Here is a 71,008-nt window from a genome sequence, read left to right as displayed (position 1 = left end):
ACTTAAAGGGGCGGAGTTCCTCCTAATCAAATGGTGACCTTTGACATTTGGACAGAGTTAAACAGAATTGATTAGAAGATACTTCGTGACAAGGAAACCTTGTCACAGTAAAGCGTTGTTCCCAGACTTGAAAACCCTTGAGATTAAAAGCTTTTTTTTTTTTTTTCTTTTACAAAGTATTACGGGCAAACCCGGTAGAGAAAAACCACCAGCTGTAATTGCAACACAAAGGTACTTCTTCAAATTTTTGAATTCAGGTGAATTCGCACAGATGTGTGCCACAGCTAAACATGTCGCAACATGCAGCTAATCAATAAATCAATTAATCACATAATAAATTCAAATGAGCTCGATAATTTCCATTTTGATGATGAATATTTATTTGAATGGCAATTTTGTTTATGGAATTACACATATGATTGGTGGTTTTGGTTGTGTGTGGCATTTAGTTCCATTTTATTTCTTATTTTCACGTTGTCACATTTTATTTTATTTTGGATATTTAAAATATCGTCCAGTTCCAGTGTGGTGTGTTCTTTACAAAATGAAAGTCTGTTGTTTCTTTGATGGGGTGAACTTGCATTAATATGCCATTTTGAGTTTGTTATTTGAAAGTGGTCTCAAAACAACTACACTATCGTTTATTGTAATAACTACTGAGCAATTTATTGTCCAGATATAACATGCACCTGTTTACTCTTTGTTTTTACTCTAGCTAAAGAGGTGAACAATGGTGCTGTGTCCTGAAGGTTGTACATCCGGATCAGGAGGAGAATCTTCTTGCAGTGAGGTGAGCTAGCTAGCTAGATTACAACTGAGAATCATCTGGAATTTAATTTGATGTATTGAATATTTCTGCTCCACCAAGTCTCTATAGTTCAAAGCATATTCAATTCAACAATACTTTACTGATCCCAAAGGGAAATTAAATGTTGTTGGAACTTATTTAATTAAACAGTGATGGTAGATATTGATGGCTGTAAGTATGAAAGATCTGCTGTAGCAGTCTGTGTTACAGCAAAATTTGAAGAAGCCTCTGACTGAAGACAGGCTTTGTACAGTTTTCATTCAATCTGGCATAAAAATGGCAACATTTCAGAAATAAAACTACACGTGGGCCGTTTGTTTTGTCATGTCGTGTGCTGTAGTCACTTTGGTCATAATGCTGTTCCAGGCGGGTTCCAGCTGTCTTCAGTTTGGAGTTCGCTCCTATCTGCATCACTTCTATGAAGAGTGTTCGTCCTCCGTGTGGGAGAGGGACCCAGAGAACCGGGGGTCAGCCCACAGCCACAGAACCGCCCTGTGGTGGAACTCAGCTGTCTGGAAGGTAAACTCACTGAGCTCTGCACAGCCTTCTATGGAAGCCCTGAAAGACCAAATTTTACTTTGTTCTTGACTTGATTGATTAAACTGTTTGAACGGGGGGGGTTCCCTCTTTGTGTAATATTTATTTTCTAAAGTGGAGAATTAAAAAAAATATTCTCCACTTTAGGAGAATAAAAAAATAAATTTGGTTAAAAAAAAATTGACCACGTTTGGTAAATTTTTGCCTGGGTAAAATTTGACCAAACCTGTTGGTTTTTTGCTATATAATTTAAAGAAATATATATTTTATAGGGAGAACTACTTAATAGAAACACATAGCTGGTAAAATTTTACACATCAAAATTGCCTGCTGTTAAAGACTGCTACCTCTTATTGCCTTCTAGCTTTTAGCGCCTGTTAGCCATTAGCGCCTGCTAGCCATTATTGCCTAATGCCTGCTGGTAGTGCCTGTGAAACGTAATCTTCTGTTAGCTGTTGTTGCTTGCTAGCTGCTGGCGCCTGTTAGCGCCTGCTAGTTGTTAGTGCCTGTTAGCTGTTATCTTCTGCTAGCTGCTAACTTCTTGAGCCTAAGAGATTGTGTACTCTGCGCTTTGTCTCTTCATGAGAGACTGCAGACATGTTGAATGAGCCTGTGGTATTTGTATCGTCGAGGGGAGTTCATGCAGACCTCCTGCTTTGTTTTTCCCTCTCTAATATGGTTAACCTTTCATAATAAGAACCTTGGAGCTCCATGCAGAGAGCACAACCTATAGAAATGACCTCCTCAGCTCTTTTCGTGTATTTGCTAACTACAGGTGTCCTTGGCTCTGGGTCTGCTGATGCTGACGGCAGGAGTTGTGTCTCTCTCCGTCGCTTACTCCGCACCCCACAAAATCGAGTCCTTCGGCGAGGGAGACCTGTTCTTCGTGGACCCCCAGGCCATCAGCTACAACAGGGGTCTGCACTTCAGCACGGCGTCCGGGATCGGGCTGTCGTGCCTGGGCTCCGCGCTGGCTGTGATGGGGGTGGTCGTCTGGGTCCTGCCCAAGGCCAACCTTAAAGAGCGGCTGTTCCACCGACCGAGGGAAGCTGATCAGCGGGGGGAGCCGGGCTCGAAGTGGAGGGGATTCAGGGATGTGATAACTAAGCCGCCAGATACAGGAGAAGGAAAGATGCCTTTTACTCTGGCTAAAGTGAAAAATGTGCAACCCGCTTCCTAGAGAGAGGCACATAATCTGATTCTGACCCCTTGTTTACATCTCTTCCCTGTCGTCTCTGATTGGATTATAGACTCACACATGCTGTGTAGTGCGTTCACATTTTAACTCTGATTTTTCTTTTTAAAGTCTTCCATCACCATCTTCAAAACACATCAAATTTATACATTTTATAGTCCGAATTTGGACTAAAAAAATGATTTATTTTTATTACTGAAGTTCTTCTAAGGATAACAATTACTTTCTTAAGATTTCCTTAAAATACAGGTGTTTTTGAACAAAACTTTAAGCCATAACTGGGTTACTTTATGAGCCCTAAAGAACATTAGAGGCACCTGAAGAGTTCTGATAATTAGAAATAATCATAACAGCTTTACTCTTTAATAAAAATGAGACCCAGAGAAATGACCCAGTTAACGTGAAGAAGCAGAAAAACAGAGCTATTGACTGTGGGATGTATTTGTTCAGCACACAACCGTTATAATTTTAACACACACCCAATAACACACCAGATAGCTTATTGAGTACATACTATATTGACTGATCAAACACAATAAAAGTATTGGTATAATGTAAGTTGTAAGGTTTACAGACAGCTTTCAGCTTGGTGCGGTTGACCGGCAACCAAATGGATCGAACTTGAAAAATCCAGTTATATTTTATCTTCTGTACAGTGAATTTGCCCTACCTAAGATGATACTTTACACCATTAACTACCACAAACGGTATTCACCACAGATGTATTCCTGCAGTTTAAAGAACATATATAACATCATACTTGGAAATGATTTTTTTTTTCATACTTGTAGCTCATGATAGTTGCAGTAGTAGCACCACCTGTGAGACAAAAAGATTGAGCACAAGAACTGAGAAGTCAACCTTAAACACAGAAGTCACCTCGATGAAAGCATGAATAGAAAAGTGCTAAATAAAAACAAAACATATGTCAGGAAACGGATAGAAGTTTTAATTTCTGCTCCGGTTCAATTGTGCTCACATTTCTGCTAATCTGCTAATAGCGGTGCTAATTTTTAGCTCTGCGCTTTAGTAGTTTTGCTAGCTTGAAAATGTTTAGCGCACTTAGCTTCCCCTCAGTTAATTTTTCCAGATAAATCCCAAACTGATTATTTACTGGACTATTTTGTAAACTTTCAATTAAATGAAATTCAACATCTTTGTTGAAGTTTTGGTTACCCACTCTTCATTCATGCTCTTATTTTGAAGTGGGTGAAGGCTGTTTAATCTGCAGCTCCGTTTCTTTTCTTTACATGCTTTTTTTTTTTCTCTCCCTCCCAATAATTTTATTTAAAGTTAAAAAAAAAAACACATAAACAAAATAAAACTGACGGTAGAGATCAAGATATAAACATAAAAACAATAAGTAAGGACATTATACAGTGGTGTAAAAAAAATGTGTGTCCCCTTTTTTTTTTTTTTTGTTTGTGTGAGCAAATATTTGTGAATAATGCTTTAAGGCTAGAGCGATTAGTTCGTTGGAGACAGGTTACTGTTTTCTAAATGAGGTGGACGATTGTGAGGGGGAAGCTGATGGTCAAAAATGCACGAGTTTTGACTACATGTTAAATTATCAGCACCATCTAGTGGCCCGGCATGACAACTACAGCTGCTGTGTTGTCTAAACATGGAACTTTTTCCCCAATCAACATCTGAAAATACCGGCAGTTTCCAGACTGCAGTCTCATGTAACACATGGTCGGTACAGTCAAACAGTCTCCTTCATTTGGCTCCTGCACTGAATAAAGATAATTGCATCTGGCACATATTGTCATAAGTGACATTCAGGTGGAACATTTTAAGAGACAAGTTGTTTTCTATTTATTAATGAGATTTGCTGTTATCAGTAGACTTTTTTTTTTTTTTTTTTACCTGACGGACAGAAAAATTTAAATCCTACAATGAAAGAGCAAATTTTCCTGCTCGACGTACTTTGTGTCTCTCCAAAACCAAAACCTGTCATCACCTCAGTCGTTTAGCTGCTGAATCCCTGCTAGAGAAATCTGTCTCCACTTCGACACAAACCACGTTGTGTTTCATCCCGTACGTTTGGGATGGTCCTTATCATCCCAGCTGTTTTGTAATCCTTTCAAAAAGAGAAATGGTTTTTGCTGAATAAGAAAAAAAGAAATCCATCCTCCTCAGCTACCTATTATCAAGAAGCTCAAACACGTTTCCTGCACAGATCAAAGCAGAGAGTGCTTACTCCATCTTTTTCCTGCGGTGTCAGTAAGCAGCTTCAGATTCATTTGATGTAATACCTTTGGATAGGTCTTTTCCTCAAACACATTTTACTTTAACAAAAGCAGGCAATCGCGCTCTCCGATCCCAGACGAGATGTAATCGTTCGTATATGTGAGCTCCTCTCTGTTTTAGGCAGATAAGACTCCGAAGGTTGTTTTTTTTTGGTTTTGTAACTCTTAAAGTATATTTGTTATCCAAAATGCTCCCACTTTAACGGATAACATAAGTTGTTTTCATGGTAAAGAAGTAGAAATCTTTTTGCAGCTGCAGCTGTCAAGAAATATGCCTAATATAAAAATGTTAGCAGATATAAAGTGAGTAAACTTTAACCCACAGTAGCATATTTTTAACATCTGAGAAATTCACATGCAGACTGTTATTGCAGGTAGCTATGGCAACCTTGCAAATCGCACTAATCGCACTAAGTTGTACACAGTTCAAGTCATTCATCTCTGTAATTGTTTTGTCTTTATTTTATTAAAATTACATCCTAATTGACTGGATAGTTGCCTGGAGCACGACAGCTGTTTACTGCCACGTTCAAATTAACTGATAAGATTTAAAAGATCGAAAGTCAAATTTTCAGTTCATCCAGGAGTTACAAACTTTTTCCAACTGTTTATGATGTTTGTTGTGTTTTTTTGAGAGAGAGAGAGAAATCTGAATTCATTCGACAGATCAAAGCTGTACAAAACAAGGAATCTCAATTGGAGTCACAGTGATTGGTGAATATTTTGCGTCACAACACCTCTTGTCTCTTTTAACTGCAACGTTTTATTCCACTTCAGTTTTGGGGTGGTGACTGAGTTTGGCTGTAGACTGCCTGTTGTTTTCAATCACTGTCCAGTGATGGAGAGGATTCAGTGGTCTATGCTGTGGGTTTTACAGAGCAGCAATATCTCCATCCTGACTAAGCGACTTGGTTTCATAAGCTTTGTGGTTATTCAGGTAGTTGTTTTGATTTGTTTTAATTAAGAAAACAGTAGAAATATGGATGGCAACTCTTCTTTGAACTACTTTTTTGTTAAATTACCAATGACGCTCTGTAATATACCATGTTCCTTTGACTACCTAAGATTTGTAGATTATTTTATTATCTGTAATTTTTTTTTGTTTTTCCATATATTGTTAGACATGAAATGGAAGACTTAGAAAAGGGCATGCTTTTTTATTTTAATTAGATTGGATTTTATGTCTTTGACAATTTAGCACTTTTATTTTTATTTTTTTTTAATATCAACATTATTTTAAAATAATAACTATGACTTCCACATAGAGGACCCTGTGTGAGACCCTCATCAGTGCGGTGACATGCAGACGGAGATAAGAAAATATTTATTAACCAACTGGTTTTACATTTTCACACATCTGCGCTAATGCTCGGTTTTACTGTATGAAACACATGTAGAGTCACGCATGCTGCCATTCACCCGGTCACCCACACACACACACTGTAATTTGTACTCCTTTGACAGTACCACCTATTTTCTCCCCACTGTAATCTGTTGCTGTAATTGCCTGTAATCTGTGTATCTAGGCAACAGTTGGGCTGCAAGTGCTCTATTTTGAACTCAGAACAAAGTCTCTCTCCTGATTGGTCCTTCACACCGCCATCTCTCTTTATCATCACATGTATCAGATTTGTTGTTTTCAGGTATAAACAGTAGTAGCGCTGAGGTAAAGGGAAATTGCCACCTGTCCGGTTGGGTCCTCCTGTTCGCCAGGAGTTAAAAACTGTAAATAGTGGGACCGCCGTAGTGTCGGGATATGCTGCAGTTGTTCAGGTGGATGTGACCGTGTTTTGTCGTTTGCCATTTTATTGTTTTCCAGAAATAAAACTGGGGTTAGCAACAGCAGTGAAAAGCAAAGGACCAAAAATAAAATTGTAATCTGCATACCAAGTATCTCTGTGTTTGGATCATTTTGTGTTAAAAGAAAAAAGAAGGACAATACAGCAGAAAGAGATGTACAGAGACTTGCAAAAATGCATCCCACCACCTCCTGTTTTTGTTTTTTTTTATTTTACATTTTTGCCACATTGTTACCAGGAATGCACTGATTCACTTTTTTCACTCTCAATACCGATATCTGAGATTTAGCATCGGCCAATACCGATCTGATACAGAAAAGCAGTGCTGAATTGACTTAAAACGGAATACAGAAATGCACCACTCATCAAGAAACAACCAATCAGAGCCAGGAGGACGGTCTTAGCGCTGTCAGTCATGCTCATCTACTTGCTTCTCACACCCTCCCACTTGCTCTTTACTAAGCTACACCTAATGCTAGCTAGCATAGCCACTGATGACGGCAGAAAAATGGTTTTCCTGTAACGATAAGTTGTTTCTCCTAATTTCCCCCCCACAGATTATCTGCCTCAATATAGTGACAGTTTTAACAAATATGTGAAAAACATTTTTTTCTCAAAGTTGCATACTGCAGCTTTAAGGAGTGTAAATACAAGGCACTGTGTACATTAAAATGCAGAAGCTAGTGATTCTGATTTTGAATGCAAAACAACTCATTGATGTAGCTATTACATTTTCACAAAGCTTGCGCCAGACATCTGGTATCACAGCACAACTTGCACAGAAGATCATTTAAGCTAGTCTGCATTCGGACACTTTTGAACATCTTGTACAGCATGTCACCACAACAAGACATTTCTTCTCATGCAGTCTCCTACAGTGCCTCGCAGAGAGGAGGGTCTTTCGCCGGCTGCAGTCACTTGGGGTGAGTGAATCCCCAGACCGGAGCTACAAAGACTAAGCCACACACACACAGCGAGATTCTCAAGCCTTCCGTACAGGCCTGAGGTCAAATCAGGATAGTAACTGGTGGGATGCTGCAGCTCAGCAGAGAAGTGTAGCTAAAAACAGGAAAACTTAGTCATTATGTTGGTGCTAGGAAGATGCTGTGATCTAACTATTCAGGCCATTGGAGACATTGTGTGCTACAACAAGCGTAAATATTCATGCACTCCACAAATCAGGTCAGAGTGACAGGAAAGAAAGAATTCCCGTTTAAGCAAACACGTGGAAGAAGGTGCTCTTGTCACAAGATGAGATTGAAATTGAATTACATGCAATGGGTGTGTGTGACATCAGCTTGAACACACTCACTGAGGTAGTGGCAAAAAAGGAGTCGTTAGGAAGGAAATGGCGTTGAAGATAAGGGCATTTACCTCAATTTATAGCCATAGCTGCAATGGAATTGTTCAGATCTAAGCATATTTATATCTTCAACACTGGCCTAGTCAAAGTCCAGACCTAGGCTTTTGCAACCTGGACAAGAGGTTGTGGGAATCAAAGGTCTATGTTTACATCCAAGCATTAATAGTATTGTAGATTTTCCAAACATTGATTTTTTTGTCCCAAACAAAACTACAGTATATTGCTTAGTTAAACTTCATGCCAAGTTTTCAAGCAAAACAAAATTTTAAGATATCCAAATATCCCTCGGCTCCTTTTTGCAAGCTGTTTCCTACTTTCCTACTCATGGAAAACCGTTGTTAGAGGTGGGTAGATCGACTCAAAATATTGATTAATATCGATACCAACTTGGTATTGGTATCAATACTAGTGTGGTAAGATTTGATATTTTAGAATCAAATTCCCTTTTGAAACTCCATTTTATTTTGATGCTGCAATTTCTCACACCTACCTCAAAAAAGATTTTGTTTTGATTAGCTCTGAAATGAGGATTCCCCACTTTGTTTCAGGAAAAATGCACACAAATTTGTTTTGATTGGTTTTTTGTCGACCCATTCAAACTTTGTCCAAATTCTGCCCTATGTTTTAACAAAATAACTCAAAGAAAAATAACAAAACACGTGAAGATCAGAAGTTTGATGATAAATCGAAGCCAAAATAATAAAAAGGATCAGTATCGGTACTGGTATGGTTATTGGTATCCAAATTTGTGACACTGGCTTTATATTAATTTGGTATCAGATTGATACCAAAATATCAACATCTGTAATGTCCAGCTGACAGCCTCTGTGCTCTACAGAAGTATGAAAAAAGTAGTGCAACTGAAAGTGTGTAGCCCCGTACTTTAAGTGTATAGACTTTAAAGAGGAAAAACATTCTGTAACATGCTACATTTGAAGATGTTGCCTGTTAATGTTTAATCGGGTGTCTTTGTCAATTACCATATTTTGTATGTACTTGAAGTTCTCAGTTCAAAAATCTCTCCTTTCTCTAATGGGATTGGACAAGCAGGTGTCGTTTCACGATGTTGACCAATTGGGAAAAACTAAGGCCCAATGGCGTAACCTATCAGGTTAGGGGGGCGGGACCTTGATTCGGCGGCTTGGTGAAGAGGAGGTGATGCGAGGTAAAAGATAAGGGTGACATGGCGGCGCTGCACGGAAGATTCTTTTTGTAAGTTTGAGCTGTTATTTATTGGTTTTAATGTTAGTACTTTTAATGTTACGTTTTGACATTATTTAGTATTTAGTATAAGATGGAGAAAGAAATTACTCGATGTCTGGGGTCGAAGTTTAACTGTGTTTGTAAACTGTCAGGAATGAGACATGGACGTTGTACTGTTAGCTTGGAGCGGAAGCTCATGGGCCAAAGGTTTCTGCACCGAGTACTTAAAGTGGAAATATTGCATTAGAATGTACTTTTTGTCGTTGTAATATGTATTATGAGCTTATTTGGGATTTGTGTAATGTCTTAATAGTGGACTTAGATGAGCTGCCCCTGAAACCGCGGCACCGGATGCGCTGAGGTTCAACTCCTTTCCACGTGCAGACAACAGACTTGAAGGAGGCTGACACGTCATTGGTCCGGACAAAAGAGGAACATCCTATCGACTGTTTATAAGGTAACTGATGGAACACATCAGGAAAACCACACCTCTGAACTCCAACAAGCGCGTGAACAAAGTGGTACCGCCAACTAGTCGTTCACGCTGCACCCTGAAGTCCTTTGTCAAATCGGAGGGTTTTTTGCCGTTCACACTTCCAAATATATGCGACTTGTATGTGATCTCCAGTGTGAAGTTCAAATGACCTGAAAGTGCCCCGCATGCGCAGTACAGGGCGCATTAAACGTCAGTGTTTTGCCAGCCGCCATAAAAAACAAGTAGTGCTCAGTGTTTGTGGACGTAAACACTGATGCTAACAGTGGAACATGAACAATTTAATCCTCATTATAATTCCTCATGGTTTGCGAGCATCAGGGCGCAGAATAGAGACATTTGTTGAGTATCAGTGAGGTTCAGGTCAGATGAATGCAACATTAGAATCGGATATGTATCGGATATCAACGTGGACTGGGTCGCATTTGAAAAAAATCTGACCTGTGTTGTTCAGACTGTTATAAAAAGATCAGATACAGGTCACATTAGGGAAAAAAAAAAAAAAACGGAATTGGGTCACTTCAGGCTGCTGTGTGAGCAGCCATAAAGAACTAAAACTCCAACGTATTTTGATTTGACACAAGTTCAAAATTTAGGTTTGGTTGGTTTTTAAAACAAATGATAAAGATTATTATGGTTTAACCCATTTTTAAGGGTATTTACGGGAGTTTGCCGTCTCTGTAAACATTGATTAGCTGAACCGACTATTTTAAGCACCAATTTTCATCAGTCAAACTTTAGGTTGTTTGAACTATTCAATTCACTTAAGTATTTTAGACATTCATTATCTGGTTTTGATGCATAACATAATTTATTTGACCTTAAATGTTTTAGAAAGGTAAAAAGTCAAACTGGAGTGGGTGGGCTATATCCCTTGTTTTTGTTTTGCTTACACAACCGGCTAGAATCGGCGAGATGTAAAACATTGTGCATTAAATATCAACGCTACAAATACTGTATGCAAAGTGTTTCTGTATAATGTGGTTGTGAGGTATGTGTGTGTTTATGAGCTGCATATGTGCCTGGGTGTGTACTTTCTGCTGCTTTAACGGGATGACTCACACACTCGGATGTGAGTCATCCCGTCTTGTCTCCCAAGTCGCGTACTAACAAGAGAGACACTTAATGTTCGCCAGTCGAGACAGAATGTGCTCAGACAGTTGATCGCAATCCATATTTATTTCAGGTCAACACTTTATCCTCACAGTTCTGTTTGTTCTGCAGTTCTTTTGACCCCCGAAGCTTTTCACTTCTTTTGCTTTACCTTTTTTGAAGCACTTTAATTGAATCTTATTGCCTTGTTGAAAATATCCTTGAAATGAAGAGAAAACATTGTTCACTAAGAGTGTGTTTATCTTTAGTTCTGTAATGAATTAATTACCAAATGCAGTAATATGGAAGATGCACATTTTCCCTCCTATGTCTATCTGTTTACCTTCTGAATGATAGTCGTTCCCCCTCAACAGATGGTTGTGAGGCTGTTTGTTCGCCAGTGTTTTCTGGCAGACCTCTGCTGCCTTCACAGAGTATCTGTCTTTACCATAAGAGTGCATTTACACCAGCCCAGTTTACTCCGCTTTTATTGAACTCCACTTCATTTGTCTAGAAATTTTTGGTTCGTTTGGGGAGGTGTGAATGCGCAGTCGAACTCCGATGCGGACCGAAATGGCAAACTCTTGTCCCGCCTAACACTTAGGTCTCTGTTCGGTAGAAGTGCACTCCGGTGCGATTTGAAGGCAGATGTGAATGCCAAGCGGACAGCAGGCTGCTCCAAAAGCAGGAAGTGAACTACTTCGCAGGGCATTCTGGGTAACAATAACTAAAAAAAATAGTAATAAAATTTCTCCCGGCGCTAGCAGGAGAAACAACTTGTGGTCTTTTACCAAAAACAAGAGAATCCTACAACCTAACATCTGACACAACTCCTATTTTTGTTTACATTTAGTGAAGAAGGAAGTTGCACTCATGTCTTCTTCAGTGGTCCTTGGTGCAGCGCCGCCACAGGCGAGGAGGGGAACATGTTTGGTTCGTTTAACACAGCAGCTGAAAATATAACAAACTTTGGTCCCAAATTGAACAAGTCTACTGGACTGTCAAGTGTGAAAACACCCTAATATTAACTCGATTTATTAATCGGGTAACCTCATATTTGTTTGAGTATCTAAAAATGAAAGGTGGCCCGCTTTTCTATTCAACCACTTTTCCTCTTTGAAGACCAGGTGTACTACTTTTTCAAATCAATTTCAAAAATACTTTATTGATCTCAAAGATAAATTAATTGTTGTTGTTACTCGTACTAATTCAATATCCTTCAGAGTTATTGTAGATGGCGATGGCTATCGGCAGGAAAGGTCTCCTGTAACGGTCTGTGTTGCACCAAATTAAGTTTTTTTTACTTTGTGTTGGTCTATTAAATGAATTGCTCATAAAATTCAAAGAGTATGAATACTTATTCAACGTTAAAGTTGCCATCTGTGCCACAAAATAAAATTCCTATTTTCTCTGTCTCTGCTTCATCCTTCATGTTGATTTCAGCTGGTAAAGCTTTATTAGTGAGCGCACATGAGGAGAGTGAAACCTGAAAGCGGAGCCAACGTTTCCTGTGAAGATGGAAGTCGGCGCGCTCCACCGACCGCAGAACCTCAGAGAGTGAGTCACGCTGTTGTGGGAAGCTGAGGATTGTGGCTGTCGTCTGGGCACATGATTGGCAGCTACTGCGGCAGAGGGAGCTGCTTCCCTGGCTTCCTCTGAATCTGCTCTTTGCGGTTGCGGTACCATGACATCACATCTGCTGTTTACGTTTGATATTACAAAATGCAGAAAGTCCTCCAGCCAAGCAGTTACCTCCCGGTGTGCTGCTGCTTCGGTGGAATTATCGATGGCGGCGTTTAGTCTCGAGCCAGAGATATTTTTAACTGTTTCCTGCTCTCAACAAACACATAGAATTTTAGAACATTATGTAAATTATCATCTGGTCAGCCGAAGATCGTAGGTGGTGTTAAATCTGATCACTGTTTCCATGCCAGGTTGGCCCAGATACAAAAAAAGCATCCTGAATTAAAAAGCTTCCAGTGGTGAAGTGGTGCTTCAGCCAAACTTTCTATTAAACTTTTTTTTTTTTTAAATCCTCTATGCTTTGGAGGTTGAATTCTTTTTCTTTTATCCTGTACTTTGACTTTATCACCTAGTTTAAAACGGCCCAGTCAAAGTTCAGGTCAATTGAGAATCTTTTTCAAGTCTTAAAGAACCAATACCATGTAAAAATTGACTTTTTTGAGCTTTACACCATTGTAATGTTATTCCCTCATCGAAAGCATACCTGGAATGTTGCTTTGATTCTTTCATGTATGTTTGCCTGCATTGAGCTTTGATGTAGCCAAACTCCGTCAAGTGTTTGTTTTATAAATGTCATATTAAATTCGTTCTGTTGATGCACTTTTACGTGCAATTTTCCGTCTCAACACGCAAACTTCCCCATTCACTCTCTGCGCGCTGAAGTTCCTCACCGCTGTTGAAGCTACTGCACGCTTGTGCAGTGTGAAGCAAAGAGGAGATGAGCTGCCCAGGCAGGTTGCGAAGTGAGATACAGGTGATCAGTTTGTGTGATCGGCAACACAAGACCATGATCGACCGATTATGATGGGTATGATAATTACTACACTGGTGGGCTTTCCCGTTACCCACAACTTCCTCACTCTCCGTGTTTGCATTGGATCGAACTGGGAATGGCAAACAGAAAGGTCTTGAAAATGTCACTTTAAGCCACCGATTTGCTCTGCTGATTGCTTGAATGAGTGCAGAGTTGCTGAGAATTTCAATTTTATTTGAACCCTTTAAAAAAAACAACAAAAAAACAAACTGTTTTATTCCAGTTTGTTATATCAATCGGCACACTTCTCTGGTTACTTGACTATACTAAAAAATGGAACTATGTGCCTGGAAAACACAATATTATTATTTTTTTCTCCGTGGCTTTTCACTCAGGTTTTGGTGTTGGTTTTAATGCTTTACATAAATAAAGCTGCATTGTATTGTATCACAAAGAATTCCAGTAAAATACACTGAGCTTGTTGATTACGATGTGTCAAACATGGGAAGCTTTGATGGGTGTAAAAACATCTGCAGGGTGCTGTAATGTAGTAACCCACATTTGAATCTTCCTTCAGTTACCACTTGGTCAGGGAGGAGCCTGGCCACCTAGATTACCAGCTTAACACACACCGGCAGGCAAAGGGAGAGAGAACCCAACCAGAGAAATTATTGTTATTAATAAGTTCCAGAATGACTGTGTGGCAGCCACTTGGAGATGATCCTGGAAACAGGTGTTAATATGCAGTAATAGCACCTGTTCCTCTGATCCTTGTCAGTAAATGAACGCTAGACATGGAGAAATGACGAACAACAAGTATCAACAGCATCTGTTCCTTTGTTGTGTGTATAATGTATAAATTCTGGTAATAGCGAGACCTCGATAAAAGAGGAATATTGGCAATACGGACTGTTTTGTTTTTTTTTATGTCCCCCCTTGAACATGATGTGAACCTTGCTGTGATGTGATCTCCTGTTTGAATGGCCTTGGAAGAAAGCTACGTTGTCCTGAGAAATATATGGGAGTGCATATCTGCAACATATCCTGATATACCAGAGTCTGACTCTAGTGGTCGGGGGGTGATGGGCGGGGGCACACTGCAAAACCACAAAATCTTACCAAGTCTTTTTGGTCTAGTTTCTAGTGAAAATACTTCATTACACTAGAAATAAGACAAAAATAACTTATTCATGGATTTTCAGCAAGATATAGGAGAAATAAGATAAAGGAGCTTGTTTTGCATCATGAAAAAATAGTAGTTCCACTAGCAGATTATTTCACTTATAACAAGACATTTTTCCCATTATAATTGAAATAATAAATGTTTTCATCAATATTAAGGAAATATTGACTTAAAACAAGCTCTAATAAGCTATTAATTATTATAGCTTATTAAAAGTTGCTTGTAAGATATTTGCACTAGAAACGAGACCAAGATTACCTTGTTTTGACATGACATGGACATCATAAAGGTTAATAAGTGTTTTACAACCACAGCAATTCGAGATTCAGTTCTTGGGGACATACGTATTTACAGTATGTTTAGTAGAACGTTACTCTACAGTATTCGTGGATCTTTTTGGTTGAAGAAAATTTTATTTCTGGGCTGTCTCTCGCATCAGAGTAGACAATGTGCTGAATGAAAATAATGAAATATGAGCTTCATTATGGTTTATGTACTTTTGAATGGGTGTGAGAGGAGGGGTCTGTTTGTACAGGTGTAGCTGCGTTTCATTAGAAATGCGCACAAAATATTGTCAATATTTAGTTGATTTCGAAGAAACACAATTTTGCAATTGCAATGTTTCCCTTAAATCACATGAATAAGTTTGTTCACACAATACGTCAGTAAAAAAACATGCCACGCCGTGGTCTTCCAACTACTTCCGGTCGTCTTCTGCTTCGTGGTTTGCACCAGCGGAAACATCTGATTGTTGGATATATGACTCATCTGATGCGAAAAAGTATTAACATTGCAGTTTTGCAAAATAAACCAATTTAGATATGGGGAAAAAAACACTAACCTCATCCTAGCACCAAAACTTTTGATTGAAAAACAAGTTGTTTTTTTTCTTTTTTTAATTTTAGTGTTTCCATTAAGCAAATTTATTTTTCAAAATGTACAAGTTTTATTTATGTTTTTTTAGAAAATTTCTGAAATGAATCTCAAAAGATCTGTTTCTTGGCAGAAATGTACTCTTTAGATATCTGCAATGTGTCATGAAGTGCGGGTGGTGAGAGTGGTGAGGCAGATGCAGCGGACCCAGGTATGATGAATTATGATGTTTTTAATGAAAATAACTTAGTCCAAACAACGAGCAGGAGTAACACACACTGAACACGAAGAGACTAAACATTGACGAGGACCCGACGAGGAACAAGGAACACAGGTGGAGTTAAATACACGGGAGGGTAATCACAGAAACGAGACACACCTGGGAACAATCAAGGGGAGGACAGGACAACGAAGAGACTTAAGGACACAGAAAACTCTAAAAAAACACAGATCCTGACACAATGGGCCTAATGTTCCTAATGTGTTTACTTGTTTTTTTGTCTCACAATCACATGCACCCAGGTAGAAATTAAAAATGTTCTTCTAAAGGAACCAGAGATGCACGCACAGGTCCAGTACAAATGAAGTAGCAGCAGGCAATCACAGCGCCGATGAGCTCATCAGAATGCCGCTGAAGAAACGGTTACGGTCGACCACGCTGATGTCTCGCACATCACGACATGAAGGGATGTTATTTCCATCTGCAGTCACAGCTCAATCTATCCACACGCGGTGGCCAAATTCTTATCCGAGGAGCGTAATGTTCAATTCATCACCATGAAATACTCTACAGTAGGTCACAGTACGCTGCACGCATGCACAAGGCTGATGGTATGTACAGTAGGGTGGCGGTAGCCGGGTCAGTGGAAGAATGCGTCTCTTGAGGATGTTTCTGCAGCTTCAAACTCGTTTGCTCTGGTCGTTCCGCAGGCACTTGATTTAACAGGAAGTTGTTCACATTTAAAAAGCCCTTCGGCCTGAGCTGTGCTGATGTTCTGAAGATGAAGAAGTCCTACTGGGAAGAGGAAACTCCAACGCCAAGTTGGAGTTCTCATCAGTTGTTGGTTTTGACACATCTTTGATTTTAACATCAAGGTGAAAAATGGAAAAAAAGGAATATATATATATATGAAGATATGTATTACTTCGCTTCAAATTCACTGTTTAAACAAATACTTTCCTTAGAAACCTGCTGTAGCAATTTTATTGAATGGATGAAAGTTATTTTTATGGTAGTATTGGCATGACAGCAAAAGCTTAATACCAAATACCATAACAACCAATTCTTAGCGATGTATTGTTGTGTTAAAATGTCCAGATTGGTAAACCCTTGGTATTTACGGGCCTAGCTGAAATCCACAAAACCTTGAAATTATTCCTCGAGTGATTCGAGTACCTCAATTATTAAAATTCCTCGAGGAAAATTTATCTGCCTTGAAGCTTCGTCAAATTATGTTTTATTATTTGATGCACCGTGTTAAGAGCCTGGTTATTACTTGCGTTGCACAGCGGCTCTCACTTCTGCCTGAGTTGTTGACAAACCTTAAGTGTTAGCAGCATAATGTCCAGTTTTCAAGTTTGGCCTGGGAGGATTTTATTGATTGATGATAATGTCCGTGTCTTTGTCGTTTCTCGGGGGACCAATAGACATCTTTAAAATGACTGGCGCGATGCCTGGTGTACGGCAGCTTTTCTCCTCCCGGAGCTGCTGCCTGGTGGCGGTTCAGAGCGAACAGCGGGGAAGAGCTGCAGGTGTATTTATACAGGTGAGCAGACAGACTGAACACTGCGGGCGTTCTGCGCATTAGATGACTAACGTAACTGTAGCTTTATGGACGAACCGGAAAATAAATTTCTTATCATCCCGGTCTCAACAAATGTGTGGCGGAGCTCATCGTGGTAGCACGTAGCTGGTAGATGAGTTTCTGTGTGTGACGAACGAAGGTGTTAAATCCTGTCGTTAACATGAACACAGAAGCTATAAATGTCTGGGCAAGGTGAGAGTTCATCTATTAAACTGACTGAAGATGAATACATAAACCAAAAGCTGGAGTATAGACATTTTTTATAAGTGTATTTGTGAGCCTGCCTCTTTATTATTGAATTGAATATAATTTCAGATTCTTGTATAACTTTTCTTCAGGTTAACTTATTATTGTTACAGGTTCATTTTCTAAACTACAGAAAGGTTATTGTTAGGGAAGCTCAAATATGAAAAATTGGACTGATGTCGATATGCGATATTAATGCTGCTGTTATGTTAGATTTACCAATGTTTTATTTTTTTTTTATCCGATTAAGACAAAATCGGAGAAAAATTTTATCCGATTAGATAAAATCTATCTATTTACAACAGCCCTACTTGAAACCCTCTCCAAAATACTCATAACTGTATATTTTAATAGTCCAAACACAAGATATACGTTGGTATACATAAATACACACAGTGAAAATCGTCTTGGTACTACCGCAGACGCTAAAATCTAGTCTTCCTTATCTTCAGCCTTGGAGCTACAGCCAATCAGCTCCAAGAAAAAGCTGCTCCGGGATTGGCTGCTTTGAAAATAACAGCCAATAGCATGTCAAGTACCATTGTGTCTAGGTATTTAAGCTGACAAGGCTGCTTTTTCTTTTAAATATTTTAATCACACCAATCAGATGTGCAACTTTGAAAAACTAAGTCATAATATGTTTTTTTTTGTTTGTTTGTTGTTTTTTGAGAGAGAAGAAAAGGCAAGCTTCGCCTTTTAGATTAGGTTGGATCCCATCTCTCCCTTTCAAATTCTTTCAAACTAAATCTGGTTTGGTTTTGATATGCTAGAAAGGCTTCATGAAAAACTTGCCTTTTTGTCCTCAACTTCTTTAAAGAGATTTTTTAATGGTTTAAAATGAAAGAGAACTCAGATTTTGTGTAGGAAACATGCATGAAACAGATTGTCAAGAAATCAAGAACCTAAGCAGGCAGAACTTGGGTTTGATGACAAGAAGAGCAGGAGCAGCAGGAGAACCAGGGAGTAAGATTAGCTGTGGTAGGAGTCGGCAAGAGGGTAGGTACAGCTTTGCAGACAATGTATGGAACGGGAAGACGGAGGTAGTGGATGGCACCATGGACTTTGGCAAGCAAGCAAGGTCTTGCTTCTGTTGATTCTGGTTGCTAGGTAACAAACAGCTGATGACAGTTGCCGTTTTGGATTGACACACGCATTCCTGAGGTGAAAAATAAAGATAATACATATATCTAAGAGTTGTTGCTGTGTAAAATGTTATTATTCAGGGGTGACAAGTCACAGTGGGTAAGAAACAAAGATTCCCATTAAATTCCATAGGAAATGAATGCGGCTCATTTTTGACCCACTCACGGAAGAAAGGGGTAGTAATAGAAAACATGCCATTTCTTAAAATGTATAAAAGGTAATTTAAAAATTTGAATTGCATGACATTAGAAACATGTTTTCTGAGGAATACCTGGAATATGAAGTGATGAAAATGTTTCATTACAAAAATATTGCAGAAAAATGACCTCACTGGGTCAAAAAAAAGACCCACTTACGCATCAGAGGGTTAAACAATGAATGAATTATTCAGTGGTTATTGGCTCAGGCTGTTTAAACAAAACAGAAAAGGCCCATTAAAAGAATAAAATATAAAGCCTTTTCTGCAGTGAAATAACAGTTCTTGCCAGGTGTGAAAGCATAAGCTCACCAACAAACCTGTGAGCTGGCACTCTGCATAAATTAACAGCGCAGGTACACGCCAGCTGTTTGCTGTTTTCACTTTCAGACACCTCATAAAAAATTTTTTTAAAAAAACACAGCAAGAGAAACTACGGCAGCAAACGCGTAGAAATGACAAAGTTCAATGTGTTTTTTAAATTTGTTTTATTCAGGGGCAATGGAGAAGCGAGTTAAAACCTTATAATTTTGCACCTGTGATGTTACTGCACCCGTTGTCTCCGTCCTGACTGAGGCAACAACTCACAGCTTCCCTGCTGGCTGTCACAAGTCAGTCATGCAAAGAGCAAGAAATAAGTGAGTGAAAGGAGGAAAGTGTGACCGGCTGAGGGGAGGCGCAGAGGAAGAATGTGGAGGGATGGGGGGGGCAAATTAAAAACACTTCATCACAAAATAACCGCAGGAACACTTTCAACATTAACATATTGAAGATATAAAACAATGTTAGTCTATAGAGGAATGATTTTATTATTAGCATTAATAACTTGCAAAAAAAAAAAAAGTCTCTTCCTCATCCATTTGAGCTATTCTGTTCTGCTGTAGTTAAGCATTTATGAGATGAAGGTGACAAATGGGGAGCTAAATTCACAGCTGCAGGTTTGAAGGTTTTGAATAATTCTTGCTTTGCAAAGGACAGTATTCGAATCCATGAGTCGTCGGCTTTTTATCCTGATATCAATCGTCAAAATACACAGCATCACCTCCATTTCAGTTTGGGTGTAATCTTATCCATCACCAAAAAGCACCTTCAAAAAGTATTAAAGGGGCAGTTTTATGTGTTTTCCTGGCAAATAGTGAAATTTTATAGCATAATCAAGTAAGTGTGTTGATTTCAGTTGTAAAAATGCTGTATATATGAAATATAATTTCTGATGTAATTTAATTGCTTGAAATCGGGCCTCTGTCCCTTTAAGAACCTTCTGCTCTTGCTGAAACTACCTTCAGGATGTCACCACAACATGGCTTCTCTATTAATCCTTTAACATTTTTTACCAGGTACACTCCAGGTATGTTTTTGATGAGGGAATAACATAACATACTATAATATAGTCATTTTTACGTAACATTGTCCTTTTAAAATGCTGAAAATATCCAAAACTCCGGTGAATGATCACCTCACCTGGGCAATGACCCTGAACCCAAGCTACAGTGGAATTGTTTACATTGAAGCATATTCCTTTGTTGAGCTGGTCTAGCCAAAGTCCAGACTGAAAACCAATTGAGAAATTGTGCTTAGAAAATCCAAATGTGCTTTTCTGAGTGCTTCAAACCAATCTGAGTTGAAGCTAATTTGAAAGAAGCGTTGACGAAATATTTAGTTTCTAAATTTGAAAAGCTAGTAGAGATACACCACAGCAACATACAAGTGAAACCATAGCAACTATGCACTCCTTTTAGGCTAACCTAAAAGTTAAGATGGAAATAAAATACTTTGTGGTTCAAATGTGGGATGTAAGGGAGCATAACCTAGCTATCTGGTAGCTTAAACGAACAACAGAAGGCAACTGCCATGTCTGATTCAAACAACGAAAGACAAATAAGGGCTTTTCTGTTTCCTCTCCTACACAGTATTTGAAGATTAACTTTTTTTTTTTCTAATCTCAAATTCAGCTGACAGGGAGCGTCCAAACATCGGTAAGCTAATCAAAAGTTAGCAATGCGCAGAAGTTATTTCTCTCGCTCCTGTTATTTTTCTCTCTCTTTCTTCCTCCGAATCCCATCAGGAGGTTTAGCGCCGTCAAACACCTCTGCATATTTTGCCGTCACCATCGGTTTGCTGAGCATTAAAAAATGTTAATTGGAACCTTTTAAAAAGGAAAGAAAATATCGCATTACCATCCCACCTCCTGCAGTCACAGCCTGTCAAAACGCAATATTCCAAATTAGATTGTATTTGGATAATCTTTTGAACTGTAATGGGTTTCCAGCCAGCAGGCATATTACTATTGGCACATCATTATTAAACAAAAGTGACACCGAACCATCACTTTGCAGGCGGTGCCAGATAAACGTTCGACACCGTGCAAATAATATTAGTTCTGCTTCCAGAGTCACCGGCTTATCTCTGGGATGCTATATTGGGTTCATATCCCTGTCGGCTGGTGAAGGCCTTCTGACGGAAGTGTCTAAATTTATGAGTGGCCCGTACGTGTGTGGTGAATGTATGAATAGGTGGCTCTGTGTGTGTGTGTCGCACATTAACACTTTTATATGTAAATGCTATAGCGTTGTGTGTGGGCGGCTAGATGAGTGCGTGCAAAACTGGATACATTCATATGTAAATAGGCGGTGTGTGTGTGTGTGTGTGCCTGCGTGTGCAGACGGGACCCATATCATGGTGTAATGAGACCCGCCACTGTTGGTTACCCTCACACAGTGGTAATTATGGCAGCGGTGAAAAGGACCGATGCTGAAGGCACGATGGACGCTTCCACAAGCACATTCAGCCACACACCGGTCTCCCTGGACAGAAGGCTGCAGGCTAAATGACGACCCGTCCGTTTTTGTTTTTTTTTTCCAGAGGGATGGCGATAAGACTGCGTTAACTGGAAATGATGAATTAGACCTGTGCGCGCCTTCTGATCAGCCCCATCTACCTGCCCACGCACACAATGGCAGATTGAGAGGACATTTGAAGTGATGCTTTCCAGCAGAGTGTGAAAAGATAACAATAAAAACATGGAAAACGAGAAGAGGAGACGTGTCGTGTTCGTTCAGCCGTCGGAAGACCCTCGCTTGATTTGACTCGCGGTGATTTCAGGAATGAATTGAATGTCACAGAGTGTAGCAGCAGCTACATTCCCGTTGACCATGTAGTTGTGTAACCGGATCCCTTCTGCGTTGTGCTGGTTATTAGATGTTAGTCAGGCCATGACTCTGTTTGGCTTTCAAAGATTTATTCTGACGAAAATATCCAACAGAAAAACAATAGTTACAAGCTGCCCGCTCCAAGTCCTCTCCCGCAGGACAACATGACAAAAGGGCGCGGGATCATGTCTCACATTAAATAAAATAAACCTTTTTTATACAACATACCTGACGAAAATATCCAACAGAAAAACAATAGTTACAAGCTGCCCGCTCCAAGTCCTACACAAACAAAAATACATAACAGAAATTAACTTAATAAATCTACAAATAAACTGGAAGTATTTAGATAGAAAGTAAATAGGACACACCTCTCCCGCAGGACAACATGACAAAAGGGGAGGGCCTAAGGGACGCAAACATTTTAAAGACAAAACCATAGAAGAAGAAATAAAAAGGAGGGGCTACTGTTCTTAAAGTAACACATTCAAAACAATGACAGCTTTTCGGTCAGGTAGAGAACAATACAAACAACAACAAAAAAAGACATTTTGTGTAATTATAACAACAACCAGGTTACAGTTGCGCAAACTGGCTTTTCTAAAAAAAAAATTTAAAAAATTGCTTAATGAAAAAGCAATTTTAAAAAAACTAGTTTTTCGATAAACATTTTTGGTGCCAGGATGGGAAGATTTTTGGCATATCAAAATTCATTTTCATTGCAAAACTGCAATGAAAGCACTTTTTTTGGATCACACAATTCATGCGATCCTCCAGGTGTTGCCCCTGGCGAAAAACCACAAAGACGACAAACGGGAAGTAGCTGGAGGATGATGCCGATGCATGTTTTTTTAACGACGTCGTGTGAACAAACTTATTCACGTGTGATTTTTTAAAATTGCGTTTGTTTCTTTAAAACGCTGCAATTGCAAAATAGTTTTTTTTTCAACATTAGTGGAATATCGACAGAGTTTGTATTGGAAATGCAGCTAGTGAGTCAAGTGATCTGGTAAACGGAGCAAAATGTAATCCTAATGAATTGCACTTCTGTATTAAACACGCCCCTTCCCCAATGCTTAACACTGATATGCCAGCTTTATATAGAAAATAGAGACGGAACAATCTGCCATATTGGATCAATGACAAATGACAACGTGAAGAGAAGCATGGTCTGAACCACCCCTCCTTCGGTGTGCTTGCATCCTGTCCCATGTTGGTTCCTAGCATCTGTCATCTCTGTAATTGTCCCTGTGCTTCCGCTTCGCCTCGGCAGAGTGGCCGACCCGCTCGGCGGTGCTGCCGACAGCCCGCTCTGCCTCGTGGGCTCTTCGTCTCTCTTCCTCCCAGACAATCCCATCAAATAGAGTTCTGATTCATTTCCTTGGTGCTCGCCTTGAACCCTTCAACCACAATTTCGCTCCTTTTTACACCTCTCCGTCTCCGAACGCAAGCATTTCCTCCTTGCTTGTCTCTGTGGCTAATGGACTCCACGGCGCGTCTTTTGTTCCGAGGGGCCTTTAATCAAATGCATTTTTCAGTGCCTCATATAGGCAACGCAGTGGAGAAGCATAAAGGATATGGCAATATTCTGTGAGTGGAAGCCATCGACCATCAATATGGTGCACTCAGAGTACACACGTGCATGTAGCCATTTTCCCCAGCTTTTTATGTGGCTACCCCTTCAAATGGCTGAGTTGAAAGGCTTTTATAGCTGCTTGTCAACAAGGCCATTTCTCCCAAACTCCAAACCATCTTAATCAAGCTTTTGAATGCTCCCACCTTATAATCCATCTAATCATTGTAGCCGTAATGGTAACATCGTAGAAGAGTTCTTGGAAAAAGCAGCCTTGCCCTTGGCACTTTCCTCTTGGCGTGGCTTTGATGTAATTGGATCGCTGTGACTAAAGCAGCAGGGGGCTTGTTCCTCCTTCTAAGGATTTCTTTTTAATTCCCTTGCTTCTGACATTTGATGTTTACAAGAAATACATATATAGAGAGAGAAAGAGGGAGAGAGAGCTATACTGTTGGATGTGACAGGATAGATGTTCAAAAGTGAGAAGATTGAACCATGAACATGTGGAAAGTGACTCAGAAGTATTTAGAACATGCGTTCCTCATGCAACACCTACACCCACCGTTTTTGAAATTGGAAAAAAATGGGAAGGGGAGTCGATGACGAGGCCAGAACAGTAAGCGTGAACAACCGCTACTTTAAACGGGGGTTTTCAACAATTTCATGTCATTTTTGGACCAGGGGTGTCCAACGATTTGTTGTCACATTGGCCAAAATCAGTGAGTCAAAAGTACTCACAGGCTAAGAAAATTAAAGAATATAATCAAGCAAATTAATTAGTCTGATTTTTTTTTGTAGGTAAGGGCTGTTACTCACTGTAGATCCAAAGCAAAAGATTTTTCACATTTGTTGTTTTAACAGAAACGAATCTAGTTTTCGAATATTTGCTGTTTGAGTAAATTTATTTTCAATTACAAAAACAGCGCTCGTTTGATTAATTAAATAAAAGCAAATTTGGGTTCAGCAAAGTCGTTTTTTGTTGTCGTAAAAGTCTCCGGATGAACGTGGTTCTACTTCTGACAAAGCTTGATTGTGTTGTGAAAACATGAATACGGTACTTTGTGTAGTACTTAATATTTTCCCTTGTAAGAATATTATCTCTAATAATTTTAGCCTGGTTAAAAATAATACGTCTGCATCTGCATCAACCACCTGGCTGAACAGGACAAAGTTATCATTCTTTTAACTGTAGTTGGGGGCCAAATGGGCACAAATGGCCCCTGGGCCGCACTTTGCACACACCGTTTTTAGGTACATAGATGAGGAAAAAACAACACAGCTCGATACGGTTCACCCATCTTTCACGATACACTTATTTTAAGGGTAAAAAAGTGCATGCATCAGAGTATACCTAGTAAATTTACTTAATAAATTGTTTCATAAACAGTTCTTGTCTACTAATCTTTGGTGCAAAATTATAAACCTGCTAGGCTACAAATATGCTTTTCACTCAGAGGTCAGCAGCGAAACGCATTTTTTTTGTATTTCGTTAATAACACAGTTTTCAGTGAATGACAGTGAAGTAGCTGAGCTGTGCTGAGGATTTTGTTCCTCTGCTCCTCAGAGTTCTGCAGGATTTAATCAAAAATAAATAACCTGTTCAGTATTGAGAGCACCGCTGCGACGTTTTTTTTTTTAATGAGCAGAGTTGTTGCAAAGGATTACGGGGGGGGGGAACGCACATGTTGCTTTAAGTGTGAAGACGAGTTGTGCTAATTCACAGCTAGTTTGTATTTTTAGCATGCCAAGATGGATGAAAACAGAAAAGGCCAGAAAACATTTGTAAACAAGTGTGAATATGGGAATATTCTGTAAGCAAAACCAACAGATGTGAACGGCTTGGAGTTTATTCATCTATATAAACCCTAAAGAATAAACAAAAAAAAAATCCTTACTGGATAAAGGAAACGGAGAGGCTCAGCCTTGGTGCTGGAATGCTTTCTAAAGCTTTTTGAAGCTTGCATCAAAGCAATCAGTTCTATCAAAGGGCAGCTGGTATTTAGTTATTAAGCAGTCATTAAGAAACCCTGATAGGGAACTGTGGAGGTTGAACATCTGGGATTCCTATCAAAAAATACTTAAAGTGGCAGTATGTGACTTACAGAAACAATATTTGTTACATATTTGTTGAAATTGTCACTATGTCTTGACAGTATGACATAAGACAGATAATCTGTGAAAAATCTGAGCTCCTCTGCCTTCTCCCAGTGCTTGTTAGAAACAACCAATCGGAGCCAAGATGCGAGTCTTGGCGCCGTCGATCACAATCGCGTGATCGACAGAGATCTGTTAGCTGCACTGCATGTTAGCTGCAGTGCTAACATGCAGCTAACATGTTAGCTGTATGTTAGCAGACTGCTATGCTCAGTCTAGTTAGCATAGCCACAGATGACGGCACATGAACAGTTTCCTGTCATGGTAAGTTCTTTACATTTAGCAGTGAGGAAATGAGGTTGACTAATAGCGCTTTGCCTCTCCTCCTGGCTCTGATTGGTTGATTTTGTGTACCTGTGTTTCTTCCAAGAGGAGCTCAGGGAGGAGGTGGAGGAGATCGATCTTTTCACAGATTATCTGTCTCATAACATACTGTCACAACATGACAGTTTTAGCAAATATGTAAAATATATATTTCAGACTCAACTGTTTTCAGTTGAGTCTTACTAAAAATGTTACTAAAAAAACATGTTCATTATGAAAAAAGTTGCATCCTGCAACTTTAAAGGAGGAGGGTAAGTGTTATAAGTGCTGGAGTATTGAGAATGTTATGTGCAATGTAGAGGTGTTGTGCTCATGTAGTGGCTTATTCCATAGTTTGCCTAGCACATACTGATTGCTACATGAAAGTAGCTTGAGTACAGCACTTTGTTTTTAGATGTGAAAATAATGGATGTTTATTTAAGCAGAGATGTTGGCATAGAAACCAAGTCCCCGGTATTCTTCCACCAAGAATTACAGTTTGAAAACTCTCGTGGTTCATTGTGAAAATTTAAGCGCAGGTTCATGATTTGCCGCAGGTGACTTCTCACAAATGTTGGACCACCCATCCACATTCTGGTTGAATTTGAACTTTTGCCACTTTTACAGTCTGGTGAAAATGGGCTTTCAGGAAAACCAGTTAGATATGATTAAGAAAAATAAACATCTAACAGACAGCATGATATGTAAACATCAATAAAATTAAATCGGTGACAATCGGGTGAGTGGGTAACAAGTTACTCAGCAATACAAGCAGTCAGTGGCAACGAAGGATGCAGAACCACAAGCAGAGTTGACATTTTCCCTCTGTGTCATCAATCACTAACTCACCACCACGCCTCCAATAATTTATATTCTTTCTTTAGCAGTGAATAGTTTAACAGAATCAGGTCACAGCTTAAATCCGTTGAGAAGCAGAAATATTTAAATAACGCCAACTCAACAGGAACATGGCTCCGGAATCAGAGCTGCAGCTGCTGGTTGAATAGAATTGAAAAGATGAGATTTGACAGCTGAAGAGGAGATTATCCAGCTTCCAAGTTAGACTTTAACACAAGGATACATAACGTAGCTATTATGTGTGGCGCTACACCAGCTTTTTTACAAACTAAACATGATTCACAGTTCCCACGAAAAGTATTAATCACCCTTTAACTTTTTTATTTTTTTTTTACACAGCAAACTTCAATGCATTTTAAATCGTAATTTCATGTAGGGTAAGGAAAAGTTGTGAACGGTGACGTCGATTTTCTACACCATGCTAGAAATGTGTTCTGTCTATAGTTTTAACAGTGTTAGTGGAAATGAACAAAGCCGTTTGGTCTGTGTTGGCCACGCTTCCAAATGTTAATAGCCGTCCCGTCCGACATGGCACTTCTTTCTTCTCAGTGAAGATGATTGTTTATGGTTAGTTTCGTAGCATCGGGATGGTGCATTACATTCATCACGGCAAAATGTTCGCGAATGGCTAAACTGTAAAACGGAAGTGTCCACGCCTTCAGCAAGCAGTTGTCTCTCAATAGCCGAGGCTCCAGACCAGTTCCAGGGCCAGAGTCCTGCAACTAATGGTGAAACTGAATCACTAGCTGTGTTTCCGTTACGAATGTATGCGAGTCTTTGTTGATATTCTGCCAATGTGGTTTCGTCACTCGTGTGATGCGAAAATAGTGCCTCTGTTTCGATACGACCAAAGATCTGCCCCATCCTAGCTCAAAAGCTTTGGATCCCCCCCCCCAAAATTGCCATGTTTCAGTTAAGCAAATTAAAGTTTGTATTTTCAGTTTGCGCAATCCTACGGTTAATGGAAACGCGCCTACTAGCGTGCGGTCAAACTCTAAAAACTGGAGGGTGGTGTGTTGAAGCAGAGTTTTACCAGGCTACCCACCATGACACATACACACATATTTTAATTAATTAAACACTAGTTAAGTAAATCCACAGTTTGTCCACTGTTGCTTGTTGGAGAGGATCACAAGTTATAAGATTGCACACTTCCTGGCAGCTTTAACAGATTCACCGTCATAAACACTTGTAGTCAATGATGCCAAATTAATCTTCATTACAATTCTTGTCAAATTTCAAACAAGCTGTACTGAATTCGGCCCTGGCTGACAGAAGTCCCCGGTTATCTCCAGTGGATTGGTTTGAATGTGTCCTAAAGTGCAGTGGCTGGGATTAGATGCAGGTTGGGATGAACCGTAAAGATTTTTTTTTCTTTTTTTGATTTTTCTGGAGCCACTTTTGTTGAAGCAGGAGAATGTGGGGATGACTGCAGAGAGGAACTTGTATGTTCTCCACAAAGCTGCTGCTATTTCATCCCCTTAAGGCTGGTCTTAATTGTTCGACGCGATATCTCCAGTCTGCCTCTCCTCTTTCTTTAACTGTTTTCTTCTCTCCCCTCCCTCCCTCAAGCTATTAGGGATTGGATTTGGAGCAGAACGATCCATTTAGTCTCTCTCCTCCACACCGATCCCTCTCTCCCTGCTTCCACACCTCCTCTGCAGGTTTGGCTCATCAAAGCCCAGGCTTAATCTGTCTATTTTTACCTGAAGGAATGAAAGGAAGGGATGAGGTAATGCTTTTCCTGTCCATCAAGTGGGCACCGGTGCATGGGAGGCTCTTCAGTTTGTGCGTGTAGCGCAGGGGTTTAGCGCCACCATCTGGACTGAGAGCAGATGACAATCTAAACTGCCTATCCTTGAAGAAATTAATATGAGCACATTGAGATACAAGGTTCCTTCCCACTATAAATATTTAATACTTTTTCCAGATTGTGAAGTTCCTTTCATTTTAATTACGTTCTTAAATTGTAAATACAAATGTTCACTGAAGTCTAATGGATGATAAAAGTAAGCAAGGAAAAAATAATGGTAGGTAATTTACTCAGGTAAACAGGAAGAAACACAGGAGAAAGGATGATAGGAATGAGAAATGAACAAAGTAACTTAATTTGTCCCAAGGTATGAAGAAAGGATGGAAAATTTGAGAAGGAAGGAACAATTGAAAAAAGAAGGAAAAATTGAGAGAAAAGAGAAAAAAATTGAGAAAAGAAGAACAAAGAATGTACGAAAGAACATTTTTAAAATGATGGACACGATATGGGTCTAAGTTTAAATAAATTTAGAAGTCATATTTTGATCGAGGGAAAGCAAAGCGCCGCCTGGTGGCCATAAACAGAGACTGTCAATGCTACAAGTGAAAGAATTTTAATTGAACAATAATAAAAGTTGTGAAATCTGACGGTTGCGTTAATGATTCCTATTCAAAAACAGAGAAGCGTAACGGTGACGGTGCATTCACAGGGTAGAAAATGTCTTTTCATCACTTCTGGAAAAAATTGGATCTTTTCCCCAACTGACAAAATTACTTTGCGAAAAAGGCCACAGAGCTGAGATATTCTTTCAACAGTATCATTTTTCTTACCTTTTTACTACAGTCCTTTAGAAAGTTAATCATTTTCCCATTCTCACGGTTTTGTTTGTTTTAAACCGGTTCTAGGAGCACGACTCTCCTTCTTAAGCGTTTAATAAAACCACCACACCAGTTTTGCTCCTTGCATAGAGCAGTTGACGTTGCAGTAAAGCAACAATAACATTACTTTTTAATAGTTTTTTTTTCTGTCACTGGGAATATTGCTCTGTCATTCAGAAGTAGAGAAAAGTGAGCTGGTGTCTGCTGTACCTGAGAGCTTTCTACTTAGAGGAAACTATAGAACTGACTTCTTAAAATTTTTAATTGTAGTATAAGAAATTATTCATCTTTTATATATACGTTTTTAAAAAATGCTTCCTTACACCGAAGTATGCTCTAAAACAAAAGGCAGAGAAAACTGAATGAAGACTTTCTTTCTTCCGCTGCACTTTAAGGCACAGAAGAAGCAGGCGATTCACAACATCTTGATAGAACCATCAAACCAGGCAAAAGAACATGGAGTCTGTTATTTAGTCGTCCTTGTTGTGTCCATTGCAGTTGTTTGGTCGACCGATGCAGCCGCGACGAGGATGATCCTTAAAACTGAGGCAATCCACAGAGAAGTGTGGACGTTTCTCTATGAGACACTGAAGCTCGTCTAGGGAACAGGAAGAGACAAAAACAGGTTCAAGAGATTTAGGAAGTAAGCGGCAGCGTAAAGCACAGCAAGCGATTAATAAACAAAGATCCTGTCACATCAACAGATTAGAATCTCTGTTTCACACCTGCGGATCTGAAATTTTCTGGATTGTTTTAAAGACGAACAAGATTTATAGCGTGATAGAAAGAGTAGCTGCGTTTCCACTGACCATAAAATTGCGCAAATTGGAATTACAAAAATAAATTAGCTTAATGGAAAGGCGTCAAATTTGAGGTTGGGGGGGAAGACAGGTTTTTTTCAATAAACTTTTTGCACTAGGAAGAGGTGGTTTTTGCATCGAAATTAGCGAATTTCACAAAAACTCCGACTGAACGAATTTTCAGATCACACAAGTTGTGTGATCAACAACTGGATGTTACTACTGGCGGGAAAAGATGAAGATGACAGGAAGTGGTAATAGAATGATGGCACGGTATGTTTTTTAATCGTCTTATCACACGAACAAACTTATTCACGTGTGATTTTAAATTGATTTCTTATTTCATGGAATAAGCGAATGTTTTTTGACATTAGCGCAATGCCAACAAAGTGCTCTGCACATTTGTAAAGGAAACGCTGTGAAAAACAGCATCAACACTTTGCAGAAATAGTAGGTGGTCAGTATGAAATCCCTAGCAGATGGCATTTATCTTCAGTAAGGACAAGAAAATATTAAGTTATAATATTAAGCTCAGACGAAGACATGGGGACACGTTGACAGAAACCATCTGACATGGTTTCAATTATGTAATGTACCTGAAAATGCTACATATTAGTAGCATTTGTATTCAGTCGAAAGTTTTCAGTGCGAGTCTCTCCAGAGTCACAGTGAGGCTTTTATTACATAAAATCCCAATAAATAAATAAAAAAGTCAAGTAAATCATTTGTAAGGCAGAAAATGACAAAGTCTTACCATAAGTGATCTTTGCTGTGTGTTGAGCTTCAAGTTCAAGGAACAGAGGAGAGAGCTCCACCTCCTTTACTCCCAACATTATTTCTAAGATGACGGCCAGGTCGTCTCCTGCGACTCCCCCGCTGTCCTCCTCGTACAGCTGCAACACGACAACGGGTCGTTTTAGAAACAGTGGCCCAAATGACCCACGCAAATACCAGCAGCGCCACGCTGAGGCTGCTGTTCTCACCTGGAAGGCCAGCTTTAATGTGTCCGTGGGTTTATGAGGCCGCTTCACAGCAGACAGAGCGGTGACATAGTGTCTGACGTCTATCTTTCCGTCTCCGTCCTGATATAAAAGACGAATTTAGTCAAACACAAAACAGGAAGTGCAGCACATCTGGACAGTATTCGCAGCGCTTCACTTTTTCCACATTCTATGTTACAGCCTTATTCTAAATTTTGCTCTTTCCTCAAAATTCAACACACTAATACTCCGTTATGATTATGTTAAATGGTATGTTTGCCAAATTGTAATAGTTTGGGGCTTGTCATTATGGTTTAGATTTGTTTCATTGTGACTTTTTGTTTGACTAATTCAGTTAGTTTGAATTAGTTTTTGCTATTTGTTTTATTAGTTTCTAATATTGTTTAGTTTAGTTGTAGGTTTTTCAACTACAATTTTGGTGCCCCTAAAAATTCAGCACCAAATTTTTAGGGGCAGAATTAAGAAAGGTCAAAGTATTGTATGGTGATTATTTGTGCATTGATTGGGTAATGAACAGTGAGCAGAAGGTATCAATTAAAAAAAAAAAATTCAGTTATTGTTGAACAACCTGGTTTTGGCAATTTGGCAACCAACCATTTTGGCAATTTCACATTAGTTTGAAAGTTTAATAAATAGATTCATCAATACGAAAACAAAGGATACCACATTTTTAATTTCAGTATGTTTTAGTTTTAGAAACGCACAATGTAGTTCCACTTAGTTATAATTTTTCCCCTTCTGTTATTGTTTTTATTTATTTCAGTAAACGAAAATGTTGTCTCAATTTCAATTTTGTTATTTCGTTAGCTTGAGTTATTGTTAACAACCTTTTTATTCACTCTTGGTATGAGGGAAAAAAAAATCTGTCCTTTTTTGCCTCTAGCTTATTTGTGATTTTCTTGAGTTACCTCTGGATATTCTGGACACTCACTGATATTTGAAGTAGTTTAATTTTGGAAGTTGTTGCCTCTATCCTTCCACACTGACCTGGTGGAAGAGGTTGTGGACTTGTCTGAGCGTGTCTGTAACTGGAAGGCTGAGAAACTGGGCAAAGCCCTCCAGTCCCAGTCTGTCCCCCTGCAGCTTGGCGGCCCTGCTGGCCTCCTGTTGCAGCCGGTCGCCTCCGCTCCCCGACTTTAACCTGTCATGATGAGAACAAGAGGGAAAAGGCTCTGACATATACACCTGTTTGGGCCTGTTTTTGTTTCTGTTTCAGACTATTTGGTTACGCCATTATCAGTAATTGCGATGAATGGATTATTTGATATAATCAACTAATGGATTAATCATTACCTGGAATAAACAGTCAAAAAAAACAACATACCCAGAGGAGTAATTCAGCCAAAACCATACAGACATGTGTGCATATTGCATTTAAGACTAAAAAAAACACTTGGTGACTTCACCCGATTCAAACTCTGTTAAAGAAAATATTCTATTAAGCACCTTTTGCTATTTAATGATTAACTGCTTAATCGACAAAAATAGTCAACCGATCAGCACAACTGTGTGTTGATGTTAAATGAAGCAGAAAGGGCAGAAGGGAACCTTTCACATGTTGATGTTAGAAGTATTTTTTTTTTGTAGACGTGTTCACTAAAAGAACAGTGTGTCATTGTATTTTAGGCAATAAACTGTTTCTTATTTTAAAAATAACTTTAAGTAATCAAAAGAAAAATCTGCAGAGTGTGTCCATTTATTTGGTCCGATTATTGATTATTAACTATTCTTAAAACTGTTAGTTGAAGCTCTAATTATTAATGTAGAAATTCATTTTACAAAGCAAAATACACTGGGAATTATTATTCCTACATTTCAAAGTGAGTTAATTGTATCCTGGACATTAATAATAATAATAATAATAATATTTTTGTTAATAAAGGGAAAAACAACAGGATCTGCTTTTGAATACACAACTACTTCTTTTGATATGTATATAAATACATCCATTCAGTTAAAGCCATACCTAGTAGCAAGAATTGTATGGAACGCTTCAATTTATGACATAACCACCATTACATCCCAATATTTTAGTTATACATACATCTTGGATCAGTTGATTACTTGGCGAGAAACACCTGCAGATTTAGCAAACGTAAAGTTCCAGTAATGGCCCTGTGAGAGTGTGTTTCTCTCCTTCCACCAGCAGGGGTCAGTGTTTCTACACGTTGATCCTCTCCCCAGCCCGTTCAACAGGTCCGCTCTCTCTCCCCTGCCTTCACTCACCCCAGTTGGCCCAGCAGCTGGTTGAAGTGCAGCAGGCTGGTGCAGTCCTGTATTCTCAGTGGGCCGTGTGACAGGATGATGTCCCGGTCGTCGAAGGACAGGTCTGTGAGGGGAACCTCCAGCGCCCTTCCCGGACAGAGCACACATTTGAACGTACATGAGAGAAAACAGGAAAGTGGGTTTTAAACTTGACTCAAACATAAGCAGACGACCTGCTCCTCGGTGTTTGCGCAAAGCACGGCTGCACGCGAACTCACTCGGCCATGATCTTCCTGACGTTGCTGGCGAACAGAGCAGGGTTTTCCCTCTCCTTCACTGACGGGTGGTAGATGGGTAAATACTGCAGAAAACGGTGAGAGGAGGTGAGCCGCAGTGTAATCGCAGCACACTGAGAAAATTGTGGCTTTTTAAGCGCTCACCTCGATCTCTACAGAGTTGTGAGGCTGACACAGAGTGAGCCACAAAATCTTAAACCTGAAGAAGAAGAAAACATAACTAGATAACTGACGTTTCGTAGTGTTTGTGTTCATTTTGATAGGAAACAGATTACTGGTGTTTCTAATCACAAATACAGCCAATCAAAAGTATTCACACCTTTTCCTTTCTCATGTTTTGTCACATTATGACCAAAAACTTAAATGACGTCTTAGGAATTGATGTAACTGTCACAAAGTAGAGCATTAATGATGAAATGTGATAAAGTTATGGGGTTTTTTTACATATAAAAATCTGACAACTGTGGCATATGATTATATGAAGTCCCTTGAATTCTATTGAAATTTACTGCAAATAGTCCAACAATGTGCTATTTAATGTAAATCCAGCTGTTCTTTGGAGGCTTCAGAGGTTTGTTAGAGAACATTAGTGAACAAACGGCATCATGAAGATGAATAAACGCGGCAGACTACAATGGAATAGTTTAAATCTAAGCACGTCATATGTTGGGACGGCCAAGTCAAAGTCCAGACCTAAATCCTACTGAGATCCTTTCAGATGACTTGAAAACCAATGTACACGGATGCTCTACAAATAATCTTAACTTTTAACAAAAACATTTGATGAAAAAAGATTGTTATATTTTTAAAACTGGTAGACCAACGGCAAAAGATTTAGATCGGGTGAATAAAAACACGTTCCGGTTTTATTTGTAAAATACGCTGAAACAATGTGTAACTTTACTTCCACCTCAAAATGGTGTTGGTATGGTGTGTAAAATCGAAGTAAAAGGAGTTACAGGTTGTGGTTCTGATGTAAAAAGGTTCAAGAGGTGTGAAAACTTTTGCGCCGTAACCAATTATACACAAGTCTGTCAGGAATCATCATGCACAGAGAGAAACTCACGCTCCAGGGCCGCGCCACGTCCACGAGAAAGTGTCCTGCAGAGATGGAAGAAATATGTTACAACACATACAACAGGATCCAAAGTATTTTGGACCACTTGTTACTAGTTATTCAAAACGTATGAAAAATATATTCCTCCTATTGCTATATTTAGCATGCTACCAGCAAATGGTAGCTGAAATTAGCGAGGCAAATAAATAAACAAACAGGGCTGGCAGCTGTCTCGAAAGTCAGGGCGGTGACTAAACAGAGAAGTTGGAACAAAGACTTTCGAGGGAAGCGGACATGCAAACCTTGGTAATACCAGCTGCATCATTTATGAGCGCGTGAGGAGAGGCGCCGGAGGCGATGGCGGGGGAAGGAGATATGACACCTGTCGGTGCACGTCTGCGAGCGCGAGGGGCGAGAAACAAACGGGTGAAATATCATCCCGCTGGAACACGAAGTCAGTCGACACAAGAGGGGAAACGCACCCCGGCACGACAAACGGCAGCCATTACATCAGAGGCGGCTCGGCGTGCACAAAGTGTGAGGTCGCGGTCAGACCGGGTCGCGGGTCTAAAGGTAGACATATGGAAGGATGAAAGAAGACGCTCACCAGTTTGTTTGGGTATCGCAGCACCACTGGCTGCACTGGGAGTCCTGGGATGAAAGCACCTTTTAAACACAAACATGAGAGAAAATTATGAGTAAGAACGCAAAAAAAACATACCCTCACCCACACAGGATTGGATTAACCTAACAGACAGCTTCCCTGTTGGCACTTTAATGTATCCTGATGATGACAGACGAGCTGAACAGCTACATGCAGTATTAATGGCTTCAGGAAAGACCTTTCCAAGCTTCTGTGTGCCTTTCGAAGGCTTTATTATGTGAAAATAAACAGTCAAACAGGCTACATGTATAATTCATCTGCAGGTCGTTAATAAAAGATATACAGTAACATTCATTTTTCACCTAAATCGAAATCTTATATAACAGGAGAGCTACAGTTTCCTCATCTACTGCGGTCAAAGCAAAAAGCATTTGTTAAATTTATTCAAGGCTTTAGCTTTATTATCAGGTAGATCTGACTAAATATGATTTAAGCAGCAGTCATGAATTGCATTCAGTTGAGAGATAAGGCATAAACAAAGCAAATATTTTACATAGTTTCTGGTAGAGCAGCTGATTGGAGATTCAGCAAACTGTTTAAACAGCACTATGCTGCTACAAAATGCTAAAAATTGAATATTAAGCTAACTCACTGGGTAGCTAATCACTGAATGGTGATTCTCTCCTTGCAGTCCTAATCAGATATCCCTACATATCCATTTTGGTTTACCATCTTTGACCTTTATAAGGTTAGAATACATAACAAATTTGCTTACTTTGTGTATTTAGCTTGTTAATAGAATTATGGGTAATGTCGAACATTTTGTTAAACAAATCTGTGTTCTTCTAGTCAAGTCAAGTTTATTTCTATATCACATTACAGCTAATAACAAATTGTATTATTACAGGATTGAACCTTGAGAACTTGCCTATTAACACAAAGTAGTTCCTGTTCTTTACGTAAGATCTGATCCAGCTAAGTTCTGGACCAGGGAGTCCAAACTAGCTCCTCAAATGTGGGTCAGAACTAAAAAAAAAAATTGTAACAGAATGTAATATGTTTTTAAAACTATACAGTTGAATTAAATTACATGTCAGATATAAGTATTGTTTGTCCATTTATTGACATGGTACTATGAAAACTAAACTGGTACACCATGGGTACGAAGTGGTTTTCAAAATTAAGAAGAAATAATTAAAAGTGAAGAAAAACCTCTTGAATTTAGGAAAGGACATAGAAAGCAAAAGCACATCTACCCAAACACACACACAAACTCCACACATAGCTGGTGTGCTGTACCGAGAGATGAAACAGGAGGAGACATGACCAGAGAGGATTGGAAGCACACAGCAGAATGATCAAGTTGGCTTTAACCCACATATACGCAAACACAGCAAGAGCTGTACCAACCCACAGGGCTTACTGGGAAAGACTGAATAACAGACTGGAAAAAAGGGGATTAAAACGAGCTGGCATCAGACAATAGCTGACCACATAACGCCCCTCATGCGCCCACACATACACACGGACGTTAGCGGAAAAACAAGTCTGATAAAAGAAAGCAAAGGGTCGGACTTTTAAGTACGAAGCAGCAGGACGCCAAACGTCCCCGCCTGCTGGGTTTAATTTGTTCTGACATAAACGCTGGGAGCTGGTTGCAACGGAGTCAGAATCCATTCACAAATGATCATGTAAAAGTCCAAACAAACTAAATTATAGGGTGTCTGCTGTAATGCGGACACACATTTTATTGGAAATCAGCCGGAACGCCAAATAAAACGGTTCTGCTTTGGTTTGCGCAGTAAATGCATCACCTGCTGCTCTGGATAAAAAACAAAACCTACTTCTAATGTGACAACAGAGATGAATATTTTCTGTTTTACTCCTATGGATAAGAGTAAATCAGTCTTGTACTGAAATGGACTGAAAGGTCACTTGGCAAGGAAGAAGCCATTACTCCAAAAGCAGCATAAAAAAGTCAGATTGTACTCGGGGACAAAGACCCTAGTTTTTAGCAGACATGTCTCAGTGTCATAAATAGGCCTGTCGAGACAACCAATAAATCAATTAATTCCATGATCAATTAAAACATGCTCAAGAATTTCCATCTGCATGATTTATTATTCTTCTCTTTTCTGTTTCTACCAAAACCTAGACAACAAAAGTCTTCAGTCTGGTGCATTAGCCTCAACAAAATTGTCCCTTTTTTTATTTTTTTAAGGACTTCATAATTCATTTTATTTGTTGTTTCTGCCGTTTAGGTTATTTGTCTTCCAGCTCCAGTGTTGAATGTTAATTAAAATATAAAGTTTCATAATATTTGAGAATTTAATTCAAATTTGTCTGATTTAATCTCAGACAAAGAAAAATGTTTGTCCTTTTTATACAGTGTATATGACAGTACCTCCAGTTTTTTACAATTTTGCGATCATGGAAATTCACACAAAATCAAAAGATCATCGCATATTGCAAATTTTCTGCAAAAATTGTGAAAAACATTGGGTTTAATTGACTGCTAACTCCCACCTGCAGGTGGCAGTATGTCTTACTCCTACCACACTGCTGCCTTAAGCAAACTTGATGTCAAGTTGTAGTCTGTGGTCGTTATGGCGAGTAACAAAAATCAAACCAATTACGTTCTTTAAAGAATAAAAATGTTTGTGTTCAAACTGTCTGCTTGAAGAAAAAAAATACCGTAAAATTCCTTGCAACTATTTATAAAATAGCACCACAAAATCCATGATTTTAATTGGAAAAAAAAAAATCACAAAAAAAAAATTACAAAATCCTGGAGGGACTGATGCAAATGCACTGTTTTCATTTGCTTTGAGAGTTTAAGAATGAGGGTCAAAAATAACTTCCTATAATATTCTGGTCATGTTCTAGCAGGTAGGGGACTGAAAACATACCAGCCTTGAATAAGATGAGACCCGACCTGTTGGTGCAAGTCCCCTCAGGGAATATCATGATCTAGAACAAGGAATTTAACATTAGTATAGTAAACACATAGAAACACGGAGGAAAATTCTTTAGTTTCTTTGACTGCGTTTGAAGTTAGACCTGTGGGTGTGAGTGTGTGTGTGTGTGCGAGTCGGCGTGAATACAACACCTGGGGCCACTTTCCTCCAGACTGGGCTCTACGTTTGATCTCCTCAACAGTTTTTCTCCTGGAGCTCTGATCCGACCGGAATACCAACACGGGCCTGATGTAGCTGATCAGAGCTGGGGGAGGCCGTGATGAAGAGATGCATTTTGGAAGCCAATATGAGAGAAAGAAAAAAATCAAAATTATTAAGAAGGAAAACATGTCATTAGAAATGTAAGAAAATGCAGCAAAAAATACTACAAGGACCAAAAGTCTATCAACATACATAGAACTACTTCTAATTTTACTAAAGCAAGTTATAACCTTAAAAAATAATATAATCAAAGTAGCAGTGATGTACTTATTATTTTTAAAAAACTTTGGCAAAGAGTGTTTGGTAAAGAGCTTTAACGCTGACTGAGAAAGAGTTTAGTTTCCTCAAAACTGTAGGACTTTTTTTAAGGGAGCTACCTTGTTGCTGACTCCTACAAATAATAGATAAAAATCTTTTTCACCATCCAGGTTACTGAAAACACTTGGAACTGAAGAACGCAAGTTAGTAACTCTGAGTATCAGTGAGGCGCTCAAAATGAAGTCAGAAGAAGCAAGTAGGTGAATTTATGTATGAAGGGCCGAAACAATTAATTGAATTAATTGCCATCAATTATTGAAATAATCATCAACTTATTTAACAATAAATTAATTCTTAACTGAAGTATACAGACAAAAAAAAGCCATTTGCTGAAAAAAACTAATTCCGAGCAGTAATTACGACAAATATATGGATATATACATTTTGCATTTAAGATAAAATCACCTTTGTCTGTAAATATGTTTTACCCAGAACTCCTCAAGTGGAACAGATTTAGCTTCATCTGGTTCTAGTTCATTAATGGGCAGCGATGTTATTGCAGCTTGGGCAATGAAGAGTTTATTTCCTTTTTGAAAAAGGGAATTTAATCATTTGTAAGTTTGCCTCTTTTAATTATTGATTAAAATAATTAATCAATAATTGTTGTTTTGATTATTGATTGCTGATTTCTGCAGCAATTATTGATTGCTGCAGAAACTTGTTATTCACCGACTCATTCAAGTCAGGTGTGTCAGAAGGGATACACCTAATAAATACATTTATTTATTGATTAATATATTGCATGTGGTTGCTTATTTATTTATTTATTTGTTTATATCTAGTCATTTTGAACTATTCACTCTTTATTATTCACTCTTAGGTGTATATATATTTTACGAACTTTGTATTTATCACCTAAGATGGAGTAGCTTTCAACAAATAAGCAATTTCCCCTTGGGGATCAATAAAGTATATTCTATTCTAATAAGTTTCTAATATCTAGTAAAAAAAAGATTGAGGTTTTAAGCATTTTTTGTGCCAATTTTGTATCCAATTAATCGATTATTTGGCAGACTAATCGATTACTAAAACAATCGTTAGTTGCAGCCCTAAGGACGTGTAGATGTGTTGAGAGACTAGATTCTTTAAATCTAGACTTCCATACAAACACTGTACTCTTCTTCCCTTTTTGCATTTTTTCTTTTGTAAGCATGGAAATGTCAATGACTCACTGCCCCAGACTGGGATGCTCCGGCTCTCCAGCTTGGCGACAATGGAGCACATGGTCATGGTGACTGGGATTGCGTCGAAATAGGAGGAATGCGGGGCTACGGTGAGGATGGGAACTTCAGAAGGCGGCGCTCGCTCCCCTTTCACTTTGATCCAATGGAAACCACCACAGAACCACATGGCTCGCATAATGACCCGAAGACAAAGATCTATTATTCTGACAAAGCAAACGTTTTATGCATTTATTTCTTTTTGTCAGACCTAAAGACGTTACAACCCGCCTTTGATCAATGTTTCTTACTGTACCAACTGGCGCCAACACACCTCCTCCACCACGACTGTGGATCGGGGACAAGCTCCGAACGTCCCAGCGAAGCCGTGAAGGCGAAAGGCCACGCCAGCAGCATGAAGAAAGAGACCAACAGCAGCCGGACTGGAAAAACTGTAACTGACATGAGTCCGATCTGGAGACGAGAGAAAAGACACAAAAATACAAATAATCAACAAATTACTGCGGTGCTGCTACACGGTGTAAACCCAAAGCCTTGCAACAATGTTCACACCTGACGAACTTTTCACATTCCTGTCATAAAACAACCTGAAACGTTGACTTCATTTTTGTCCAAACTTGTTTCATCGGTTTGTTTTTTAAATGATTCTGTTGTGTCACATTTCAATGTCTGATTTACGTTGGTTAATTTCCAGTGAATTATTCCTTTTGTTGATGTCAAGTTATTTTAGTGACCTTGTAGGTTTTTTTGGTCCTTAACAAACACTTTTGGTCATGTGTGTAACTTTTTGTGTTTTTTGGTATGAGGATCTTTGCAAGTGACTGTAAATAGCTCAAACTAAATGTGCATGACACATTCGTATACAGCAGAGAAATGTGGCTGTACATCCTGGAGGGCAAGGAGGAGGAAACTCACATTCCATCTGAGCCTTCAGGAAGGAGCAAACACTCATCCATCAACAGATCCCTTCTAACACCATACGTTTTGAGCATGCAGATTTTCAAGTGTATCACATATTTAGCTAAACCCTAGGTCATAACAGTCGCAATAAATCTTGTTGGTGCAGATAACATGCAAGTAACTCAGAAATGTCATCAATCTGTTCAGCCTGACTCTTTTCCAGGATGTTTACTGGAAGTTACTGCAGTTACGTACACTAAAAAGTATTGTAAGTAAAAGCAATAAGGCCAGATGCACTATTAATACTAATCCTAGGTCTAAACTTAGTTCTTGGGATCACTCATACTAATTTGGATAGTGTTGCCAGGAATAGGGGTGTCTGGGTGTCCATCTTGGTCTTGCTATCCCCTAGACCAGTGTTTAATTCCAGTCCTTAGGGATCACTGCCTTGAGTATTTTAGATTTGTCTTTGTTCCAGAACACTTGATTCAGATGATTGCATGACCCCCTCTGCATGCCATCAAGTGCTGCAGAAACTTGTTAATCACCGACTCATTCAAGTCAGGTGTGTGTCAGAAGGGATACGCTTAAAACATGCAGGGTAATGGTCAATGAGGACTGGAGTAGAGAAACGCTGTCCTAAACCCTATCTTGTATAAGTTGTAGACAATGGACAGATGAACTCTTTGCTGTACCTCTATGTCTTGGGCTAAACTTAAAGGCTTTGCAAAAGAAAGTCAAGTACCAAGCTCATGAAGCCCCTCCCCTCACCTCCTGAAAAATCCCAGATTCTAACAATAGCATTGTCTAGGACTGGACTGTGAAATACAGCAAAATATCTCTTTCAACTGTCCAAAAGCACATGTTGATATTCCCTTTGACTTAAAGCATTCCCCAATTTTAAACTAATTTAAATTAAGCCATAAAGTTTGCAAACCACCTGTTTTGAGATTAATGCCTGCTTGTTCCATGAAGACTTTCCATATTATAGTGAAACGAGCAATGATCAGGAACTAAAACACATCCCTTGTGCAATCCCCAAAGGAAGGGTGATCAAGTTGGAGGAGTTTGTCTTGCCACAGAGAGATCACTGACCAGAGAGAGTTCAGCTCTGCAAACCTTATGGTTGCAAAGGACATAAAGCTATCATAGATGTATATTTTTCTAGCACGCGATGTACTCTGTGGTCCTCAAGGGACACGGAAAAAGATCAGGTAGAAGTGACACTCCCATCACTTGAATAAGTAAAAAGATGAATCCTTTGTTCCATTGAGCTTATCAGAATATCAAGGCAACAAAGAGGGTTTTTTTTTCCAAAAGGCAGGCCCTCTGGCAGTGATTTTTTCTCCCGCAGTGTTGCCTTTTTTAACGTAACGTAAGCAGTAGCTGCAGAAGAAACACGCTGACTAAGCTGTCATTCCTTGTCTCTTTCGGTGTGATGATACAGACGTGGTGCCGTGGATAAACTACCAGAGTCCCAGCTTGCTGAGTAAATTCAGACTGTGACATCTCTGGCTTCCTCCGGTTGATTGCCCTCCCTCAGTTCAATCTTCTCATCTCCCACTCTGATTGCTCTCTTCCCCTCTTTACACCTTAAAGGATCTCAGGTCCCCAGAGTCTTCCTCTCCTCAACCATCAGCCCATCAACCCCTCACTCCCCATCGCCATCTGCTCCACCACACGTTCATCTATCACTCTGCTCTCCTCCTACTTTGGAATGACGAGCTTGTTGTCACCGCCCCTGGGAGTCGTATCTAAGCTCCTCTTCCTTCCTCTGCCATATTTCCATTCTTCGTGATGCATGTCTGGATGTGGAGGACCCAGGTGTGTGCTTCGGGGCTGTATTAATAAATAAACACCACCGGGTTGATTTATGATGCTCAAACACTCTTCCCGACTCTCCACCCCTCCCGGCTCCCTGCGGTTGAGCGTCATGGTTGGAGCTCGACAAATCTGTCTGGGGTGCTCCGCTTGACATTTTCTCTGGAGGTGGTAAAAGAATGAGCTGCTGAAGAACAGATTGAAACTGAATTTTATAGGGAACAGATATCAAAAGGCTTATTTGAAATTTGCAATAATAATACACTTACTCACTTTTAGCAGCCTATTAAAATCAGAATGTCAGGTTTCAAGTTCAAGGAAAACTGCTTTTTCCTGTTTAATGTTGCAAATCCCAACAGCAACATTTGAATTAGGGCCCAGCTGTGAGAAACATTTTCTTTCCTTTCTAGCTTGACAATATTTATTTTCCAGTGGGAATAAAGGAAGCATCAAGTTCTCCAGAAGTTCCTGTAAACACTGGCGAACTCAGACTCTGGGACCACACTGGTACCAGCAGATGGCTTGGCTCCCAAAATCACAGAGGAAACGTTACAATGGAACTAAGGGTTTGATTCTGTGCCTCTCCGCTCTTCCTTTAGACTCTGGGACCTTAGTGTCTTTGTTCATTCCACTCAACTTTCCATTACCATGTTCACATTTCGCATATTGTAATCAGCCAGATTATTTGGCAATCACCTTTTGTGCCTTACGCTCCTAAAGGAGGAATACAGTGACCGCCTGTTGGGTAACTATCCAGAGATGCAAACGGTAAGAGGAAAAGTTTAGCTTCTACCTTTTATCCTCACCATCTTGTTTGTTTTTGACGTGGAAGGCGTGTTTACATGCAACTCCACACGTGTGGGCAAGTGGAAAAACGGCTTTAGAAAGCCGGTGGCGGAAGGTGTGAAGCAGACACGTGATGGGTGAGCTGCTGCTGTCAACTGTTAGCAATCATCTCCTGCAGGCCTGAACGGAAAAACGACCCGTTCCTGGCAATAACGGAGGAAAGGGGCGGGAAAAGCATCCTGCTAGTCGAGGGGAAGTGGCCAAAAGCCTGCAGCAGGGTTTTTCTGCTCATCTCAGCAGAACGGTCGACTTTTAAAGGATCGGTTTTGCCAGCGTTACTGCCAACTTGCCGAACATTTACACATTCCACTCAGAGGGAAAACGAACTTCTCTAAGCTTGAAGCATAACTTTATTTCTCCCTTTAAAAGGAACTGAACTGTGAAAAGGTGTTTTATTTAAATTTGCATGGAAGTTGATGCAGTTCCTCGTTTACTGAACACACATAAATGATGTGTGTTCAGGGGATCGGCGTGCTGTCGACCCATGATGTTAATCATGAAACATGTGGCTCCTCCATAGTAGAAGATACCCCAACTACTCTTAGAGCATTTGGGAGCATGCTGGGTCTCCAGCCGGAACTATTGATGACAAGACACGGACAACATACAAGCACTGAAAGTTGTTCAGACGCTGAAGGAGGCAACGAACGGCTGGATGTCTAGGGATACGTTGAGCTACATCACAATCGTAGTGCTCACTATCATTACCAAATGGGAAATGTATTACAGCAGTCCATGCATAGTCAAGCAGTATCCTAAGGTCAGAAGGGGCACGTTGTGTATCGTCTTGTGAGTTTTAGGTGTGCAACACAGGAAACCAGGAAGACGATCTTTGTCGTTTGAGGACTTCTTTGAAGAAAAATCATGAAAGATCAAATACAGACGTTAAAATGTTATCAGGAACAACATTTAGAGGAACGAGCTTCAGATTCTTCCCTAAACAGCCATTCCATTATTCTGTTGAAAATCATAGTGAAACATTTAACAGAGAATCAAGTAAGACAGAAGATGTATCCCTGGTGTCTATTTATACATGGATGCATAGGTAGTTGGATATTCTGTTATTTTCTGGGAGAATTACTCAAGAGATGATACAGTTCCAGATAAAAGTCAGCCTAATAAAGTTAAGAGTGTCAGTCTGTGGATATTTATAGCAGGTGCTCAGTTAAAATCAAATGCAAATATAGTAAACTGATGTTAAACTGTGGCTGTACCTTCCTCCAGGAAGAGAGTGGTAGCTGGGGTCCCGGTGAAACCACAAGTTTCAGATAAAACTCTGGCAGTTAAATTATGATTGACCAATTACTGATACCAGATCATAAAAAAGCAGCTAGTAGTGAAGCAGCACAGGTATCAGGTGGTTAACAGTGAATTCAGGTAACAGTAATGCATTTTTCACTTTTCCGGACTCAAAATGTAGGTTTTTTTTTTTTTTTTTCTTCTTCCTCCCAACCTTTTTCATATCATTTTGGTCACTTGAGTTAAAATTATTTACCTCAAAGTATAGGAAAGTAGGTAGATTTTATTATCTGGATTTATCACCAATCATGAGAAAACTCCATGATTCAGCAGAGTAGTAAAAGGTTGTTCGCTTCCCCCCCCCCTTCAGGCCGTAATGCTTAGACTTGTCAAACTATGATTTTTTTTTTTTTTTTTCAAGTTTGCGTGCTTTGATTCACCGATTAGGCTTTTCCTGGTTCACGCTGATTTTCTTTAGTGATGATATGTCGACTCCATTTTGGAGAAACTCGAGATTTATTTTTTCGAATTTATTCCAAGGACCGAATCGCATAAAGGAGAAACTAGTGAGCTGTGCTTTACTTGATAGTGGTAGCAGCTTTGAATCCATTAGAATTACAAGTTCATCCCTATCATCACATGAAGCTGCAGACCTTGTTTACTATATTGAACTTAAAAACTGTGCATCTAATTAAGATGCACAGTTCGACGCATTTATAGAGCTATACGTTTTAACCAACAGTGGAGAAAATTGTAAAAATGGTACAACTAAGAACGCAGCCATTTTTGGGTTGTTTTTGTTGTTGTTAAAATTAATTGGAGTCTATTTTTGGCATTATCCAAATTCTCATCATAAGATTTATTTTTCACAATAATGTTAAATGCTCACCCCTACAGAATAAATCAAGTAAAAAAAATTTTTTTAAAAAAACATTATTTGGACTATCAAGTATGTAATATTCCATTCCAATTTTACTTTATACCAGTTTGTGAAAAAAAAGAATCTGTTTTAATGGATCATGGTCAAAATTAACTGAATCAATTTTGACCATGATCACCGACAGATCCAGTTAAAACACCGCATCTTTCTATTCATTCTGGAACTTTCTCAAGCATCTTGTAGAAAGTACCGTAAAACTGACTATAAAATTGAGTTATTTTTTAAATCGAACCTTTTCCACTGATTGTTTCTAACACTATTGAAATGCATTTTAGCACAAATTAAGAGTGCTGAGAAAGTCTAAACGCGTTATAAGTGTACAGTTTTGAAAGTATTTTAATTCTGCATTAAAACTGTTATTGGCTGACTCCATCCAGCGAGTCCAGCTGTCACCGAAACCACAGAGGAAACACATTTCCTAGAAGGATGCAGCACTCCTCTTCGTCCAAGTCTCCATGTTGTTCAGCATTCTTTACATTTTATTTCAGCAGAATGCGACCGGACACACAAAACTACTCGCAAAGTGTCTATCACTTCATTCTGACACACAATACATGTAACATTGGAGTAATTCCAACTGCAGAGGAACAAAAGTTGACATTTTTTAAAAAATGTCTCACCTTTATTTTGTCTGTCATGGAAAACTTCAGCTCGTGGACGAACGGGTTTCTGTCAGTTCCCGCAGGCGGACTGCTGGAAGTCTTCATTGTTATACGGTCAGGAATATATATATATATATTTCTATAGCCTATATATATCTATTTGAAAGGAAACTTTCAAATAGAAAGGTCCTGAATGTCTCGAAACCCAGCGGAGAGCTTTACCCCGCCTGCTGTGGCCGAAACTGATGCTGTCTGAGCGGAGAGCAGGGAGGATTCAGTCCGCCTCTAGCAAGTTATGCGGCGTTACCCACGCTTCCGGTTTGACTTCTTCCAAAATAAAAGCATCGGGTTTGCTTCGCATAATCTGGCGGGGGAAAAAAATCACCATCAGCGGAGGTTCAAAAAAATTGTTCCGAATGTAATATCAGTTATATTTTCAGTTGTACTATAAGGAGTTGCAAGTTTTTTCTTTTTGTTTTGCTTTTATGTTTATACAGAAAAGAAACATCCACACTAGGTTAAAATCTACAGAGAATTCAATATAATATTTATAGCAATGTTTGTCATAAATATGACAGTGGGGAAATTCAGGTGTGCCAACAGCAAGTTATAAGTAAGTAGAAGAATCTATATTCAAACTAAGGTAAAAATTAAAAAAAGCAGAAAACAGGAATTGGACGGACTGTAAGAGCAAATGTACAACAAAGAAAAAAATAATACGTTACCGCTATTAAAATTAGTATACTCAAATCAAAATATGTAACTGAGTAGAGCTATTTTTTTAAAATGTACGAGATGCGTATATTTGTGCGACAAAGGCAGCAACAGGCTACAATAATTTTAAAACGACTGCATATATCAGTCTGCTTTTATTTTGAAAGTAACAAGAAAAGACCATATTCAAAATAAAAACAGTCTGTGAACAACTTATAGATGGCACTAATAAAATTACATGACCTAGATGCACTTACTGCTCTGCTCTTAATCTTCTCATTAGGAAGAAAAGTCTTAAAATCCTGATTGTGTGGATTAATAATTAATAATTCTGAAGTAGCACAATGTCAGAAAGTGCTTGAGAGTTATTGTTTTTTTTTGGTTTTTTTGTTGTTGTTGTTGCTCACCCTAAATTATTAAATACACTGTTAAGGCACACACGTACATTTAATTATTTCCAGATTATAACATTAGCTTTACTAGTTTTTATCTCTTCTATGTCTACCGTCCACCTGCTGGAGCTAATTGTGTTTTTTTATAGTCACTTTAATTATTATTTCTTACATTTTCTATCTCTTTCAACCACCTTCAGTCGGTTTCCATTTGGAAAAGTCAAAATGTATCTTAAGCTGACGTTGATAGTCGCTCACGGCGGGGGTTGGGTCTCCACTCGCTGTGTTGACTTGCTGTCAGAGTTGAATTTTGACGGATTACAGTTTTTCCTCTGGGTGGAAAGCTTTTTGATATGATTTGCGTATTTGTTGCGTTGCAGGCCGAGCGTGGGAATTATGCCTCATGTTTCCAAGCTCCAGACAAGAGATAAGATTTGCGCAGGAAAGAAACAGACTGCAGGTTCAGGTGCAAGGGAACGAGAACTGGCTTAATTATTAAAGTAAACACGTGAACCTGCTATAATCTTCAACCAATAGAAATTAATATTTAAGTAGATTCGAGTTCAACTTTGCAAAGAGTTTACTAATGATCCTTCATTATGTGACTAATTGGATTGTTACAAATGATATGAATAGTGATGTTCATCAGCAATTATTTCTTTCCTGCTTAAAAAAATGCAATTTCATGTTAATTCAGTTTAATTTGTTTATAATTGTTCATTAGGTTTCAATGAACAAAGTTACTAAGAGTTATTAAGGTTGCAAACCCCTCATATAGTGGCAGTTCACTACAGATGTTTACAACATAGAACTTCACAAAAAAAAGAACCAAAAGAAAAAGATAAATGTACACAGAGACATTAAATATGCAGAAGAACTGGTTCGGCTGCAGACAAGTTCCCAGCCTGTCGTAAAATCAATAGGATGGCAAACAGTAAACGCAGTCAGTTGGCAGTAGTAGCTCAGCTTTCTACTACTCCTATTACTGGAGAGTAGTAGGAGAAAGAAGCAGGCTGAGGAAAAGTGGTCAACGTGTCCTCTAGCAGTCTGAGGTTACAGCAACACAACTACAGAGATAGACAGGAAAGTTTGAAGCCTAGAGTTAAAAACAGACGGTGTGTCTGCCTGGGGTTTCGTTTCACAGCAGAAGACGCGGAAAACTGGTAGATCTACTTTCAGAAACCGTTGGAACCAAGAGCAACACTTACAGATTATCGGTTGGGAACATATTTAGCAATTTCACCTCTGATATACATTGGAGCTTGCTTATTATTAGCTGTAACCTATAGAGCTATTTTTATTTACACTGAACAGTGTAGACAGCAATTAATAGTTGGGGGGGAAAAAATATGGATCAAGCCCATCACAAGTGGAATTTTCGCCAAAACTGATTTAAAGATAAAACAGAAAATCATCATTGAGGCAACAAATAGGCTGTGCAGCAACACTGAATGAACTGCAGGAATTTCCCAGAGCTGGTGTTGTATTACATGTGACAATAATTTCTGGTATTCGCGCTATTTGGACTTAGGAGTCAAGTTACAAGGCAACAGTCTTTTCTTCCGAAGGACACGTCAAGGTCTGGCTAGAATCTCCCAAAACCTTGTGGAAGAATGTGGTAACATTTTATAAAGCCAAACTTGAACTTTGAAGCCTTTTCCAAAAGAACTGTTTCGGATTGGAACAACACCACCCATCACCAACAGCACACACCAAACCAGGTGTGTGCTGTTGATTGTATTGTCAGGACAATCACACATCTAAATCAACAGCAAAAGTTTTGGAACCGTCCGAGCCAGAATCCAGAACAAAAGCTGACAAAGTCTTTGGATTTACATGAAGAGGACAGTGGACAACACATGTCCAAACAATCTTAGGTCATAAGGTTTTGGAGAACATTTGCATGTTTGAGCAGCACTTATTGCAAAGTCAAGTTGTAGAGTACTGATGGATTCTTAAGAGACAGTACTTCTTTTCTTTTTCTTCACAAATCAATTGATCTAACATGCTTGTTTTTGGGACCTTGTTGGGATTCAAACGCAGGTTCCTCTTATTGCAAGGCAACAGTGTTAATAAAGAGGCAGTACTATGTATTTTCCAGGCACATAGTGGCATTTCTATAGCACAATCAAGTCATTATGCCACATTCAGTTGCTGTATAAATGCTGTATATGTCAAACATGACTTAAAAGGAATTTTATTTCACAGTGTAATGCCTTGAAACTGGGCCTCTATCTCTTTTAGAAGCTCCTGCTCTTTCCAAAATTCCGCCTTCCGCACGTCATCACAATGTTTCTCTATCTAGCGTTTGTCAGAGCACCGGACTGAGAATAGTTCTTAAAATAAGCATAGCAGATGCGCAGTTCCAGCAGATGTTTGCCAATTGCTGCTAGTTGGAAGGAGCAAGCCTTTTACTAACCCGAATGGTTGCCACGGGAGACTCAAGGATTTCCAGGTATCTTTCTGATGAGGGCATAACTTTATAACACGATGTAAAGCCCAAAAAAGCTTTTACGTAACACTGTCCCTTCAACATGAGAGTACACTCTAGACGTCCACTGTACCTCACCCCAAATTTGTATCTTGTCTCGCTTTTCAAATGATTAAATGTGAAAAGCGACACTGAAACATTAGACAGGTAGAGTATAAAAGCCTGCATCACATGACACCTGCATAAACAGCCGCACACTCGTCCTCTCTAAAACAACATGTGGCTTTTCAAGTCAACCAGAAAGTCTGCCTCACTAACAAGCTGAGGATGTGCGCTGTAGATGTTTCCAGGTGATTGGCCCTCATTGAAGTACATTTATCTGATGCTTTGTTTATTCCACATTTGATCCGCCCACTAATTTCAGCTCTCTTTTATTTTCTAGAAGACAGCAACTGTCCATGTAAACAGACTTTGTTGGAGCCTCAAAGCCACAGATGGCTGCTATCTACAATGAAATCCTCAGCGGACCGGGTCATCGGCTTCACATCAAAAGTTGGGATCAGTCAGTATTTACAGGTGGAGTCAAACCAGCCTGTTAAAAAAAAAGACATCCTCAACTTGCAAAGCTGTTAATTAGCATCCCACTGGGAATTTTAACGCTTTTTCACTAAAGGGTTGTAATTTCCATCATAATGTGGTCTCTAAAAGGCAGCTAGCTACTGCTGTGTGTTCGTATGTAATGCTATTCATGTGACTGTTTTATTGTTCTGTGTTCCTCCATCAGCAAATAGTAACCTTTTGGAAACTCATTCAAGCAGAGCCATGTGTACTCTGGTTTGTCACCAAACGTCTTGTAGCCAGCTGGGTTAGCTCAACCTGGCTGCTGGCACGCTGAGGACGTTCAGTGTACACCAACTGGCAGTGGGTGTAGCTACAATATTCCAGGCTAAACAAATGATTTATTACATTACTATAACAAAAGATAATCCATTCAAGAGGAAAGAGAGTAAAAGAAAGACCGTCTTTCTGTTTTTTTTGGCGTCCCCTTCACTTTCGAACGGGGTTGCTATGTAAGCGACTTTGGCACCCCCTTGTGGATTAACAATGACAAAAACCCATGTAAAAAAATTAGTCCCTTACGCATTTCTTCTGCTTTTGCTTTTTGTTACACTGAAAGCTGCAACATTTAACTTATATATATATATATATATATAACCTTTAAAAGTCTAAGTGTCAAATGATTGAGCTTTCGTCAAATTAAATAAAAACTAAACAGGTTTTAGTCACAGGAGTCCAGCCACTTCCGGCTGTCGTCACGGCAACAACCTCCTCATCAAAACGTATATATATATATATATATATATATATTGTTGAAACTGTCACTATGTTGTGACAGCATATGAGACAGACAATCTGTCCTCTACCTTTTCTCAGCGCTAACTGGAAACAACCAATCAGAACCAGGAGGCGGGTGTTAGCGCTGTCAGTCATGCTGGTGCTTCTCTCCCTCCTCCAAATGTTCAAAAGTGAAATACTGAAGTGTAGGGGGGAAAAAACAAAATGGAAGATGTGTCTGAAAGGGCAAATAGTTTCTCAAAGCGAATTTCAAAACTTCCAAATCTGAAACATAAATTGAAAAATAAGTTCCTTGCAGAAAACCTTCATATTTTCTATCTAATGAGTGTTTAATTTGTTTTCTACTGCAAGGCTTACTCATGTTTATGTAAAAAATGTGAATATCTTTGACTCCTCTGTTGCCTATTAAAAGACGTCACATAAATCCCAATGACAATATCATGACAATTTATTTTGACAGCAGTGATTCGGTAAATCCTTTGTACATTTCTCGACACGCTCTCAACAGTTCAGCCCTGCCTCTGCTTGTGTCTCGGGTGCGTCTTGCAGAACACAAACAAGCGCCCCCTCCTTCGGACAAAGAAGCAGTCTTTGCAGCGCTTCTTCAGGGCCGACTTGGTCTTCATCCCCGCCGAGGGATGGGCCCCGGGAAGACGCAGCAGGGACGGCGCGCCCTGGACTGGGAGGACAGACGACGGAAGAGGCGTAACTCTGGCCGCCAGCAGGAGCATCGAGCGCGGGGCGGCCGCGACCGTCCACAGACACCTGTACGCACTCGCCGCTGTCGTGGAGACGGTGGGATTGAAACGGTTCATCTGGAGAACCTGTCGACTCAGCGAGGCAGCCAGGTGCTTCAGCCAGAGGGGACCCATGGTGACAAAGGCTGCAGAGAGATTCATGAGGAAAATTAGAGGTGAAATAGGTTAAAAGCGGTTTAGGCGAGTACAGTTTATCTGAAAGATATGGACATTTTACACCTTGAATTTTTCAACGTTTAGTCTACTTCAATGTATTTTAAAGGAGTTTTGTGCAACAGACCGATACAGAGCTCATAACTGTCGAGGTAGCAAAAAATATATAGTTAAAATGAGATAGAAAAAAAAGGACTGTAAAGTGTGGCATGCATTCACTGGATTCAACACACTTTATTCTGACAGCCTTCAGTAGCTAATTTCATTCCAGAATAGCATGTATAGCTGTTCCGTTAGATAACAAACTGCATTGCAAACAGCAACAATATCGTGTACATGCCAAACTCATGGTAAAACACGGTGGTGGCAGCATTAATCCATGGGATGCTGAGGTTCTTTTCCTTCCACATGATAATTATGCGCTACTTTGTGTTTGTCAGTGCCATTCAATTCAATAAAATACACGTTAGTCTGTGTTTCCAATGTCAAAACGGGGAAAAACAAGGGGTGAAATATAAAACACAACCATACATAAATTAATTCCACTTAGTATAACTATATGTTAAGTATTTGTAAAACAGCTACGCGATGTGCACCAGACGGTTCAGTTTGGATAAATAAGGCTTAAACATAAACTCGCACATAACGCTATTCATTTATGAAGTCAAAAATTAAAACACACCACCTGATAATGTTGAGTAGATTCAAAGCATGTGTTATACCACCGATATTTGCCTTTGAAACGTCGAAACAAGACCACAATGCTACTCTTGCAGTTGGTGTCTCAATGTATGGTTCCGGGTTAGGTGTTAGTGACTATTGTTTCCCCCAGTATGATCTTTAAGGTTGTTTAACTGCGCGGCTTTAAAAAACGGTACGCTTATGATGCGCTAAAATAATACTTTGTTAGTTTGTATTTCTTATTTTGCCAATGTAGTGTTTCAAATGTACGAATTTAAGTGAAATGTATTTGCAGCCTCCAGCTTGTACTTGTACCTTACAGGCAGTACCCCGGGAAAATTATGTCAGTCTCCTTCCCAACCACAGGAGCTTGACTGTTGTAAACATGGCGGCCGCTGTGTGCAGAGTTCTGTCCTTCACTAGGAACGCTAAGGTGCTCCTTCAACCAGTGAGGTTGACTGCTGTACCCGTCCACCGATACAGCGTGGAGGTTTCAAGTACCGGCGAGGCTATCACTCATACCGGCCAGGTAGGTCCAAAACGTCCCCTGCTTTTAGTGCTTAACCGTAGGCCCACTGTTAGCTAACCTTAGCCAAGTTCAAATGTTGCTATAGCTCCATTATCGGACAGCACCTTTACTACAGGATATGTGCTTCTTATTTTGCTCAACATTCATTAAACACTAATAGAATTGCATTTTATCTCAATTTGCAATCATGTGATATAGATGACGTCGATGAAATCAATGTAAAGGCTGACTGGAATGTGGTTTCCTTTAGGTGTTTGATGAAAAAGACCCAAGAAGAGCTCGGTTTATTGGAAAACAGAAAGAGGTAAGAAGTAGTCAATGCAACAAACTACAACAAACTATCAGATGAATTAACCAAATGAGATGCACTAGATACATAAATGGACATGTTGAAATACATATGGGTGCAGATGATTAGATCTAAAACAGGGATATGAAATTCAATTGCATAAATGGAAAGGACCATAAACTTGCACGAGCCCAGACAGGATTATTCTTTTTTTCATTAAAATAACTTAGCAGAGGTCCAGTCAGAAAAGTTTGTAATTTTATAATTATATTGAATCATATACATACATATAGCTTGTCATGGCTGCTGTGAAGTGTTTTAATTGATTATATATATATATACTGTATATATATATATATATATATATATATATATATATATATATATATATATATATATATATATATACAGTACCAAAGGTTTGGACACACTTTCTCATTGAATTCAATGAGAAGGTGTGTCCAAACTTTTGGTCTGTACTGACCATATATATATATATATATATATATATATATATATATATATATATATATATATATATAGCCAGAAAATCCAAAGTAAAGAATACCAGAAATGTACATGTCATTGAATATTTTTTATTCATTTGTTGCCATTTTATTTAACTGGGTACTGGTTAAAAGGCAAATTTGTAGTAATTTTTGGTTGCTATGTGAATATGCGTTTACAAAGGAACTATATTTAAAGAAATATTTAAAGATATTTCTTTAAATATATTGATAGAAAATGTACATAAATATTTGCTCTCAACTACCTTTTAATATAACTTGTTTGCACTGCTACTAATATCTCATCTCTTCTATTTTGTTTAATGACTTCTTCTCATCATAAAAACTACATTTTAGAAAGAAAAACAACAACGTTGCTCCTGGGCAGTTAAAACATGTGTTGGCGGCTTTGTTTGAAGATTTGTAGCGTTTTCTTCTTTTTATTTATGTACTGTTTTAAGGTGAATAAGAATTTTGCCATCAACCTTGTGGCAGAAGAGCCAGTGACACACTTGGAGGCCAGAGTGGTGTCTTGTGATGGAGGCGGAGGAGCACTTGGGCATCCCAAAGTCTACATCAATTTGGTAAGATTTATGTATGTCATTGGTAATATAATGAAAATTGTGTGAAATAAGTACAAGGAGTATGTTTTCCACCAAAGAAAAGGTGAATTCTAAGGAACCAACAGCCCAAAATTACAGTAGAGGAATGATCCACTTTTTTGTCTTTGCAACAGCCCTCCATATTGTCACGTATTAATTTCTTATATAAAGCTAACATCCAAATGTTACAGAAGCATTTTTATACTTTGCACACGAGGGTTGGGCGATGTGAAAGAAAAATGTCATTAATGTTGATTAATAATCATAATCAATACAACTATTGTAATTTTCAGAATGCCGTGCGGCAATAAAGTGTTTTCCTGGTATCAACGTGTTTCTCGTAGTAGATACCCTAGTAAAATCTTTTGAAGTTTGTGTTTGTAATGTGTTCAAGTCTGGGGAAAAATCTGCAAAGATTGTTGTATATGGCACTGTAAATGTACATGGCCTAGATAGTGTTTCCACTAATACAGGCGTCTTTTTGTTTCCACTCAGGATAAGGACACAAAGGTGGGGACATGTGGCTACTGTGGACTGCAGTTCAAGCAGAAGCATCATCACTGAAGCATCAGTCCTGTATTTGCTTCTCTGTATAAAATAAATTATGTTGTCTAACGGGGAGAACTTTTTTTTTTTTTTTTTAAAAAAAAAGCTTTTCTTTAACGAGGGAAAAATAATGAATGTGATACTTATAAATGTTTAAAAATAGAGGTTGAATTTTACTGGATTCCTGGATTCTGTTTAATGCAGTTCTAGCATTTGACCAATAGAGGTCAGTGCTGTGCTACATATGTACTTCAGCTGACTGTCCAAACAGTGAATTGCTTTTTAGCGTCAAACTGTAGCTTTTTTGTTGTTGCTTTTTTTAAGAATAGGTATGAAATAAAAGAACAACATATATTAATCTACATTGCTTTCACAACATTTGCAGGACTTTCATAATCTTGAATTAATCTTGTCTATGAAAGATTAGGCTCATGCCTGCAGAGAGGACTTTAGCTTCATAATGCATCTCCTCTCTACGATCTGTCTGGGAAACTCCGGGCCCTTCCTGCAGAGACACAGCAGAGCGGAACAATACATGTTTGAAGAAGATCATATATATATTTCATCAGGTCTTATTCTCCATAGACCCCTGCATGCCAAATTGGCCCGTGCTCGGCTCAGGCTCCAGACACCGTTGGCGTGTTCGGTCCCTGGTGATGCAGCCAGTGGAACTGCATTTTTCCACTCCATGGGGCTCAGGTTGGGTGGGGCGGGAGTTGTCAGGCTGATATAATTGGCCCTGGTGGCTCCTGGAAGTACGCCTGATGCTGTAGTTAACCCCATCTCCAGTCAGACCACAGTGGATGATTGAAGGGGAAGGGAGTGGGATGCATTGTTAAATCGAGGCATGTGAGCCGGGTCGGTGTCAGGGAGACGACTGCTTGGTCTGGCGGTCAGTGTGTCTGGTTGATTCGGAGGTGACGGGTGGTTGAGTTGGAGGCATCGCCGGCAGCAAAATTTTACCGATGAAACTGAGCATATGAAATGAGCTGAATGACAGAGTAGTGTTTTTTTTATGCTACGTTTTGCTGCACCTTTAAATTATTCACTGGTATTAAACATGCTTTCTGTTCACCCTTGAAAAGTCTGGAATCATTGAAGTATTTTCAGGCATTTAAGGAGCATTTATATCACTGGATTTGGTCTATCTATTCATCCGTCCTATTTTCTGTCCACTCATTTGTTTGTCATCCTTAGTTCTGTCTGTACGTTTATCTGTCTATCCATATCTCCCCATCTATAGATTTTTCCAATATTCATCCATTCATCGGCCTATTCCATTATCTCTATTTTTCCACCCATCATCATTCATCCACCCATTTTTCAGTTGGTCATTTGCTCTATTATTCATTCATCAGTGTGTCCATCATCCACCTATATGTTTGTCTACCAGTCCATTTGTCTGTCCATTCATCTGTTTTTCATCCATCAGTTATCACTTTCTTTGCCCATCAACTGCCCAAGCACTTGTCTTTCCATCTGTTTGTCTGTCTCTCATCAACCTTTCATCTGTTTTTCATTCATTATTGGTATCTATTCCTCATCCACCCATTTGTCCTTCAATCCACTATGCCCATTCATCCATCTATCGGTTTTTCTACCGTCCATCTTTCAGTTTCTTTGTCCATCTGTCCGTCCGTTTGTCCATTAGTCAATCATTCATCAGTGTCCATCGTCCATCCACTCATTTGATTAATTTGTCTATGTTCCACCTGTCCATTCCACTATCATTCATTCATTGGATTTTATCCATCCAATTTGCCACTTTCTTATTGAAATGTCGTTAATTTTCTCTCAACTTTTGTAGTTATATTTGGTCAAAGGAGATTTAAAATGGGCTGGGAATTTGGCTGATTCAATGCTGGAAAAGTTTGGAATTTGGGCATTAGGAATGTGTAGGAACGCTGTAGACTCATCACCCAGTATATTATCGTATTCCCCAACAGTGTATGTGTCAAGTAAGTCCAGGTTATAATTGTACATTCAACCAATTTGCGGTTGGACTCATTGAAGGGTTCCGTTTTTTGAGTGGTTTAATCTGCGCAGGGTCTACCACTACATCCAGCCCTCCTCTGTCCCTCTGCATAATATCAGAGGGTAATTGCAAATACAGCTCTGCCTGTTGTTTGACCCGCACTGCCGGGTCAGAAGAATCAGAAAAAGATACGCTCAAATGAGACTAATCACATTAGAAATGTCCCCAACGCAGAGCAATAGATAATGGAGTTAAATGCCAGGGAGTTCCTTAATACAAAGTCCCGCGCACAACAATCACTCACTCCACACAAAACATCCTCCTCTTCTCTGTAATTGCCCTATTAAAATATTTCTACTTTAAGATGTGTCACATTACAGAGCCCCAGGCTCATTATGGAGCTCCATAACTCCAATTATCTGAGGCTCCACGTCCGGAAGCCAACCTGACCCGAAAGGGGGCTCACGGGCAGATCTGGGAGCAGCCCCATCCTCCTCAAGTCCACGCTTGCTGCGAGAGAGGCAAATCAGAAAGCTGACCTTTGGTCATTGTCTCGAGGCGACTCCACTCGGCTCGGCTTTTGGTCAGGTGACAGAGCCTCTGACCTTTACCATGAAAATAATGACTTGTTCTTGTGCCAAGAGCTCAGGGGGTTACCGTGGGGAGCGAGACACCTCTGGCGACACGAGACGGTATTTGGAGGACAGAGTTTGCACTCAGCGCTTTGATAGCCCCGGAAAAAAAAACAAAAAACAAAGTGTGTGTGACACGACACAAGAGACTTGGAACTGTGAGTGTATATATGCCATTGGGTGTGTTTGCGTGTTTGGATTTGCAACAGAGGCTCAGATGGTGTTGAAAGGAAATAGGTGTCAGACTGAAGGTGCAGAGGGGAGTAGTTTGAAGTTGTCAGAATTTTGTTTTAAGACATTCCATCAGAATATTTTCAAAGCATAGAAAAAAATACACAGCTAACAGACACCAGTCTGAGTTACTTAGATAAAAACCTCTTTCCAATCATCTTTTGGGTCTAACGTGGCCTGAACTGTCCTGGAACGCCATCAGTTTATCCATCCTGTTTCACTTCAACGTTGAGTCAGGTTTATTTGTATAGCACATTTCAGCAACAAGGAAGTTCAAAGTGCCTTACATCATAAAAACTGTCATCAATTATGAAACACGCAACAAACATTACATTTTGCCAAATGCCATCCTTAAAATGATCAAATATGTTGTTCAATGTTCCAGTTACTACTAATCCAACGCAACTCTTTAACAGGTGGGTTTGTAGCTTGGATTTTTAATGGAACTCAGTGTTTCAGCTGTTTGATTTGTGGTACACAGAAGCTGAATGCTGCTTCTCCATGTTTGGTTCTGGGGATGTAGAGCAGAACCAGAAGGCCTGGGAGGTCTAGAAGGTTGATACAATAACAGCAGATCTTTAATGTGTTGTGGTGCTCCGTGATTTATAAACTATCTGATCTACAGGGAGCCAGTGGAAGAACTTTAGAACTGGAGTTTTACTGGTTTTAGTGAGAACATGAGCAGCAGCATTCTGGATCAGCCACAGCTGTCTGATTGAATTTTCTTTAGGCAGACTTGTGAAGAAACTATTGCGGTAATCAATACAACTAAAGACAAATGCATGAGTGAGTTTCTCTAGATTTTGCTGAGACAGTCGTCTAATCCTGGAAGTGTTCTTCAGGTGATAGAAGGCCGACTTTGCAACTGTCTTTATGTGACTCTGAATATCTTACTCCAACTGGATTCAGGGACTGATCTAATAGTTTCTGCTGAAGCTGCTTGCTGACTTTAGACTATTACTCTTTGGGTCCAAAGATTATAACTTCAGTTTTGTTTCTGTTCAGCTGTCATGATCAACAGTGTCAAAAAATATATTATTTTTTGGGCAAAAACAGCAAGAGCAGTTATTTCTTTACTGTAGCAATGTGTCTTGGTAACTTATCTTGTGGTGCTGGAAAGTCCGAATGAGTTGAGCATGTGGGCGGCCCCCATGGAAACTTTCCAAATACACTCTGCAGTAAATCAACCATCACCAATTCTTTGAAGTAGGTGAAGACTGTTTACTCTGCAGTTCTGTTTCCTCTCGTAATGCCCTCCACCCGGGATGCGGTTCAGCAAATGACGATTATTTTGTACCCAGAATGCAGTTCTACTGTTTAGGACTTCTATCCTATACGGTATCGTAAACCGCTTAAAATCTATTGATGTCCAGTGTGGTCAGTTAGGCAAAATCAGAAACAGAGTTTTTGTTTTTTAATCAAGATTTATTTCATTGTCTACCATTTGAAAATCTAAAACTGGTGGTTTATTCCCTCTTTTCTGGACAAATAAAAAAAAAAATGCATCACCCAAACAGCAAGAGGTGAGAGCAAGTTTACTTCTCCTAACTCCTATACGGTTGCCGGGCCAGTTTCTTCACGACACCGCCGCTTCGAATCTGCCTCGATTCCAAGACGGGAACAAAACTGTGTTGTTCCTGGCCTGTTAAATTTAGACAAAGTGAAAAAAGAAATTCATCGTAACTATGAAAGATAAATTAGCAGCCAGCCACGGCGAAGGTCCTGTCAGGATGATCGCAGAAGAAAGAAAAGTTTTATCCAAATAAGAAGACAGATGCCATTATTTATCATCTCAAGTCTTACTTATTTATGAAGCAGAAACAGAATGAAATTCTCGGTTGAATTCATCCTGAATTATTTAATCTGAAATGGTTAATTCCATACAAAGCCCAGGCAGATCCCTCCTCTGTTCCGATAAATACTTTATTACCGCTTCTAAGTAAGAAAAAATAAAAATAAAAACAGGAGCAGGAAAAGGACAAAGATGGGAAAACAAGTTCTTTGCATTTCTTTATGCAGTGGTTGAGAATTTCTTTTATTCATTGGTTTTTAGAAAAAAGCTAAAACTTTATGGCCTTTAAACATAGCTATTTGAATTTGAACAATTTCTGTTACCTGCAAAGGTGGAAAAATATCATGTATCAGATAAAGGTGTGACACTTGGTATTATCCAGATGCTTTCATGATTTAGTTTTTTCTATTCGTGGGAAGGATCTTCCTGCTGTCCAAGGTTGACAAAGTCAAAAAGCGCCTAATGAAAAGAGACGCATCGCTGATTGCAGCTATATCTGGAGCCGAGGTGGAAGTGGCATCGATTTAACAATTTAGCAGCACCCTCCTCTGTGTGTTTCCATTAGTCACGGCTGAATACCACCCACTCCCCCCCCCCGTGCGCCCACTCTCACACCGCCCCATTTCACTCCGTCCAAACACACACAAGCAAACTCTGTGGCGCACATACACACTCAGCCAAAGCTTCAGAGGTGTGTCCCTCAGCTCCAGAAAAGGCTTTATATCATCTAAAGGGATTCCATTACAACGCTAGGACACACCAAAAACATTGCCATGCTACAGGATACACTTTTTATTTTTGTGACTTAGTGCATGTGCAGGCCGTGGTGCAAGTGTACAGTCATGTGTTTTTCATTTCATGAGTGGAAACTGTACAGGATTTGACTCTGATCGCTGAAGTACATTAGAGCCTACGAGTTATAAAAGAGTCGAGGATTATTACGTTTTTAAAATAGGATCAGGTGCTACTCACTGTTTCCTATAAAGGAGCTTTTCTCAAAAAAAGAAAATGTTCTGTGAAGTTAAAATAGCAGTAATATTTCCCTTAGCTTCAGGTCAAAGATGTCGCATATAAGTTTGGAGATAAGTGAAAGAAATCTCAGAGAAATTGAGATCTAACTGCTAGCCATTTTAGTTTATATTACCAATTTGAAATCACTGAATATTAAAATGTTATCCTAAATTGGGACATATTGTGTGTCTACGCTTTAACTATTACCAACTTTTCCAAACTGAACAGCGCTCATGGTACTGTTAGCGTAACTAGCAGATGCCTCTGCTACAGTAGTTACGCTAACAGACGCCACCAGTTGTATCGATATGCCTCGCCACCTTAGACTCAATCCACTCTAACCCCGCAAATTTAGGATTTGCGAGGTTATCTCTTCATTTATGCGATAACATTGCAGATGGTATTCTCCTTTGCTTTTTATAGTTTGCAAAATTATCTGCCCAGACTCATGGTAAGCCAGTCAGGCAGATTGATATCTAGCAGCTTCTGAAAACATATTTATGCATAGTAAAACAGGCAATGTTTGTTAAAAATGTTCTATTCTTAAAGTAATCAATGGCAGTTGAGATGGCTTAGCTAGCATTGATGTTAGGTAAGTTAGTGTTAGTGAGTTTGGCTTAAATTTCTTAAATCACTAAAGACTGGGGTCTGTGTAAATAGCTTGCCAACCTTCCCCTAGTTGTGAGTCGCTTGGACAATTTTTGGTATGTACCATCTTTGATGCTGACGGCCATTTACAAATTCTAAAAATTTCTGCCACTCCAGGTGAATTTAGAGCAGACTGATGAATCACAGCTGATGTATCGATACAACTAGCAGGGCTAATCAATGTAACTTTAGCTTTGTTAAAGTTACATTATCGTACACACTTCGCACAAGTGATGGTCGGAAATCCAAAAGTTTGCTCCGTTCTTGGAGAACATAGAGCGAACTGATCAAGCCAGCTAATACAGCTACCAGCCCTAACCACCATTCTTTTAGCTCAACAGTGATGCTATTTGGCTAAATACAAACAATCTGAGTAAGCAAAAATGTGTAGATACCTAACATACGCTAGTATAACTTTTTATAAATTTGAGTCATTTTAAATGGACAAGATCAGATTGAGCTGTCTGACTAGCTATCAGCCTTTGACCGGTCTGAGGATTTCTTCACTTTTTCTCAGATTTGAGGTAAAAATGCATCCTTTGAATACAAATAGGGGAGCTTTACTGATGAAGCCTTCACAGAATCTCATTTTAATATCTAAACTACAAATGTAATTCATACTTTATCATAAGTTTTCATCAAGCAAAACTTTAAATTTTTTTCTGGGTGGAAAGTGTAAGAGTGTTTTAGGACCAGACCAGCTCTACAGTATAAAACAGACACAAGGATGGCTGGAGATTGCATCACTGCTACATGGAAAATTCTACTGACTTTTTCTTTTCGAGCTAAAATAATTTCTTTATCATTAAGCTCTTTATGACTTACAGTATGGTGGCAGAACAAATCCCATTTAAGACTCTAAAGTTTTTTTTTATTTTGCAAGAAACCAAGTCTTGTATTGGAGAACTTGATGTTCCATTCCATCATGGAAAGCAAAATGTAGACTTTTGTTTTTAGTCCATACGTCCCAGTGCTACAATGTTCACAGACTACAAACACGGTGTAGACTGCAAGAGTTCAAAGGACTGGACAGACGTCCCGCTGTCGTTGAGGCTTTTCCACGCCTCCGCTTGTTTGGGCTGCTGGAACGGAGGACCGTGGAACACTCCGTCCACCCACTCTCTCAGTGTGGCCACTGGAGACTCTTGTTGCCTGTCCACACTGGTGAGCGTCATGTTTGTTGAGTACACGGGAGAGGAGGACCGGGTCGACGATAGCATGCATGGGGGGTATTCTAGTGGGGAGCCGGCTTCTGGGGGAACAGCAGTGTGCGCGATAGACCAGATTTTGGGCTTTGTGTCGGGACTTCGAAGGTTTGGATTCATGTAGAAGGAGCTGCTTTGATGGTTGACTGGTGTTAGTTTGGGGCAATCCGCAGACAGTCTTTGCCCACGTGGGTGTTCTGCGTTTGAGTTTGCTTCTTCGCCCTCTGGTAGAACATGTGACTTCGGGTCACTTTCAGAAGCATCTGACTCCACCATGTCGAAGTCTTCAAGGTCACTCTGCAGTTCTCCACATTGTTGATCTGAAAAAGACAATCAGTTCAGGCAACAGTGAGACTGTGATTGCCAATTGCATCCAAAAGATGAGGAACTGGCTTTGGACTTTCTTACCGTGAAGGTGTGTGCTACTTCTAAGCGGCTTCTCGGCTTCACTGCTGTCCTCATCACAGCCTCTCTCATCAGAAGTTTTACAAGCTCTTGGTGACCATGTCACCTTGTTCTCTTTTTTTAGTCTCCTGCGTGCATTGGCAAACCACGTAGACACCTGAAGGACACAGAGAGGCACTTAAAATGAGTTCCAGATGAAGGGAAATTCTAATAAAAGACCACAAAAAGTAGAAAATATCTGCATGACATTCGGGAAACATAACACAGCAATGAATATTGAGTTGAAGACATTCGTATTATTGTAGTCTTTTCCCAGCATTTTTATGTGTACACCATTTTTCCTTAAGCTTTAACGTCTTGCCCCAATCCTGTGCAAGTACACAGGATTGGGAAAGTCCATCCAATTGGCAGGGTTTGAATCAATAGTACATTGCCCATGAAATATTGCTTCCAAGCTGTCTTTGGAATCGTAGTATTGCACAAACTTCCATTCAATTTATTGTGGAGCGCTAAGAAAAAAACCCGAATGAAGTGTTACCATTATAGGTGTTATGAGACGTGATATTTTTCTATCCAAGTCCTGATTGTGTCAGCATGCCACTTTGCCTGGTTAAGTAATTGTAAGCTGTTAAATTGAGTCTTTCCTTTCCAAGTTAGTTTTCCAAGTATTTTAGAGTTTTCAAGACATCAACTTCCTTTCCAAATAGCTGTCCGATTATGTTGATTGTCAACGTTTCAAGATTTCTTGCTGAAGTGGCCTTCACCTTTTAAATTGTTTAGAGGGCAAGATTTTGGGTAATGGAGAACAGAAAGTCATCAGTGGCGAGACAAAACGCGATGAAAATGATTTTATAAGCATTGTGAGAATATCCATTAGCCGCTAAAGACAATAACCACCAGCGCTGCACCTAATTCTGTTCTTTAGCCGAATCTGGACTTTGTTTTAGCATTTTTATAGCTTAAATCAAAACTACACAGACTTATCAATTCTACACAGAACAGAAACTCTTTGTGTAAACATGAAAAAGGAGCATTTTTTTATTTTTTTTTAGCATTAGATTTAGATGTTTGACTCAGGTTTGAGTCATCATTAGATGAGTCAAACCTGGACTGGAACGTTGACTTCAGATTATTTGTAAATGAATATATATATATCATTGATTCATTGTTTCATGTTTAAGTATTCATGTAATAACCATTAAGTGTTGAGCATTCCTGGGAACCCCCCCCCCCCCCCCACCTGTGTGAGCGTCATCCTAGTGATGATGGCCAGCATGATCTTCTCCCCCTTGGTGGGGTACGGGTTCTTCTGGTGCTCCTGCAGCCAGGCCTTCAGGGTGCTGGTGGTCTCCCTGGTGGCATTCTTACGACGGGAGGAACTATCCGAACAGGAATACCTGAACCATCGACAATAGACATGGGCAACAGAGAGAAAATTGCTGTAAAAAATGTTGTTTTTTTTTTTTCTTTCTATTTAGCACTAAAAAAAAAAAGTTTTGAAATTTACCACACTCAAATGTTTTCATGTCCTTGACCACATTCAGACAGTTTTACAATGTTTACATATGATAATAATATAGTGTATTATAATTATATATTAAGCAGCAGATGTTCTACCTAGTAAATGGTTTAAATCACAACGTCTTTCAGCTGAGAGAACGAGTTAACTTACCCATATCTGTCATAAGGATATTGACCAAATGTGTATTCATAAGGATAATAGGCGGCGCTCTGAGATGTCCCCAAATGCACGGGTGCAGTTTCTTTGGGATCTAGTGGCCCCTAAAAGTGTTAAAGTTTAAATATCAGATATACAACTTCCCTACATTCTTTTCTGACCTGTGCAAAGTGGTTTCCATTTGTATCAGTGCTAAAATGATAAAAGTGAGGCCTGGCTCTCACCCTGGAATAGAGAGAGGAGGCGTCGCTGGTGCATGTGTTGTAGTAGCTGTGGCTCTTTGGGTAAGCGCCGCCGTAGACTCCGATGCCGCTTCCAGGAGGAAGCTGGTGTCCCGGGGAGCGCAGCACCGGGTGGGACGCAGGAGAACCAGAGGTCATCAGAAACTATGGAGAAATCAACATCAGTCATTTTATTCAAATGTTCAAATACAATGGCATAAACTTCTAATAACCAATCAGTTTGTTTTCAGTTACGTTAACAGTTTTCATATCCAAACAAAAGCAAGCGACAAAATGAACTAACCGATGCTAAACATAAAACTTCTAAGGAGAGCTTCCAGGTAACAATGTTCAAACTAAGAACACAAGTAATTGAAAAATGAAAACAGATGCACCAATAAATACATAAACCAAAACTAAAATCTGCATTTCATTTAAGCATTTAAGCTATATAAAAGCTAATAAATCACTGCAGTAAAAAAAGATAAAACATGACCAACGTAATGTCGAGCTAAAATTGCCTGGTAAAAAGTAAACCACTAAGTCCTTTGAATATTTATATACAGTTGATTGATCACAAACGCAAACCAATAAGTGATGTAAAGGAACACATTTCAAATCAATATATGAAGTCAAAACTACAAGACCCTAGTAAAAACTAAATTAAATTAAGATAAAATTTACATCTACATTAATCACAACAAATACAATTATTCAACATCTATATAAACTCTAACAAAACGTACCTAAATAAATAAATAAACTAAAGCTGTCAGAAGCTATCTAACAGTTTATTCAAAAATAATAATATTGCAGTTTTGTCATTTTGATTATTGGAGAAATTAAACTCAAAGTGCCTCGTGGAAACTAGCAAATCCAGTTAAACAAACAACTGAAAATTCATGACAATGAAGCCTAAGATATAAACACAAAACAGTTATTTCAAACCAATATAAAGTCAAACCAAAGGTGGCCAGTAAAATAAACAAATATAAGTAAAACATGAGAATAAACAGAAAAGGTAACAATAATAGAAAGAAATTAAGAAATGAATACAGATGTAAAAACAAAAACAAAAAAATTAGTTCCGGTGAAGTGAGTATAGAGGGATTTACTGTACAACTCTATTTTATCTTTGAAGTATAAACGGAGCATTATTTACTCAAATGAACGTACAAAAAGAGCTTTTCTCATCTTTTCCCATCAACATAGTAATAAAGTTAATAAATCCAAATAACTTTTTGACGAGCAGTCTTCACCTGTGGTGTGGCGGAGTAGGAATATCCCAGCTGTGAATACGCCATGGTTCAAAGTAGGAAAAAAACGCAAAAGCTGGAAGAAAACCGCGTGGCCACGTCCGACGGCATCCGTACCACCCGCCGCTTGTTTACCCACGGACACTAATGCATAAACACTCTTACGTTCCGTTTTTTTTTTTTTTTTTTTTTTTTTTTTTAACTTAAAATCACAAAATCATCAGCGCTCTGATCCAAGTCGTGGCGCGCAGACGTTTACGCGCAGCTGTCATCCCTGCGCGCCTTAGGAAGCAACTTCTCCGCTTTACTCTCTCCGCTGCCGCAGCTCTCTTACAACCATCAGGCTTTGGTTTGCGCGCGTATCTATGTGTGTGATCTAAGCACGCGTCTCCCCGTGATGCTGCTCTTTGGATTTTTAAGGCGCGTCTCCCTCTGACGTCAGCCCGGTGTGCCCATCAGGACGAAGAAACTCGCCCAATTAATTCCCTCCCAGCTTCCTCTCAGCCCCTCCGTCCAAGAGGACAGTTCAGATCCACTCAGATCCAGTCCCCCCAGGGCGCAAAGAGCGCGTGATCAATTCTCCAAACAAACACCCACAGCTGCGATGTTTTTGCACGCGCGCGCGCGCGCTGCAAACATTTTACAACCTCGCGTGGCCAGAGGAGCGTTCCGGAGGAGAGGGACGGTGATGCGTTGACACCACATTGACACGGGATGATTGATGACTACAACCTGATATTAGCATAATCGTTTTTGCCTCTGTAGTTTAGATAACTTGTCACCGCGGAGAAATCTCGCTGTCACCCACAATATTCATGAGTGGGGAACGGAAGGGGGGGATTTCAGGTCTCCCCCGAGCAAATTAATCAAACAATGAACAGTCCACGCATTCCCTTGAGTAAGCACCTTTAGCAGCTGAATGGCTTGTCATGTTTTTAATAACCAAGTCTTAAGATGCGCCGGAGGAAGTGGGAACGCTGCTTCTTCAGTCTGTTGCCTTTTTGGTCTTAGAGAATTGAGGAGATAAATGGGCAGAGTGGTAGATCTAAAATGCAACAATGTTTATATTCTGTAAAACATGTATATATAATTGAGCTATCTTGTGGCTAAAATAACGGAGGAAAAAAGCAAGTTGTGAGAAACTAAGTCAAAACAACAGTAATTAAGGTTCTTTTTTTTTGCTAGACACTATAAAATGTAATTTTGGGGAGTTATTTAAATAGAGTAGATGTAGCCGCCAACTGTTATTCCAAGTGGCTAGTCTGTTTATATGGGTTGTAGAAATATTCTAAATGGGCAGTGTTGTGTATTTTCTAGGCACATAGTGCCATTTTATAGCACAATCAAGTAGCTGTTACCTTCAGCTGTTGTGTAAAGGCTGTAAATATCACACATTTCTTAACCCTCCCACAGTTCTAGTACAACGTTTAGGCAAATGACGATCAGACAGCCTGGAAGCAATGGGGGAGGAGGGTGGTCCTGTCAGACCGTCAGTTCCCAGAACCACTCGCCAAGAGAGAAAAAAAAAACTAGCAAAAGCGCACACAGGGTCAGTGCAGCTCCTCCCATACACAGAATAAAAAGCTTGTGGGGTTCAAATGACCCCGTCTCTTACGACCATTAGAGGGTCAAAAGACATTTGATTTTGCAATTCGACGCCTTGAAATTGGTGTCTCTTTAAGAAGCTTCTGCTCTAACACTTTGCGTTTAGCACATCATCACAATGTTTGTCCATGATGCCCTTTACAGCCATTCTTAGGAGCGTTGTACTGAGAAGAAGTTCATATGAGCTCAACAGCCGTGCAGTTCCATCAGGTGTTTGCTAATTGCTGCTGGCTAGTCTGAAGGAGCTGAGAGGGAGAGGGGCGCTCTGTGATGAGGGAATAACATAACAATACCCTACTTTAGCTCGGCAAAAGTTAAGAACAACCCATTCCACTTAAGAGATCGGTTGCTGTGAAAACCTAAATATAGTTTTGCAGAAACACTCTACCTCATTCTGGAGAGTCCTTAGGCAACCGCAGGCTAAAAGGGAACTTTAGGTCTTTGAAGGAACACATCTCAGCCTATTTCAATACGTGAGCCCATCTTCCCAATTGATGGGCTCAAGGAGGCAATTAGAATCTAGATGGACCTGTAAATCAAAAGTATTTTGACCTAGGTCTTTCTTCGCCAGATCAGATCGGAAAATGAGCCACATGACTGCAGACATGAACCACATCTATCCGTCTCCTACTTCATCCTGCCATAATTTCGGTTACAAGGCACCAAGATTCTTCAATTCCTTCATTGAGGCAGAGACTGACTGCTGATCTGGAGGCAGCAATAATCACTTTCTCGTTGTGCAGAGAAGCCTCAGAAGAAGTGACTCCTGCCTCTGCTGGTAATCTCTAGTTTAGCAGTTATGGAGAGTCATAAGTGGTGACAGTTCAATGAAATGGTGACAGAATATGTTGATTCAACATTTCAGAATATGTTGAATCAACATCTGATTTTTATAAAAGGAACCTTTGCCAGTTGGAGTTGGCGCAACTTCCTGAAGATCTGTAATATTTTATGGTGGGAAATTTTTTTATTATCTCTTTACTTCCAATTATGGACCAATGCAACACTCAGGCAATCCAAACTCCTGTGACTTTTTGGGCCACAGGAGGTAGAAGGATTATTTCTGTAGTGTGGTTATAATGGACTCAAAGGTGACTCTGCAAAGCAACCCTGAGTAAAAACTGTTGTTCAGAGTTCTGAGAATCATAAGCCAAGGCAAATGTCTGCGCAACAATGATATAAACCCCCCCATCTGGAGCATTCTTCTTAGAAAATGTTAGAGATTTCAAGGAAACACAGTAAAGCTGACCATCTCTGGAGAGAACTAGATGGAGCGCTGAAGACTCTTCAGTGGTAGAAATTTAGGCTTTTCTTAGGAAAGAAAATTCAACTAAGCATATTAAAGCCACAACAAAATGTTAGAACACTGTATGTATTGGCCACAATCTTCTAAGTTTAACTGAATATTAAACAAACGAAGTTCAGTCTATTAATGAGTTTGGCTTCCATATACTTCCACTTGTTGGGGCACTAACAAAATTTGTCGAGAAGTTACCGAGAAACAGAACAACTATGAAAACAAAGGAGAGTTGAGTAAGGAGCTTTTTGTGCAAGGCTCCGACGTTAAAAAGTGGATGAAGGGAAAAGGACGCGCATAAAAAGAGACAAAATTGGGGAGCCGAAGAAATCGTTAAGAGCCGGGGGGATCTGAAATGGAGCGAGGGGATGTGGAGAGGTAAAAGGACGAAAATATACCCAGTGCACCCAGAGTGAGGCCAGAACAACAGAGCTGCATCACCAGAAAGCATCTTGGTCCCCCGCCGGGGATGGCGCATCTGTGTACCGGTCCTTGATTGACATTCCATTTGTCCCGTGAAAGGTGCTCATATGCCGAACATGGACTCACTGTCTTCCCGCTCATCTGTGCTCAAAGCTCGGAAATGAAGCTATCTCCCTGCGCTGGCGTTGCGCGTCTCCACACAAAAACATATGTCATTCAAAGAAAATGGCAATTTGTTTAGCCGCTGACAATGAACATGATTGGGTTTAATCTTTATCTCGCTGGTGTTTATGGTGAAATAACTTGTGAGGTTTACAGAGACGAACAGACTGTAGATGGAGTTGATCTTTTTTCTTCCAGGTTGCTGCCCAAGGAGGGACTATAATGCACGCATAGCACACAAGAGGTGCGCGGGTAATGCTATTTCCCTCTTTCTGAATATTCAATCAACTACTTGTATATTAAAATATGGTCTGTTTATAAATTTATGCCACAGCTCTAGTATATATTTCTTAAGGCTCTGCGTTCGTTAGACCGTGATTATTTCTTTCTGATCTCGCTCCCCACACATCAATCATTCATTCTAGATGCTCCACAGAAAAAAAAAAGGAAAAGAGAGGAAACTCATTCTTTCGTTCTTCCGTCCTGCATCCAGCTCCAGCTATTATCCAGAAGGGTGAGGGCGTAGGGGGGTTAATGATAGAAGCGTGTTAATGTGAGCGGCAGAGGAGGGATGAGCGCTGAGGAAAGTGTTTGCAGGAAAGAGCCAAACAACTCCAATCACAAGTTCCTTCAATCACAGCGTGTTTCGTGTTTGAGCGTTTTCTACCTTAAGTCTGAAATTTATGCAATTTTAATCTGTTTAACATGTAGATGCTTTTCCAGCCTCTGTCTTGTTTTCTAGCTATTTCACCTTAAAAAAGAGGGGGAGGGGGAGGTGGGTACAGATGAAAGTAGAGGGAAAGTGGAGTGGTGATTTTCATAGTTTTTTTTTTGTTTCCAGAATGAAATCACGTATATTGGTGTTTCTCACGGTCCGCAGTGGCTCAAGTTAATTTGAGATTCTGAAGTTAGATTTGGGTGTCAGTGGATGAGAGATTATTTAATGTGTCTGGGTTTCCCCCCGGATGGACAGCAGCTCTGACCTCTTGCAGTTCTTTTTTTAGTATTATTATTGTTCATAATGGTAAACTGGACAATTTGTATTAGTTCTAACCAGTGAATCTAATCAAATATTATGTATAAGTGACAACTAGGACTGGGACTTTAACATGTCGGTTTTGATTCATTTATTGCATAGTTTTTAACGTGAAAATTTTTAACGCAATTA

General features: G+C 39.5%; 5 protein-coding genes across 8 annotated transcripts in view; 2 read left to right on the top strand and 3 right to left on the bottom strand.

Moving 5' to 3' along the window:
• Nucleotides 1–6,685, top strand: part of nrsn1l (neurensin 1-like) — a 16,015-nt gene extending 9,330 nt beyond the window's left edge. For both annotated transcript variants that reach the window (XM_032581521.1, XM_032581522.1), the window contains exons 2-4: nt 716–790; nt 1,175–1,327; nt 2,121–6,685. In XM_032581521.1, the coding sequence (XP_032437412.1) occupies nt 731–790; nt 1,175–1,327; nt 2,121–2,525 (618 nt within the window). In that variant the 5' untranslated portion in view covers nt 716–730 and the 3' untranslated portion in view covers nt 2,526–6,685. The remainder of the gene's footprint in view (nt 1–715; nt 791–1,174; nt 1,328–2,120) is intronic.
• Nucleotides 6,686–29,072: 22,387 nt separating this feature from the next.
• Nucleotides 29,073–46,613, bottom strand: lpcat1 (lysophosphatidylcholine acyltransferase 1). Of its 2 annotated transcripts, XM_032581627.1 has the most exons (15): nt 46,361–46,613; nt 42,606–42,899; nt 40,308–40,447; nt 39,986–40,200; nt 38,426–38,538; nt 38,226–38,286; nt 35,320–35,378; nt 34,722–34,756; nt 33,800–33,854; nt 33,638–33,720; nt 33,381–33,506; nt 32,142–32,295; nt 31,137–31,235; nt 30,908–31,046; nt 29,073–29,951 (listed from the first exon to the last, which is right to left on the bottom strand). In XM_032581627.1, exons 3-15 carry the CDS (start codon nt 40,436–40,438, stop codon nt 29,824–29,826), a joined length of 1,398 nt encoding a protein of 465 aa, XP_032437518.1. In that variant the 5' UTR covers nt 40,439–40,447; nt 42,606–42,899; nt 46,361–46,613; the 3' UTR covers nt 29,073–29,823. The 2 variants fall into 2 exon arrangements, with proteins under 2 accessions (XP_032437518.1, XP_032437517.1); XM_032581626.1 differs by lacking the exon at nt 42,606–42,899.
• A 5,050-nt stretch (nt 46,614–51,663) lies between these two features.
• Nucleotides 51,664–52,948, bottom strand: mrpl36 (mitochondrial ribosomal protein L36). 2 transcript variants are annotated; one of them, XM_032581698.1, is made up of 2 exons: nt 52,882–52,948; nt 51,664–52,118 (listed from the first exon to the last, which is right to left on the bottom strand). In XM_032581698.1, exon 2 carries the CDS (start codon nt 52,105–52,107, stop codon nt 51,745–51,747), a length of 363 nt encoding a protein of 120 aa, XP_032437589.1. In that variant the 5' UTR covers nt 52,108–52,118; nt 52,882–52,948; the 3' UTR covers nt 51,664–51,744. The 2 variants fall into 2 exon arrangements, with proteins under 2 accessions (XP_032437589.1, XP_032437588.1); XM_032581697.1 differs by having other exon boundaries at nt 52,832–52,947.
• A 220-nt stretch (nt 52,949–53,168) lies between these two features.
• Nucleotides 53,169–55,653, top strand: ndufs6 (NADH:ubiquinone oxidoreductase subunit S6). The gene is made up of 4 exons (XM_032581695.1): nt 53,169–53,356; nt 53,607–53,660; nt 54,613–54,735; nt 55,249–55,653. The coding sequence occupies exons 1-4, from the start codon at nt 53,213–53,215 to the stop codon at nt 55,315–55,317; spliced, it is 390 nt and encodes a 129-aa protein (XP_032437586.1). The 5' UTR covers nt 53,169–53,212; the 3' UTR covers nt 55,318–55,653.
• Nucleotides 55,654–60,706: 5,053 nt separating this feature from the next.
• Nucleotides 60,707–67,029, bottom strand: irx4b (iroquois homeobox 4b). The gene is made up of 6 exons (XM_032579821.1): nt 66,357–67,029; nt 65,101–65,262; nt 64,871–64,980; nt 64,439–64,595; nt 63,202–63,355; nt 60,707–63,113 (listed from the first exon to the last, which is right to left on the bottom strand). The coding sequence occupies exons 1-6, from the start codon at nt 66,399–66,401 to the stop codon at nt 62,578–62,580; spliced, it is 1,164 nt and encodes a 387-aa protein (XP_032435712.1). The 5' UTR covers nt 66,402–67,029; the 3' UTR covers nt 60,707–62,577.
• Nucleotides 67,030–71,008: the final 3,979 nt, after the last annotated feature.

Source organism: Xiphophorus hellerii, chromosome 13, assembly GCF_003331165.1.
Source record: "Xiphophorus hellerii strain 12219 chromosome 13, Xiphophorus_hellerii-4.1, whole genome shotgun sequence".
Lineage (NCBI taxonomy): Eukaryota > Metazoa > Chordata > Actinopteri > Cyprinodontiformes > Poeciliidae > Xiphophorus > Xiphophorus hellerii.
The sequence above is the reverse complement of the archived record's forward strand: the minus strand, read 5'-3'. Positions and strand labels throughout refer to the sequence as shown.

Excerpts from the sequence above, each read along its gene's own strand:
- irx4b (XM_032579821.1), bottom strand. The coding sequence starts at position 66,401 with ATGGCGTATTCACAGCTGGGATATTCCTACTCCGCCACACCACAG. Across the intron at positions 65,263-66,356 it reads CCTACTCCGCCACACCACAG|TTTCTGATGACCTCTGGTTC; the intron begins GTGAAGACTGCT and ends ATTTCTCCATAG. Across the intron at positions 63,356-64,438 it reads CTAGGATGACGCTCACACAG|GTGTCTACGTGGTTTGCCAA; the intron begins GTGGGGGGGGGG and ends TGTGTCCTTCAG.
- mrpl36 (XM_032581698.1), bottom strand. The coding sequence starts at position 52,107 with ATGGGTCCCCTCTGGCTGAAGCACCTGGCTGCCTCGCTGAGTCGACAG.
- lpcat1 (XM_032581626.1), bottom strand. The coding sequence starts at position 46,447 with ATGAAGACTTCCAGCAGTCCGCCTGCGGGAACTGACAGAAACCCGTTC. Across the intron at positions 35,379-38,225 it reads TCTCATCTTATTCAAGGCTG|GTGCTTTCATCCCAGGACTC; the intron begins GTATGTTTTCAG and ends TGTGTTTAAAAG. Across the intron at positions 31,047-31,136 it reads CATTAAAGCTGGCCTTCCAG|CTGTACGAGGAGGACAGCGG; the intron begins GTGAGAACAGCA and ends GTCGTGTTGCAG.
- ndufs6 (XM_032581695.1), top strand. The coding sequence starts at position 53,213 with ATGGCGGCCGCTGTGTGCAGAGTTCTGTCCTTCACTAGGAACGCTAAG. Across the intron at positions 53,357-53,606 it reads CTATCACTCATACCGGCCAG|GTGTTTGATGAAAAAGACCC; the intron begins GTAGGTCCAAAA and ends GGTTTCCTTTAG. Across the intron at positions 53,661-54,612 it reads TTATTGGAAAACAGAAAGAG|GTGAATAAGAATTTTGCCAT; the intron begins GTAAGAAGTAGT and ends TACTGTTTTAAG.